General features: G+C 37.9%; 3 protein-coding genes across 5 annotated transcripts in view; 2 read left to right on the forward strand and 1 right to left on the reverse strand.

Annotated features, from left to right (window-relative positions):
- The window catches only part of LOC306864708 (phosphatidylinositol-3,5-bisphosphate 3-phosphatase MTMR6-like), a 9,297-nt gene extending 8,009 nt beyond the window's left edge, over nt 1-1,288 (forward strand). Inside the window, exon 14 of the mRNA XM_079408874.1 lies at nt 542-1,288. Within this exon, the coding sequence (XP_079265000.1) occupies nt 542-862 (321 nt within the window). The 3' untranslated portion in view covers nt 863-1,288. The remainder of the gene's footprint in view (nt 1-541) is intronic.
- A 5,516-nt stretch (nt 1,289-6,804) lies between these two features.
- On the forward strand, nt 6,805-10,313 carry LOC306864648 (APC membrane recruitment protein 2-like). The gene has a single exon (XM_079408784.1). The coding sequence runs from the start codon at nt 6,961-6,963 to the stop codon at nt 8,929-8,931; it is 1,971 nt and encodes a 656-aa protein (XP_079264910.1). The 5' UTR covers nt 6,805-6,960; the 3' UTR covers nt 8,932-10,313.
- Nucleotides 10,314-17,275: 6,962 nt separating this feature from the next.
- On the reverse strand, nt 17,276-59,793 carry LOC306865259 (pleckstrin homology-like domain family B member 2). Of its 3 annotated transcripts, none has more exons than XM_079409771.1 (22): nt 59,475-59,793; nt 51,174-51,242; nt 50,980-51,103; nt 49,123-49,305; nt 44,421-44,540; nt 41,010-42,154; nt 37,004-37,345; nt 34,100-34,240; nt 32,922-33,059; nt 31,494-31,622; nt 30,432-30,587; nt 30,069-30,179; nt 29,865-29,954; nt 28,840-29,013; nt 27,885-28,028; nt 25,763-25,868; nt 23,290-23,488; nt 20,921-21,011; nt 20,446-20,592; nt 19,976-20,195; nt 19,808-19,893; nt 17,276-19,155 (listed from the first exon to the last, which is right to left on the reverse strand). In XM_079409771.1, exons 1-22 carry the CDS (start codon nt 59,496-59,498, stop codon nt 19,015-19,017), a joined length of 4,080 nt encoding a protein of 1,359 aa, XP_079265897.1. In that variant the 5' UTR covers nt 59,499-59,793; the 3' UTR covers nt 17,276-19,014. The 3 variants fall into 3 exon arrangements, with proteins under 3 accessions (XP_079265897.1, XP_079265898.1, XP_079265899.1); XM_079409772.1 differs by having other exon boundaries at nt 34,100-34,237; nt 59,475-59,769; XM_079409773.1 differs by lacking the exon at nt 28,840-29,013 and having other exon boundaries at nt 34,100-34,237; nt 59,475-59,769.
- Nucleotides 59,794-61,784: the final 1,991 nt, after the last annotated feature.

Consider the following 61,784-nt stretch of genomic DNA (forward strand, 5'->3'; position numbering starts at 1 on the left):
TCAAAATAGAATTTTAATAGAAACAATGCCTTCCTGACCACTGCCATCATAATACCAATAATGCTAATAATATTGATAGTTATATTATGTGTTACTGTTTAAGTATATGAGTACATATATATATATATATATATATATATATATATATATATATGAGTGTGTTTGTTTATATATTTTGTATTTATTTATATTATTTAGTATTTTTATTTTTAATTAACAATAGTAATACTGCTACTAATAACCATCTTACAGTTTTTGCTTTGTCTGGCAATTTAATAACTCACATGTAATAATAATATAATTTTATTAATCTTTTTATAAACATTTTAAACTTTTATTAAAAAACCAAAGGAACATCATTGAAGCTGTCTGTTCATTTGCCAGCACCATATTTTGCTTTTGTTATGAACATGTTTTCAGGTCTATAAAGTATTCTTGCATCTTTCGTTGCTCTAACCTCATTGCTCCCACCGATAGCCTCTATTTGCTTCATTAATTTGAAATGACACATGCTTTCCTGTGTCTTTGTGTGTTTCCACAGAAGCTCCAGAAGTTCGGTGTGAGTACATCTCCACTAAAGCCCCAGACACCTCCAAGAGAGCGCAGTCTCCCTCCCCGACCTCAGTCCCTTATCCTGGGAGCTCCTCTTCTCAGTCGGAAGGAAGTGCAGCAGGAAGAAGACGAGGAGGTGTTCGGAGAGGAGGCCAGGGAAGATGCTCCAGCTAGCACTGGTGGAGAACGGACTGTAGAGGGCAGCAGTGCCACGGAGAACTGTTACGGAGAGCTGACGGGATCGTTCGGCTCCAAGAATGAGCCCGCTGTGGTCACCTTGGAGTTTGGAGTGGCCAGAATGACCTGCTAAGGACACTTCAGAACTTGATTTTGAAAAATTTAAGAATCTAGGAGGACTGGAAAAAACTGTATATTCTGTTGTGAGAAAGACTAAGTATGTTTGCCTGTGTCTGTCTGTCTGTCTGTCTGTCTGTCTGTGTGTGTGTGTGTGTGTGTGTGTGTGTTTGTGTGTGAGAACGCTCATATGCGCAGTCATTTACTCTACGTGATGGCACTGCACTCATGTACGACAGACAAAGAAATAATTGGGGGGAATTCAGAGATGGATCCCTTAGTGTAAATTCATTGTTATATCTGTCAATTCAAATATTATTTCTGTCATCAACTACATTTTAGAAAAAAAGCTTGTTTTTTGTTTTTGTTTTCTCATTTTTTAAAGAATGTCAATAGCACTAAAAAGAAAAGATTAAACAAAGAGCTGATGGACTTGTGACTCAAATCCTCAATTTTTTAGGTGTTTGGATTTAAAACTTAATTTATTCGATGTCACTGGCTGTTATCTTGAAGGGTGGAAAGATTAATGCTGTCCAGAATGAAGGATGACTGTAGAGATGCCCTACACACAAGTGTCCCATGTGCAGTCTGGTCGATTAGGGGGGATAAGTTAGGAACCCAAAAGGTTAATGTGATGTCATAGAGCAGGTCAAAGTTCATATTTATTTACAGGTGATTATACGAACTAACAATAAATCATTATGGCTACTAATCTAAATGAAGAATCTAAAACAATCTGTCTTTGCCACATTATAAGCATATTATAATATATTTATTTATATATATATATATATATAAAAACATAATATATAATCATATTATAATGCCACAAAATAAGCAATTGCCAATATACACGTCTAATCTTTTATGCTCACCAAGGCTGCATTTATTTAAGAACAAATACAGTAAAAGCAGTAATAATGTGAAATATTATTACAATTTTAAATAACTATTTTCTATGTTAATATTTAAAAATGTAATATATTCCTGTAATGGCAAAGCTAAATTTTCAGCAGCCATTACTCCAGTCTTAAGTGTCACATGATCCTTCAGAAATTATTCTATTATTCTACTATTCTATATATAACTAAATATTTCTATTTCACATAAATGCTGTTATTTTGAACTTTTAATTAATCAAAGAATACTAAAATCAAGTTAAAACATTTGATTTAAATTACATTTTAAAATGTTCAAATCGAAACTGTTCTTTTAAATATATTTTACAATATTTCACATCTATTGTTTTGCTGTATTTGTTATTAAAATAAACATTTAAAACTACAAAAATATAGTAAATGCATGTGGTCAAAATGCCAAATTAATATTTGGGATAATTTGGATAGTTTTATAAACTCCCAATGAACTTTTTTTTTATTTTATTTTTTTAACATACTATGATTTGAGACATGTTAATTCTAATCTGATATAATATTTAGAAGAGATAGTATGTGAATTTGGCATACAGTGCTAAAGTTAAGCTGATTACAAAAGTGTCATTTTTTCATGTGTACTCCAGTAAGGGCCAATCGCTTCTTTCTGTGGAGAACCATCTCATAATTGTGAGAGGCTCTCTGTGTCTTACCACATTTCCAAACGTAAGTAAATACTTGTCTGTCATCCATTTTGCATTTGTAAGCATATCCTAAAAGTGATTATTAGGCCCAAACCCTCGGGACTGTATTACTGACTGGAAGAGGATCACTAGGAGAAATGGGAATTACTACTAATCCCTGCAAACGTGGCCCTAGACAATAGTCTGCTGCATGCCTGTAAAAACATAAACACAAGAGCCAGCATGAGGGTGACATATGTGTGCACTCAAGTCTTTTGTCTTTAATCTAAACAGGCATAACTCATTCAACTTGATTTGATTAGCACATTGTGAAAAAAAAAAAATCAATGCAGCAAGAAACAATGGTGAAGACAGAATAACTGAATGTGTTTATTTAAGGTTCATCCAAATTACCCAAGGAATTATTCACAGACCTTATTCTAATCAGAGACGGTATTCTGAAAAACGCTAAAAATGGCCTACAAATTGACGGAACAGCACAAACATTGGCAACTGTCATCAAAAAAGCATATCACATATTAATTAATTATGATTATACAATAAAAGAAAATCTGGTTTTGGCTGTATTTTTCATAACATAAATGCGACTTGTTTCACAAAACATGACTTTTATGTCATATGTCACTTTGTCTTCAATATGACTTTATATCTTACGTGACTTAATCTCATAATTGTTACCTATATCTTAATATGTGATGTATTTCTTATTTAAAACTATATCTCTTTTTTTTTTTACTTTTAAGCAGGGCTTCCATAGTAAATAATGTACAGAAAATATCAATCCCAATATAACGTTACTATTAGTAAAATTGGTCCGCTACAGCTGACCTGATACAAAACATTTTTGTTATTTTTTTATTTCTAATAATTACATTAAGTGATTATCATAGGAAAATGAGTCAATGTCTCATATGAGTCAAGTACAATCAAGATCTTGATTCATTTCGATAAGCATTATAGCACCAATCATCATGAAAATCATTTGATTTCAGTATTAAAAAAACCCAACTATTCTGAATTCCCAAACCTAGTGGTGACTAAAGTATTTTTACAATTGTGATCCTCTCTGTGCAATCCAGTCTAAAGTCTCAAAATCTAATTATGAGATAACAAGCATCAAAGTTTGCTTTCAACCGTTAATTTCTCTATGATTTCAATGTTTGACATGGTTTTAATATTTAAGATATCAAGGTTACATTTTCACAGAATGTTCTCTTTACCTTATGAAAGATGATTTTATGTTGAAAACAGTAAATCACAAAAAATGACTTCAGCTGGGTTTTCACAGCCAGGGTCACAATTGAACCTGGTGTGCCTGTCTGACTCCTTCTCATAGTGATTGAGCTAATCACATAAAGATGCTGCCCCATCTATCTGTTAACACAATGAACAGCTGTGGTTTCCGATGATGATGAGGATACATATGACACGACAACAATGTTTGAACAATCTCTTTTTCAATTACATATGTTAACCTTGTCTATGGGAAGGTTAAACACAGTTTGAGGCTAAATGGTTTATAGCACTCTTTGTCTTCTATTTGACTGTCAACTGCATTATGTCCCAGTTCATGAGAAGATTGGTCTTTGACTTAAAACACTGCCATTATTGATGTCTCTGATCCAGTCTGGCCTTGACAAACTCCACAATAAGAGCTGTGCTGTGCTTTGAAGAATCTGCACACACCTTTGTCCTTTTCAGCTGAATATAATGTGGGGGAAAGCAGCATTGTAAAATCTGGGCAACACACCCTTATTAGCAAACAGTCCAGCTCTATTCTGTCCAAATGTCCTAGTTTGTCTTTCAAGAGAGTTTTGTCCTTGGCAGCAACAGAGATGTCACACTAGGGGTGGATGATGTGAACACTGTGTTTATTCACCGAGGTGAATCCTAAAAACACGGATTGCAAATTGAAGTCGTTTAAGGTTTCTCTCTTCTTTATGTTTCTTCCTGTTGGTCTCTTAACTTTACTCATGTGGTTCTGGTTCATTTTTCTCCATGTACCCTCAAGCAGACAGACCTCCCGTGGCCCAGAGAGTGAAGAACGCGTATACAAATCCAAACTGACCTGAAGAAACAATGGGTGTGGTGGCACATTCTGTCCGCCAAGCCTGAGGGGCTGCTGACAGAAATGGCAAACACAGGTGGGGAGTTTTGGTCTAGTGCAGCAGACCTGGAACCAATGCTGAATCAGAGGCCAGGAAGACTTAGTCTCAGCCTCAGATGTCACTCCCATGGAACGTTGGCTAAACAGCCGTCAGTCTGAGGTCTGGCTACGCGAGACTAAGGAAGACTTGACCTCGCTGAAATGGCTACATGGTAGCTTACTTTCACACATACACACACTGCACACTCTGCCCCCCCCTGTACATTGTGTGAATGTCGACATTGTTTCATGTCAGTGAGGTGGAAGAGGAGGCCTGTATACAGATAGGGGTGGATGGGTGGGCACATCAGATTCATGGGGATTTCTTCAGGCTGTCTTAAGGGATTCTTAAAAATAAGGGAAGAGGGTCAAATAAGCAAGGATATAGGTATTATTATTTAGCACTGATGTCTTTGTTTCAGAGTTGTTTTATGTAAATTTGCTGTAAATGTAAATATATAATTTGTGTTCTAGGCCTGTGATTTGAAGACCTGGAAAAGTCTTAGAAATTATTAGAATCTCAAATAAGTCACAGATTGTTTTGTTTATAGTAAATAGAATGTATATTTATATTAAGTAGCAAATTTGTTACCAATATGGAGTACATTAAATATAAATAACTAACAATAATTTTACAACATTAGTAATTTAGGTATTTTTTTCTACATATACTAATAGAATTAAGAAATTAAGAATTAAGAAAAATGCAAAAAAATGTTTATTGTTCATTCATGATGCTTGCATTGAATGAATTGAGATCAATTGAGTTCATGAGACCATGAATTGAACCTTCGTTTAAAGTGTCCTTTTTTTTCAAGTTGCACAGGTATAAAAAAAAGTGTTTTTCATTGTTAGAAAATCTCCATATTTTTTTTTAATCCAGATGAGCTTTACTCATGAATATTAATTAGGCGATGTAAGGTTCACCCAGTCCTAAATGAAAGGTGAGGGCTAACCATAGTAAATTACCACTTGCTAATTGCAAGTTTATGCATTGTACTGCCGCAGCGACTGTCTGTTAGAGACCTTTGCTTCATTCTTATATTCATGGTGGTTGAAATCTTTAACAAATAATGATTATTCACATAAAGTAGGGCAGACCTGTCTCTTCAGTTATAATGGTTGCACCACCCTCATCCAGTATATGTGAACGACTAGAAAAATCATGGGAAAGTCACTGAAATACATTGGTCAAAAGGTGTGGGAACCCAGTCTATTAGCTCTGCCAGAATATTTATAACATATAATGTTTCTCACCAAATGTCACCCCTGATGTGTATATATTCAAACCACTAAAAAAAGAAAACCCAAAAGCTTTCAGTTGTTTAGCTACTATAGCACACAATTGGACTAACTAATTGGTGTTGTGTAACAGTGGAGGAGTGTGGTAACTGGAGTCCCCCTGGGCCCATATGCTAGAGGCAGATGGACTGCGTGTTATTAAGGGGTAAGTTGAATATGATCAACCACTCCAGACGGCCCGAAACAGGTGAGGACCACCAGCGTGAGCTGATCTAATCTCATTTAAATTTCATCAGCCATTTCTCTAAACTGTTTCAAGTGTGTGTTGTGAATGCATTCATTATAAGTGAGTGAAATGTTTATCTAAATCTGCCTCATGTCTTCATACTTGTAATTTCGCTAATCAGCAGCTTTTTCTTAAATCCTAAGTACAGACGCTACGGCAACCACACAGCTCGCATGTTTTCTTGAGCCTTTTCTTCTGAGGGGGATTTTCAGTGGCTTATTTTAATTTACACTGAGAGGTTTGTGCTCATTCCATTTATTTCCCCTAACACTCTTGATCGTTATAGCATTTCTGGAAACGTTCCACATGTGATTGCTTTTCACATGCAACACTAATTGCATTATGACCCCCATAAAAACATAAAGAATGCAAAAACTTTCTGTCTATTATGTACACACACGGACACATATTTGTACACAAGCACATGATGACAATTGTGATGTCAAAAAGCAATACACTCATTCTTTACAGCCCGCATGTAGATGCATATCACGCCTCTTCGATGAGATAGAGAGAATAATTGAGGCAAGAAAGAGGAGAAGGATATGTGATGTTTGCAGTGTGGGGGATGAGGGTGTGTTTGTGTGTACGGAGGGAGTGAGCTGTGGGGGCGGAGAAAAAAGTGCTGGCTCGCCTCCAGCGCTGACGAAAGCTGCTTAACCCTCCCAGTTACCATAGAGACTGTCAGGCGCAGCCACCAGTGAGAGAGAAAGAGAGCGAGGCAGGGAGAACACCAACAAGCGAAGGCAGCAGATAGAAGTGAAGAGGGAGAGGAAAGGGAAAGAAGCAGTTAGAGACAGGGTAAAATAAAGGGAGAAGAAGAAAGAAAGAAAAACAGAGCGTGCAGCAGACATAGTGGCAGAGATGGAGGTTCAAAACGAATGCAGTGAACCGCCTCCATGTGATCCTCAGCCACCAGGAAAGCTCAACAAAGCCGCCTTCAAGCTGTTCGGCAAGCGTAAGTCCGGCAGCAGCATGCCAAGCATCTTCTCTGTCAAGAACAAAGGGGAGTCCACCGGTAAAGCCACTGGAAAGACGCTGGAGCTTGTTAGGAGCAAAACCCATGATGGCTTAATAACGGACACTCCTTCAGAGCTTGACGGCCACCGGAAAGAGGAATCTGCCAGCAGCGACCAGCTCCACGCCGGCACGCCAGATGGTGTGTCCGCTACTCCCCTCCGCAGCTCCATCACCAAGTCTTTTAGCTTCTTCTCTTTACTGCGGCGGAGCAGCAGCCGTGCAGGAGATGGAACTACTACGGTGGGACGGCGAGGACGAGGACTTAAGGGGCTGTTCAGCAGCATGCGTTGGCGGCGGAAGCCCCAGGTTCAAGAGGACTGCTTAGAGGCGGCCAAGGAGGTGAAGGAGGGGGACATAATACTTTCCTCTAGCTCCAGCAGCGTGAAAATGGAGAAGGACATGACACTGACTCTTGAGCCCCTGCCACAAGTGTTTGAGGAGACTCCTCTCCCAGGGGAAGCTGAGAAATGGAAGACAACGTCTATGCAAGAATTACAGGGTACTAATGAATTGGAGTGTGGTAACTTCGCTCCTCCTCTTTCACAACAACATACAGTCACAGAGGAGTCTCCAGCTCCATCTCCTTCTCCATTCCGAGCCCAGACAGAAGGGCTCCAAGATGATAAACACACCAGTTTGACACACTTGTCCTCCATTCCGACCTGCGCTTTGACCCCACCAATGGAGCACAGCACAGCCGACCCACAATCAGAGCAATCTGTGGATCGCCTATGTTCCATGTTCACTGATGTTACTTCACTAAAGAGTTTTGATTCTTTAACAGGCTGTGGTGACATCATCGCTGATCCAGAAGAGGATTCTGGGAATGGGGGAAGTGCCACTAGCAGTGGAACCGGTAGCAGTAGTGGGGGGTGCATGGGTCGCAGATTAAGTGGAGCTGGGACAAATTCAGAGAGATGCTCTCCTGCCAAGCCTCCACTTCCTCCTCAGGTCAGTAGTCTTACATCTATCCATGCTTCTTGCTACATTCCAGCCCACCAAAGACCACGTGCAGCTCCTAAAAAGCCACAAGGGAGTGGAGTTGTCGCCTACATGGGTGGAGGGGAGGAGATGGCTAGTCCAGAGGGTGTTGATGATGCTGACATGCAGGGTCTATGGCATATGCTGCCCCAGAAGGGTGAAGACTCCCCAGCTCTAAGACGTACAGAGCCTGTCATCCATCATGCACCGTCCCGGCTTGAGAAGAGGCCACCACAAGTAAAGGCACTTGGCCTCAGTAAGATCCCAGTGAGCGGAGGTAGCAAGATGGGAAAGCAGCAACCCTCAGGTCCCTCACCTCCCCCTGTCGATAAAGAACCCCAGGATGCCCCACCGAGTGATGAAGGCTACTGGGATTCTCCCACACCTGGCCCAGAGGAAGAGGACAGCACCTTTCTATGTCGGGAAGGTTTACTGAGGGATAGCTGCTCTGGAGATGCACTTTATGACCTCTACGATCCCGACAGCCCTACCGCTGCTGGCTCAGACGATGATGCGAGCTCACCAACAAAATCTGCAGGTGATCTAAAAATGAACTTGCCTTCCCCGAAATGCTCGTCTTCTGCCACTTCCTCATTCCGTTCAATGAAAGGCAGCACCAGCCTACCTCGAGATTCCAAGATCCCTATTAGTGTGAGGCAAACACCACCTTCCCACTCTTCCAGCCAAGGCACACTGTCTTCCAATCTTAGCCCAACTTCAACCACCCCTCCTAAAAAGACTGACGCCCCACCACGCACTCGAATCCCTGTCTCGAAGGTTCCTGTCCGTCGTTCCGGCAACAAGAGTACCCCCACTTCACAAAGCAGGAAGTAGAGAGCTTGGAGGCCCATCAGATGTTTCTGACAATACAAATCTATCGCAAGAGCTTTAGGCCAAAACACAATGTTTTTTTTATATAAAGCAATCAACTTACACTTCTTTGATTTCACCCATCTACTGAGGACTGTATCTTTACTGTGTTTTTATATCTTCGAAATAATTTTTTTGTGATGTGTCGCATATTACACCCTAATGTGATTAAGAGTTTTGTAGAATGAACTGCAATATGTAACACATGACATTCATAATAATGTAATCTTGAGGGGTTTTTTTTGTTGTTTTTTTAGACCAGCCTTTCAGAGAAATAATAAGGCGATAATGCTGATCCTAAGAAGAATGTTTAATATCAAAAAGCTTCTCATTCCCTTCCATTGGATCAGTGAAACTGTGCTAATTTCTTGCTGTGTCATCCCACAAGCACTGCGTAAAATGCAGCTGCAGTCTTTTATCGCTCCAGTATTTTACATGTAATGAATTTGGAGAACTGTGTGAGACTAAACCAAGCACTTCAGACACTCCCTAATAAAGCTGCATGGAGTCTTGTACATTTAAACTGGATCAGGGAACAGCCTTTTGTTCAAGACACTCTTTCGTACCACACAACGTGACTTCCTATTGATATTGATGAAAAGTAAAACATTCTTTTTACTGAATCTTCACTTTTCTTACACTTTTATATTGGACAAGGACCTCCCTATGACCTCACTGTGGATATTTGTGCACTGCTTGTTTTGTCTTTTCGAAAACACGAAAATAAATCCCTGGATCGTGAGTATACTCCTTTTTCACAGTGATTTATACTACTCTCACTAACCTGGACTTACTGAGCTGGATATTTTTGAATGTAGCATGACATCACTCTACTACACAAAGGTCTGTTTAATTTGCCTGCTCACTGCTCAATAAATAAAGGAGAGAGAGATATGGAGAAGCCCATATGTATCATGAATTATCTGTCTTCCATCATGTGACCATTCTTCTGGAGATGTTATCATCTTTTGAACTGGGCTTCCATAGGAAGAGTTTTCAAGTGAGCAATCACTGCTGAAATGGTCTTCTTAATCAGTATTTTTTTGGTGGGTTTTCGAGTATAAAAATACCAAAATAACCTTAAAGCAACATCAATTGACATTTACGTTAAAAAAAAACATTTTTACAAAAAAAAGTGATTAAGAAACAGATTTTATGCAGTATTTGGCTTGCTCCAGCAGTCAGTAAAACAGTTCTTACTCTGTTTTTCGTAACCACTATGACATTTTATTTGAAAACTGTAAAACACTTTTCTCTTCACAAGGTCCATGACATGCCTTTTTTCTTTTTTATACTTCCTTTCTTTAAATTGTTCTTTATTTAATAAATAAAACAACTCTCTGTGTACATCCAGGAAGTGGACATCTATTCAAGTGTGAATGCATGCATCATTTTCCACACACAAAACAGCGCCATGTGGGTAGCTTAGATGTTAGCTGTTTTAATCGCAGCGACGTAAAGAGCATCACGGTTGTCTTTTTTGCAGCCAGCCACAGTCTGCTGGGATTTAAATCTCACCCGTTAGGAAGGAAGAAGAAAGCTGGTCTGGGTTCAGCTGTCGGCATGAATCCGGTTGACAAAGGGAGGTGTTTACTGTGGGTTATGGGGGAGAATTATGGGCTTCCATTGTCATGGATCTGTTATTGATGTGGTTTTGGGATAGTGAGGTGAAAGAAGGAAGTGCGTGTGGAGTGAATACAGATAAGAAAGAGCTATGCTCGATTTAGTGCTTGTTCATTAAGGCCAAGTGGATAGAGACATGGATATGTGTGTGTGTCTGAAGGGGGGATTTGGTGCAGTCCCAACAGTAATGGTGCAGCGAAAAACATTCACTCCTGAGCAGCTTTCGCTGCAGTGTGGCTTCTTATGTAAAAGCCTTATGTAACACCATAACCCTCTGATATCATACCTACACATGAGAAAACTGCTGGAATGGAATGTGTTTGTGTGTTTATGTGTACAGAGCTAACTTAACTGCAATGGTCTAAAGAATTAGTTAGCATTAGCCATGACTGCCCTGTAATTGGGTCAGCTGGATTTACCCTTTAAAATGAGTTTTTATCTCTCTATGTGTGTATAGTAGCAGAAAATTAGACTTTACTGCCGTATGCATAAGCAGAGCTGACTGAGTGTGTACGTGTGACTAATGGTTGGATGGCCTAGTTTTCAAAGACCTGATTCTGTGAATGAGAGAGACAGAGAACAGGGTCAAAGGGAGAGAAACATGGTTTATTTACAAAAACACTGGCATTACTATGCTACAGTGATGGTAAAACCATGGTACTTCGGTATACCATGTTATTTTATATTCATATACCACATTTTAACAGTGGTATGTGTGCTTCAATGAATACCATGGTTTGGTGGAATGCCCAAAACACATGGAAAATGGTGTTTACAGCGGAAAAAATATGCATTGTAAACATTGACAGCAGGTCTACAATAAGCTACATACTGGTGGTTGGGACATGATGTGTTGGCGTATCACTGCTCCGTAAGACAGTTAGCATGTGGCTGACAGAAGTGGGTGGCTTAACCTGATGATCCCTGAGCTCATATTCTCATTAGCTCTCATCGTACCTGGGAGCCGGATGGGATACCCCAGGGCTCTATCCTCGATTTGACACCAGCAGGCGCTTAGAGGGCCTGTTTAATAAGCTCAGAATCTGTTCCAAAACTAGGGCCAGAGGCAGAACCATTAGTGTGGCAATTCAGCAACCATGCTCATGGTATACCAGTGTTCGGAAGTCTCTTATGACCTCTCTTTTTTTTAATTACTTATTTTGATCACAAACAGACAAATATGTAAATTTTTATGGGTGAAATGGCCATAAATTTGGCATATTGTTAAAAATTTACTATTATATAATTAAATATCTGTGAATTACTGTGATGTTGCTTTTGCCCACATAACAGTGTAGTTACGGCATCTCCTTGTTCCATGTGCTTGTATGCTGTATCCTGTGGCTTTTGTATTGCTTGTGCTAGTGTGAGAGAGGGGCAGAAGAGAGAGAGAGGAATTGAAGACGAAAAAACTGTTATGGAGTGAGTGTAAGCAAGGGGTCTATTTAGAAGGGGCTTTGCTTGGGTGGACTCCTATTGAATTTTATTACAGTGAACAGAGAGAAGATTCATAAGAGCACATTTATACAAACAACTGAAAGAGAGGGAGAGAAAGAGTGCTGTATTTCAAGACCGAGTGGGGGATTGTCTGATATAAACCCAAAATGCCAAAGGCTCTAAGTGGTGAAAAAAGCCATCTGACGACACCTTTTTTTGTGGGCTGCTGTGATCCTAAAAGCTAAATAATTCAGAAATACACAATGTAGCAACATAGGACAACTCTGAAAAGCTCGAGCGAAAAGTCCATGGACGGTCTCACTCACGCCCCTCTTTTCTCAGAAACACTCTTTCCTTCATCTCCAGGGGAAACTGGAAGCGGTTGCTTAAAACTTCTCAAGGGTTTGCCTGCTATCCTGAATTGAACTTTTGTTTTGTACTTGAAGTGCTGTGAGTGAAACGCTCCCTGTTTTTCCTGTTTGACTGCTTTTAGTAGACAGATAACCTGATACGGAGTAAACGTAGACATCCAATATCTTTCACTTTCTCTGCTTCCTCTCTTGCTCCCCTTTTCCGTTCTGTTTCCTCGCTAAAAGTCTGTCGCACACAGGAAATTCCCGATTTTCAAGCCAAGTGTTTTTTTTTTTTCCCCAAAGAATATTATTTGTATCTTTAATAAGTTGAATGATTACTCCAGGTGAAAAGTGTTTATCTAAATACTATAGCTGAAATCACTCATTCACATGTCTAAATTTGGGCCATCTATCGAGTCACAATATTTGCTTTTAACTGATCTGCTCAGTCTCATGTTTTATAAAAAATGCTCCCCCTGTGGAACACAAAATGATTATGAATATACTTAATCTGTTCCTTTACACACAATATAAATGCATGGTGATCACTGGATGTCATGCTGAATCGAGGTATTTTCTGCAATTATAGCATGCTAAATGAAAATTGCACCAAGCAAGTCTAAAACAAACAAACAAAAGTGTTTTGTTTCCTATTGGTCATGTCTTGGTCAGCACACATCACCCTCTCAATTTGGTTTGGTTGCATCACTGCATACATACTAGGATTGCGTGATCAGAAATCTGTGTTTGCGTGCATATGAAATTACATCACAGGGGGTTTGGCCATTCAAAATCTGCACCCTTCATTTCACACGCTTGCCCTACTACACAAATCTCCATGGCAACCCCAGTAGGTCATCCAATGAGAGGTGGAGGTGGGTCTGGGGGGGCGGGGGGTACATGCGGCTGACGGAGAGTTTTGAGGACACTGATTGGAGTGAGAATGGTGCAATGTGAGTTTGTGCAAATTCACACACACTTGGGAGACTCAAATCTCATTTCTCACACTCGCACTCTTTCATTTGCTGCAACCTCGTGAGAATATCACACCCTTTAGTTACTCTTTAGTTTCATGCTTTGAAAACAATACTTTCTGGTTGACTGTGTTGTTCATATTTATCATTTGTACACCAACGCTGAGAATCTCTACCCAATGGATGCTGTCATTTCCTTACAGCCGTTTTTTTCTTCCCAAGCTTCCATAAGCATCAATAATAAATACACATCAAAAACTTTACATGTATAATTCATCCTATCTGAGCCTCCCTCTTTGAAACAAGAGGAACAAAGTGGCATTTTTCAATGAGTTTGCAAAAGAAAAGTGTTGTGAATTATGGCTTGTCTGTGTTGTGAGATGCTAATATACACCACAGTCACTCAAGCGCAGTCTGAAGTCAAGCGGGAAGTGGAAGAGGAGCCTCCTGAGGAGGATAAATAAAAAAAAATCCATCTGATCAATTTGCTATCAATTAGCCTCATCTGCCCAGTCAACTTAACATTGTTAAATCCTTCATTCCGGAAAGAGCGAGAGAAAGGGCAAGAAATTATGAGGAGGAAGGGCAACCAATTAATCTCTAACCTATTTGTGCTGAACTGTCACTTTGCAGGCACCATTACTGACATTAATGTGATGTTCCTTTGACAAAAGAACCCTCAGTAGTGTCACTGATGGATCCCTGTCATGGTTCAATGAATATAAATGAACCATGGAACAGTAATTCAGTCATGATTGGTCAGCATTGTGTTCCCTATCACTGCCACTTACATGGAGCCTTAAGGTCACATGATCTCAAGAAACAAAAGTTACAAGGAACCATAAATCTGTTGCCTATTCTTATGTTCATAAAGTTTGGTAAAACCATTTTTTCTCCTTCAGATGTGGCATTGATTGTTGACAACAAAAATATACACAGTTATGTTCTAAATCTTTGGATGATGTCTTCTCTTATGAAAGAAACATGCAGGATTGACACTTATAACAGCTAGGTCTATTGTTCATTATTTAATGAAAAGAGGTATATTACCAGAGTTTGCTTGTGCTGCCTGAACAACATATTCATATTTTTTTCAATGAAAAGAGGCAGAACTGTGTTTTATCCTATACCATATTTCGTATTATTGTGGATATACATTACAATGAGGATTACCAGAGTCCAGTGTCAGGGAAAGTTACTTTTAAAAGTAATGCATTACAATATTACGTTACTCCCTAAAAAAAGTAACTAATTACGTTACTTAGTTACTTTTTATGGAAAGTTATGCGTTACGTTACATTTGCGTTACATTTTAAATCTGGGCAGGGCTTGCTTGTTTGTTTTTAATATAAAAAAGTTCTATTTTTGGCAAATATAAAAGCCTTTTCACACCAAAAGTGAAATGAATAAGCCTCTGGCTGAAGGGAAAGTTTATTAATTGACAGGAGAGCTGTCAATTAATAAATGGGGAAAAAAGTAACTTGCGTTACTTATTTGAAAAAGTAACTCAGGTAACTCTTGTAAATTAAAAAAGTAATGTCTTACTTTACTAGTTACTTGAAAAAGTAATCTCGCATTACTTGTAATGCGTTACCCTCAACACTGGTTAAGACTAGCTGTGACTTAGGCTACTGTTGTTCCGTCTTTTTGCAGTATGAAATAGCACGTGCTCATCCGCTCCTATTCCTGAGTCACCCATGCCAAGTCCGAACTACCAAGGACACAAGTCCCAACTTGTTAGAATTACTTGAAATTTAAAGTCCCCCTGTAGTCAAATATTTTATCCCTTAAAATTTACATATTTAAATGTTTTTTCTTGTGAAAATATTTTTTTCATACCTTAAAATAGCTTGAATGTAACTCAACACCCTTGCCTCATTTACTATATGCTGATCTATGAATATGCAAATTAGCCCCGCCTCCACTCAGTTGAAGTGCAGACACCGATGCGGGAGAGGTGGGTCTGACTCTGGGCTACTTTTACACTGTTGCCGCGGGTTATAATGCAAGTTAGCGGTTCTAAATTCCCATTAAACCACGGCTTCATGGTTTTTTGTTGCTCTAATTTACGTTTGGTTTTGTGCTGGTATTGGTATATTTTGCATGCTTTGCTGCTTCACACACAAAAGCTTGAGGTCAAGTTCACTTGCTGATGAACTGCCTTAAGTTAGTAGACACGGCAGTCACAAAACAGCAGCTGTGACGCCTCTGACATTGAGTCAAGTCTCTAACCTGTAATTTCACCCACTAAAGCGTAATGTGCCTTCTTCCATCAACTAAAAAAGCCTGATTAAATATTTATGATTTGTGTGAAAGTTAGAGGCTCAGGAATGACGTCATTCAAGAGCTCACAATGCTGTCAGTGTCCATTCTGACGCCCAAAACATATTTAAATAAGTATGCAAATGCTAGCGAGTGGTTTTGTTGCGAACACGCAGCATGCGTTCTTGCATTAATGTAGAGTTAACAAACTCCAATAATCAAGCAGACAATAGAAGTACCTTTGAAAGTCTGCATTAGTCAATTGGTTGATGATTCAAGTAACTAGAAAGATTCAAGTACCTGACCACAAAAACCTCATGAAATGGTTTGATGAGCAGTTCTGTTTCCTGTATTGACATATTTCCTTTTGAAACAGGAAGTTAATGAGGGAAGTACCTTAAGAGCTTGTCTTTCTTTAAAAAAAGCTTTTTAGAAGCCGAAGGTTTACATAGTTTTTAAGCGTATGGTGTATGTGTACAGTGCATGAGATTTAAATTTAATCATCAGCATCATAAATGCATTCTGTACTCACAAAGACGTTCTTTACGTAAATGCACCTTCAATATTTTGGCACTGATTAATTTGCCCACAAGGTGGCAACACTGTCCCGACCGACGATAGACAAGTGCAAGGGGAGGGCGTTAACAAATACTGTCAACTCTAGTTTAAATGAGTACAACAGCATTTTTATTTGTCATAACTTCTGGGGAGAAAGAGCAGACACTGGATGAGGACGAAACTTTCTAGTTTGCTTGTGTCGAGCACCTGCTGTGTTTATTCGAAGTGCACTTTAAAAATATATTTTTTGGGCTGTGAACATTCGTGTTACAACTAAAGTTAATTTTGAGCTATAATTTACATCAATTGCAATTACTAGTCCGAGATAGGTGGCATTGGGGGGAGTAACATTCTCATTCCAGACAGCATTTGATTGGAAACTGAAAAATTGATAAACACTTGCGATTACAAGATAAATCATCATTATTAAAACTGACTAAAGAACACTACAATGCCTACTGAGAAATGAATTAATAATCCTTATGCATTTCAAATACAGCTCTGTATCCAAAAATGAATACTAAGGCACAATATAGTAGGCAAAAAACTGTGAAATTAGTATTTATGTCCAATTGTGTTGTGTTTGCAGAAAAGTAGGTGAAAAGTACCCAGATGGCCTACTACTTCCACCGAGATTTTGAAGTGTGCTTACATTGGAGGACACTTTTCGGGCACACATCATGTGTTTGTGTAGAAAGGAGGTGTATTTTGAGGCCTAATTCCATTCCCAAATCTGCAGACGGGGGTCTAAATGCATGTGGAAAATCCCTCGAGATCAACCCGAAGGAAAATGTCCTGTCTGTATGTGTATTCTCTGAGGCTAGATGTCACCGCGTAAGTGCATTTGAGCGGGAATCTCTCCGGCATCAATTATCCTTACACAGACAGGTCAACGCTTGACAACATTGGGTCCTTCCCCCTCTAATATGTTAGGACGCGTTCCATACATTAATGTTATTATCATGCCAGAGGCGAGTGCACACAAGTGTGTCCGCACGCATCTCATTGCAGGGAGAGCTATGAAAGAAATTTCGCCAAAACAATGAGGGGGAGAAATTGGGGGAAACTAAAGAGGGAGATGATTGACCACACAAAAGACGTAGATGGAAACAGGATGTTTTATTGGGAACACCGCGGCCCAAACACCTTTCTAAGAAAGTGCAGTTTTAAAGAGAACTGACAAATGATTTGCTCGGCTCGAGTTTGCACCTCCTCACGGGACAATCCTGCATACATGGTATTCGCTCAAAATGAAGGACAAGTAAAGGACAGCGTTCCCACAGAAGAAAACCAAATATAGTACATTAATCATAGCAAGGATGATGTCAGACAACCTAAACCCAGCATTCACATCCTAACAAGGCTGTACACGAAAAATTAGAGCAGGCCTGCAGGGCTCAACACTCACGCACACACCTGCTCGGAGGATTTAGGCCTAAATGATAATGCGCATGTAAATATTCAAATTTGTCGAACATCTGTTTATCTTGCGTCCTTTGGAGTGCAAAGCGAGTTTATAAGTAATCAGACCTGGAAAAACACTCAATCTATGCAGTAATCCTGAACAAACTGACTAATCTACTCACCACCCTGTTATTACGCAAATCCTTAATTTGATTTCAGTCCAGCGTGTCTTGTTTGCCTGCGGGGAACGAGGTAATATGTCTAGATGGACGACTATATACTCACAGGACATAGTCAAAGGTTTATCAAGTAGACAGAAATCATAAACAATATACATATGCAAAAATAAAGGTGCATGCACGGTAAACAAAAGTATAAATATGCGTCTCAAATGAGCAATATTCAAAACAGACTACTGGCTAATTCACAGATAAAAGCTTATGGCTAACATTTTCTGCATGACTGTCGCCTCCTGCTGGTGGTACAGTCTGATTAGACTTGAACTAATAAAACCTAGGAAATCAAGGACATGTTGTATTGTAGTACTGGCTTTACCTGAAGCTTAATTCTAGGGATCAAATACATTTTTAGTTTTCTGCTGACATCAAACCAAATGCAAGTAATCTTAGCCTAAAAACGAGACAAAAGCATTGAATACAGTTCATAAAAACGCAAAAGTTACATATGCATTATGATAAAATGATCCAAGTATAAAACATACTAAAAACCTAGTCTTTCAAAACAGGATGTTTTATCCTGTGCAATACCTGAACGGCAAGCAGCTTTATTGATTTGGAAGTTGTGATACTTTTGTAATGAATAACTGTAGTGTTAAAATAGCCATTAATGCGTGTCTTATAGCACCTTTGATTAATCTGAATGTTGAGTATAAAGGCATATATCAGTATAATATAGAACTGAAGGCACTGGCAAACACCAACACACGCATCTATACATAAACTCTATAGCGTGTGGTCAGTGTGCATTTCATCTTTGGCAGAACAGCTGACAGCTGTTTATATCATAATGTGTGTGTCCCTGAGGCCCTGTACACAAGGTAGCAAACAGACCACACACACATGGCACACTAGCACTAAATATCATTTAACATGTCTTTCTCTCTTCACACAATCAGACAGACGAAATACCAAACGACACAAGCACAAACATACACACAAAATTATAGAATATGTGCTCCATTCCATTATCTGGGCCACCAAGTAAAAGTTCATGTTGCATAAAAAATATAAAGGTAGCGAAGAGAAAAGCTTCAGTACTGTGGATTGAGATCGAAAAACAGATATGAATGCAAAAATAATAAGATCAGTCCAGCGAATCAATACTGAAACCAGCATGTGAAAGAGTGCTGATCAAGTCCAGTGGTTTTTGAGTCCACACACTGCACATATTATTCCTTCTCTGCCAACAGACAACATCTAAATCATGAACTGAGTGTATCCCTCTGCCCCCGTTACGATAACGTCCATCCATATTCTCATAGCTTCTGGAGAGGGCGCCACCATGTAGTAGATGCGGTCATGAGTCTTCACACTGAACGTAAGTGAAGGGTTTGGACTCTGAGAAAAAGAGAAGGAGAGAGAGTAGTACGAGTACAGTGTGGCCTCTAGGGGGCAGCACTGAAACATTAAAACAGGGGAGTCCACACTTTGGTCCTGGAGGGCTACTGTCCTGCAGAGTTTAGCTCCAGCTTGCCTCAACAAACCTGCCTAGAAGTTTCTAGGATGTCTTTTAAGATCTTGATAAATGGTTTGTTTAAATGGGGTTGGAGCCAAACTTTACAGAACAATGGCCCTCTAGGAGCAGGATTGGACAGGATCATCTTTTATTTTATTTATCCTTGTTTATTAAATAATAAATAACAATAATTATCTTATTACAGACTTGACTATTTTAAAAGTCAGTAAAACATCACTGAACATGAGCTATTTATAGTTTTCATAATAAATGTCATGGGCAAATGTTAGCTGTTATTAATTATTTTAAATGTTTAATAAAATACATGTTATTAATAATTAATGTCAAAGTATAAAATACAAAATATCAAATGTTAAGCTATATTTGAAATTACATTAAAAAGAACATTTAAATATTAAAATGATTGTGATTTAAATATTTTATTTTATTAATTAAATCAAAGCTAAAAATGACTGTAAGCACAGTATATAAAGTTTATTATATTGATATTTATCAGTTGCAGAGGAAAAGTACCTTGTGGGCACTCTTTAAGTGGTCGTAATAAACTTCCTCTATGGCCTGGAAATAAATCACTCCTTTCAGTTTGGCCTCATGTTTATCTGAAACCATATAAAAAGCACAAAAATCAATATTGAGATAATTTAAATCGACCAACTTCATGAGTGAAGGGAAAAAGATCACCTGCATAGTAGCTCAAGGTCCTGCGGTTACGGTCGAAGACAAACCAGCGCTTCTTCCAGGTTTTGATTTTGCCACCCATCTTAACGAGGAAGCCCCTGCAGGTTTTCTCTGTGATGGAGATGTGGTAACAAGTCTCTGTGTTGTGGCCGGCTGAGTCGATGTGGCCACGAAGGTCGAAATCGTCTTTTCTTACAGGTAGGTAGCGTGTGAGGGGACGAGACTGCGGAAGGGTCACATACAATATAGGACATTAAGTATTTGTGCATAAATCGATCTAAAACTAGATGTTTACATTTTCTAGTCTGTTCTTATGTGGTTGCTAAAGTGTTTTAGCATGTTACTATGCAGTTGTTAGCATATTCTTATATGGTTTTAGGTTTCATGTCTGTGATGTTATGGGGCAAGTAACAAAACAAAGATGCTTAAAGTTAGGTGTTTGTTAGCGATGCATGTCTTCGCACAGAACTCACCTGTGCTCTCTGTTTCTCACGAAGTTTCACCTCTCTCTCGATGAGTTTCTGCCTCCTGCTGGTTTCTTCTTGCAGACGTTTTTCTAGATCTTCTCGCCGTCTCCTCTCCTCTTCAATAGCCCTGCTCTTATTCTCCATCTCTCTCTCCTGGGACACATACAAATGACACTGTTCTGTACCGAAACAAGTTGCTTTTTAAAGCTGCACACAATTAGTACTCTGTTCCAGCCTAAACTCCCATGAACGACATCAGAAACAGGAAGAACGACTCGTTTCCCACAGCGTTCCTGCATTTCAAGCCGAATTTGTTGCTGTTTATGGCTGACCGAGAAACTTCTAACAGAGCAAACAAGCTCACGGTTTAAGATCCGTGAAGCCAAATGGGGTTCATTTTGGGTTTATGACGTGCCGAAAGACTGAATTGTGAAACTGATGTCTAGCAAGAAGTGGAAGGTTTTTGTGGCCGTTTCATTACCCTGTGTTCCATGAGCCGGTGCTTCTCTGCCTGAGCCTCCTGGAGAAGACGTTCCATCTCCTCAATTTTGGAAACATTGGAGGTGCTGGCGCTGCAGAAAAAAAAATATATGTGAAAAGGCATTACAGTTTACTTTTCAGAGCTAATGCTACACCAAAGAAATCTCAACTAGGCATGTGAGAAGAACGCATACACTTGCAAATGTAAACATGTTGTATGTGCATTGGCATGTATGCATGTATAAGCTGGAGAATACAGAAGGAACCAATAAAGCTGGTCAGCACTGGAACACATTAACAGTCCAGGCATAGAGAGTGTGACCCATAGCCTGATGTCTGATGCTTTCCATTTAGACTTCAAAAAGAACACGTGGAATAGATCTGATCAGCCCCTCCTTTCAGTAAAACTTCAAATTACCCCCTAAAACCTTCACCTCACTGCTTGGCTCCGCAATATCATCCTTAAAACCTTCACCTGTAAAGAATATATGGGAATCATCTTCCACGTCAAACCCCATACTGTCCCTTTTGTCATTACTGGCATTCCCAAAACAGCTGTCCATAAAACAGAACATACCCTCCAATAATACACTCTCCAGTAAACGATTACAGACAATGGCAACGACAGTTCTTGCAAACTACAAAAGAGCTGAGCAAAGTTGAAGCCTAACTGGTTTTGCATAAATTAAATGCAGTCAATTAGCATGCATAATTTTCTGTCAGATATGCAAATGCATATCAACACATAACTCTGTTTAGGAGTTGACAAGTTGGCTATTGATTGTTAGATAGATGGAAGAAAGAAGAGACCAAATCACAACTTATGCAAATATTAAACAGGAGGACTAATCAGAATTCACTGAGCAGATACTGAGGAGTTCATAGCTGTCAAATAGATTTCTAATTACTGTGCCAGTCTTGCATGCAAAGCAATTAGATTTTTCTAGATGCTTCTATGAAATCGACTGGTTTTGTTTTGGAATTTGGTGATGGACAGCTGTCAGTCATTAACAAGACGCCTCTGCATGCATGACGAAGAAGACTTTATAGTTCTTATAGCAGGTTTAAAAAGCTTTTTTTGATTCTTTGTTGTTAATTCACACCTGAAGATGCAATTCAAAAATTATCCAAAATCCAAATCAAGACAATCCCATCATGCAAACAGCAAATTCATCATGCAAAACCTGCTCCATTATGTCAATAACAGATTTAAAATGAATAAAACAAATAAATGATTTTGTTCATCATCTTCTTTGTTGTTCCATCTGATCGCCAAGCCATAACTTGTTTCCATCTTTTCCATTCCTCTGCACACACTGTATTCCTCTCATGTCCTTCATCAATGAGTTCTTTCATCTTTATGGTATCTTACCAGTGATGCCGGAGATGAACAGAGGTCATTCCTGATTTAGAACCCAAAGAACCAGTAGAGAGAAGTGGAACATAACACACAAAGACCCAAGAACAGCCTGAACCCGCGCTCTGCGGCTGATTACATTCAAACTGGGGGGAAGAAACCCTGAATCGGTTTCCTCTAACTGTTCCTGCTGTAACCTGAGTGGATCCATTCCCAGAGCAGAGGAGGGGGTACCAACGGTCCTTCTCGGGCCCCTCAGAACTCACATTATTCAAGCAAACCACTCAAATTACACAAGCGCCGATCTGCTGCCTCCAGCACACACACACACTCGCATACAGCATAAGCACACATCGCTCTGAGTAATGACCTCATCTGGTCTCATCTGTCAAAGTCTTTTCACTAAGGTCTTCAACTAGTCACGTTCAAACAGGCTTGAGGTTTATGGTAACCTACATGAGACCAGTCACCAGAGCATTCAAATACGGTTCCAGGATTTCAGTTGCTCTGTCTTTCTCTCTATTCTTTCCTCACACGTTGCCCTTGTTCTCAATATTTCATTCATTGTATCCCAGACAGAACTCTTGGCTTGAACTACAATAGGAGCTGTGGAAATGTTTTCAATTACAAAGACATGGTATGTGTCATGAGTTTATATGATCCGTCTGTAGATCTGGAGAAACACACTACAGTCTAAGTGAGGACATACAATAGATTTCTACAGTTTTTATATAATATAAAAGTATTCTTTATATACTGTATATATATTATATATATATAATTAAATTTAAACCAACATTACAAAATTAATGTTAAAACAACATAAAAAAATTTAGTTTTTGAAAGCAGTCTCTTAGGCTCAACAAGGCTGCGATTACTTGATCAAAACTATGCAGATTATATATACACACGATATAAATAAATTTTCCAAGAATCCCCAGATGCCACCAAACAAAGGTTTTGTCAGACCCAGACAGAAGACATAAAAAAAAACAAAAAAAACACTCCCTCACCTGGAAACGTTGTCGGGCGAACAGGCAGAAATGCTGGTTTCCATGCTGTCTGAGCTGTCCACACTCAGCGTATCAAAGGCACGGCCGTTATCTTGGTAACCAAAGGAGTCTAAGTAGACATTGGTTTGTGAGGATGCATGGCCACCGAGATCACTCAACCGCGGTCGGTGCTCCTCGCCTATGTGCTGCTGACTGTGCCCTGAGAAACATGCCAACCAATCAAAGAAAACATTAATTTAGCAAGAATGAACACTATGAAATAACACCACATGATTCTTCCTTCCTGTTTTCAGGGATATCTCAGCTTTACCTGAGAGTGCAGCATCACTCCCAGGAGCAGATTCTCCATTCCTGCTGCCCAGCTCAGTGTCCTCTGGCCAGGCACTGCCCGGGGCACCCTGGGGCCCTTGACTGTGCTCACAAAGACCAGCCACCGTGCAATAATATCCTGACAACACACACTACTGTTCAAAAGTTTGGGGTAAGATTAAAAAAAAAAAAGAAATTAATACTTTTATTCAACAAGGATTCATTAAATTGATCAAAAGTGACAGTAAGGACATTTGTAATATTACAAAAGTTTATATTTCAAATAAATGCTATTCTATTTTATATTTGTCAAAGAGTCGTATCACAGTTTCCACAAAAATGCTACCAATAATGATAAGAAATGTTTCATAAGCACAAAATTAGCATATTAGAATGATTTCCAAAAGATCATGTGACACTGAAGACTGGAGTAATGATGCTGAAAATTTAGCTTTGTCATCACAGGCATGAATTACATTTTAAAATCTATTAAAATAAAAACAGTTTAAACATTTTAACATTTAAAATTTTAATAATTTCACTATTTTCCTGTGTTTTTGGTCAAATGAATGCAGCTCAGGTGAGCATATGAAACTTTCAAAAACATTAAATTTTACTGACCCCAAACTTTTGAATGGTAGTGTATGTAAGAGAATACCTTACTCTGATTCATAGATTGGATCCCAAGCCCCTAATGATGCCCTTCTTCAGCTACAAGTCCAGAACAAAGAGATGGAGTTATATATTTGCGCTTTATATCGATTTAGATGCTGTCTCCTGAAGATACACTGTTTAACTTGAAGCTAGAACAACTAGTAATGCTAGAATTAGCTCAGAGGATATAAGATTTGACTCCGCTACAATCTCGATAACATCAACCACATCGAGAAAAACAAAGACCCGCCTCTCTGATGATCTGACCCTAGGGAACTTCAGATAAAACATCTGACAATACAGTCAAGCTTTTCATTTACAACAGTAAACTTATAATGCTTACATATATATATATATATATAAAGATTTAGTGATTTAACAGTCAAAGCAGGGGAATTAAAAAGTAAAAGTTCACAAATAAACCCATCAGGTCAGATATTTGTTTGAAAAATAGAATGGAAGCATTTCCTGTCCTTCGTCATCCCAACATTCTTCCATTATCTTCACAAAACAAACAAATAAATGTAAAAAGTTTCCACCCAGATGGAACAAACGTTTCCTATTTGAGGACATCAAGTCCTTATAAGGAGACTCACTTTAATTGGTCTTGATTGACTTGTTTTGATGATCCAGAGCCTTAATTTGGCAATGGTTACAGAGTTACTACACAAACAACTGCCGAGAACATGAGTGACCGTTGTGGTGTTGCATGCTGGGTAATTAATTTTTTTCATTTCAAGAAAGGTGAGGTCACAAGTTCTGAACATTTTCGCAGGCGTTTGAATAGAAATCTATGCAATAGGGAAATTCGCTTGAGGGTGAAAGATTTTGCACCTGGCCGCACCTAAACTTTGTATATTCTGCAGAGGAATTTTTGAGGAATTTTATAGAAGCCATGGCTCATTCCTGTCAGAATACCCATAAACACCCACCATCAGCTCTCTAGATCATAAACAGCAGGGTGACATAATAATTAAAGTCTATGAATAGAAATAAAACAAAAACAAATGACTACAGACACACCTCATCATGCAGGACTGAATTACTAGAATAACATCACACCATTGTATGAAATAAATCATCTCATGGCTTTGTAATGTGTATAAAATAGCAGCTTTATTTCATACAAGATTCAACCTCATCCAATAAGACCCATAAACGGCCCTGGTGAGTCAAACGCTACAGGTTTCTTCATTTCCGTGAGACCAGACACATTAAAAGCAATGAGAGTGTGGTTGATATCAGCCAATGACCGAGGCAATGAATGTCTCCCAAAGGAGGACATTCTTCGCCAAAGAGGGCACGACAAGAGACTTTGACGTTACTTGAATAGAAATTATTTAACAGGCAATCGAGACTACTTTCTTAGATTTGCCTGCAGGATAGAGAAAGTGATTTAAGATTAGGTAACGTTTGACTTATAAAGCATCACTTTTGATGTGTATGATGTAATGCTACATAATAACACTGTATATTTTAAATAGTGTGTGTTTGAGGTGGAGAGCCCTACCCTTGTGCAGGCGATGTGTATCCATGTGTGTCTCTTTAAGGGAGATGGCAAGGGCTCGGTTCAACACACTCCCACAGCTGGAGCTTTGAGCTAAAGGTGGATGAGACTAAACACAGGGGGTGATGTTAGAGCGAGTTTTTACTTCATACATACAGTATCATTAAAAAATTTGATGGTTTTCGAAAAATTATTATTTTTATTATTTAATTTTTTTTTAAATGATGTCTTTACTGTCATTTTGATAAATTTTTAATGCAGTCTTGCCAATTAAATATATTAATATTTTTTTTTTTAAATCTACAGTAGTGTATAGTTAAAAATATCTGGCTGTATTCCGTTTTTTTATTACATTATACTACATTATATTATATTATATTATATTAACCAAGATGATGATATTTGCGTAAACAAGTAAAATATTTTTAGATTTTTACTTCAACTAAATGAACAAGGAATATTTATTTATAATTAATTTTACTTAACTTAACAAAAACAATACAATATAATAATAAACAGCAACATTTAAAGATAATGTTTTCATAAAACATTGTAAAGTATGCCAGGAACTTAAAAGTTACAGCATAAGCTATTACAAAACCGGATAGTCTTTGGGAAACATAATGGCCAAATAATATTTAATATTTTTTAATTATTAAACATTTTTAAATATATGAGTAATATCACCATGACAATCACAGATGTTGGTTAAATTTCATAAATGCCAACAAAATTGTGAATGCATAGTAAAAAAATAATAATTTTTTTGGTACTTGGAATTGATCAGGATGTTTTTGGCCACTGTACATTTAAAGGGGTCATATGAAGTTGCTAAAAACAACATTATTTTGTGTATTTGGTGTAATGCAATGTGTTTACGTGGTTCGAGGTTCAAAAAACACATTATTTTCCATATACTGTACATTATTGTTGCTCCTCTATGCCCTGCCTTTCTGAAATGCGCAGATTTTTACAAAGCTCATCGTTCTGAGAAGCGAGGTGTGCTCTGATTGCCCAGCTATCCAGTGTGTTGTGATTGGCCGAATACCTCAAGCATGTGACGGAAATGTTATGCCCCTTACCATGTTGTGTGTGATGCCGTGTCCCAGTGCGACGAGACTAAAACAATAAAACCCACTATAAATGGGGCATTTGTTGCATTCAGTGAGGACATATTTACTGATTATAATGACTCATACAGTCTTTTTACGCGTTGCGCCGCACCACGTAAACAAAACACCATGTCTGCATTTGTGATCGTAGAAACGCCAAACAAGCACTACTCTACACTGCTCAAAACTCGCGTTTGAATAGTCAGTAGCAAATTCTTTAAATATCAAAACATACTTACAGGCTGTGAGTCAGAAGCACAGACTGTCCTTGCGACATTGGAATTGCCCCACTTTATAGTGTTCACAGCCGTTCGTAGTGTTCACATTGTAGGCTACTCTTTCCCAGTTTCAGGAAACAGTCCTCCATAAAATGCGCTGCACACACTCTAATATTTGCGTTGAACTGTTCTGGAACAGTGTTGTAAATATAACTTAACCACTGATTTCTAGTTGTGTACTCATTTGGAAGGTCAAACAAAGTACTTTCGCTTTCACAACGAAACACAGCGTCTCCACGACATGGTGGTGGCAACACCATTACTACAGCGAGAATAAACGTTACGCCTTCTTTCATTGCGTATACATTTGGGCGGTGTTATGCAAATCTTTCCACACAGTGACGTAGACATGTGGGGGCGTGTTTTAATGAGCCGTTTTAGGAAGGCGTGGCAGAGTCTTAACTTTTATAAAGAATATCTCTTTGGGGTTGACACTTTAATCTTTGCAACTTTACAGCTTGTAACACTCCAAAGACAAAGGAAAACATGAAATCGCATCATATGACCCCTTTAAGACTATAACAAACTCTATGTAAGTGCAAAAAATGCACATTAGTGACTTCTATGGACCACTGTACATTTAAGAGTATAACAAACTATAAAAATGCAATAAAAATTCCAAGTCTATGGAAATATGCAAATGTATAATATATTCTTATTTTTACAAAATAAGTTCAATGCAATAAAATGCAAATTAGTGACTTCTAAATATGTAAATGTATAATGTATTCTTACTTTAGAGGGTATGTTACGACCCAGGGTGGCACAGGTGAACTGTGCGGTTATGGTGGGCTGGGTCTTCTTCCGAGGAAGTGTGTCACTCAAATGAGGTCCGCCTTCCTTACCGTACCGCTTCCTTTCTTCTAGAGTGCGAAAATGCTAAGGAACAGAAGGTTAAAGGTAAGAAATGTCTCTAATAATTGCACTCATACATGCATACATACTCGCAAGGTTTACCTGCCTGTGACGGCGCTGTTTTTTGGCAGGTAGAGGAGGAGGAGAAGGAGGAGGAGGAGTAGAAGGGTTGAGGAAGGTGACCAGGTCTTCAGGCCAGTGCACAGAGGGAGGTTTAGAATTGGGACAAGAGCATGCAGTGAAAGAGGAAGAGGGGATGGAGGACAACAGTGGGCAGGAAGAGGGAGAGTACTTTGACAAAGAAAGGAAAAGAGAAAATCAGAAAATAAGGATGCGAGAAGAAGGTGGCCTATAGTTTGCTTAAAGGGGATGCATCATAAAATTAATTTGCTTTGATGTTTTACGCTAAAAGGGCAATATTATGAATTAATGTAAAAGAATTATGAATAAACAGATTTTTATAAATTATTATTTATTAGTAATATATTTAATTATATAATAATTAATTAATTATTATTATTATTATATAGTAGGATAATATGACATCTAATTGAAAAAGGGAAAGGGAAATCAAATAAATTAAATATAATTAAAATAAATAATTATAATTATTATTAACATTATTATTATATTTGCATGGATAATATGACCTCTTTAATTTAAAAAGAATCAGAGAAAGGGAATTAAATAAATAATTCACACAATACAAATCCCACAGTGACCATGTAACATAACCTTTACTCACTTTCCAATACATGGCATGTGCCCACTAAATCCAAACTAAATCCTGGACACGCTTAATTCCTAACACACATAAACTATCCTGATCACACACCTCACCCTCTCCCGGCGGGGCAGTGCTCTCTGCAGGACTGGGGTCGGGGCTGGGGTCAGTCCCTGTGGAAGGGGCGTCAGTAGAGGACTGGGCTTGGGTGGGGAGGGGGACTGGGGTGGGATCTATCCCCAGCTGAGAGTACAGTTCATTGATCTCATTGACTGTAACATAGCCCTGGAACAAACCATTCGGAAAATGGGGGGAAGAGGGGTGAATAGGAAAAAACATCCATTCAAGTAGGTTAAAATGATTAATGACAAGCATATTAATAACAGATGAATCACAAATTTGGGAAAAAAAAAAAAAAAAAAAGTAATGAAATTAAAAATTACATAAAAAAAAATAAACAAACAGATGAATTAGTATAATAAAAATAAAAAGTTAAACATTTTGATTAAATAAATAATTCAGTTAATGTTTAAGGGATCAAAGCAGATACCTCCAAGGAATTTAAAGCACTGATAAACCAGTAAAAGAGAAAATAATTAGAGGTTATTTTAAGAGCATTATAAACTTAACTACCCTGAGAAGCCGCATGTTAGGTGGCATTTTGGAAAGCAGGAAACAAGCAACAAACATTATCTTGCATGCAAACTGCTAGTGCATTACCTCAGCATTTTTGACAGTCAGAGAGGAAAGAAGAGAAGAAAACATCAGGAGGTCAGCAGGAAGTGGAGACAGAGTTTTGTGGGCATGGCAAAATTCACTATGAGGTAGACACACGTCAGCCAACTGGAAGCAATCCTGGAATACAGGGAAAAAGACCCTGTTTCCACTGTGAGGAAACACAAACAACCCTCTGCTACTAAAGATTTCCAGGTTGCAAGGGTCGTGATGAGGGCATGGGCGAAAAGCCATCATAATGAAGATGTCCTTATTTACTGTAGATCCATTCATGGTGTTATAGTAAACTTTTGGAGCTGCCACACATGGTTGAAGTGCTCAGGCCCATAACACATGTGCAGTCCAAGAGAGGATGTCAAGAGAAGAAATTCACATAGAACACACAATCCAGTCAGACGTACCTCCTTCATACTGATGGGACTGAAAGGGAAACCCAATGCCCCAGTGAGCTCAGAATATTTCTTCTCCAAGTTGGCAAGATTCTCTTTTTCCTGGGAAAAAATGAGAAAGACTGTCATGATTCAGATGCACCAATAACAGCTTTCAATTAAGGGTGCAGAAAAGGCAGTATACCATGGCTATGTAGTAATATTACACAGACATACCCGCTGTAGCATCATCTGAAGATTGTTCTTTTCCTTCACAAAGTTGTCTTTGTCCCTCTGAGCCTGGTGGGAAATCTGGGTGTACTGTCTCTTCAGGGCCAGCAGCCTCTCCTAAAGATGTCACACATATAAACATGTTGGAATGATCATATTTACAGATTTTCTTTGAGTCTCAACTTTGGAGACGAGTCTAATAGAAAAACACAGTAGAAGTTAATATAGTATTAATTAATTTGGTCTTTATATAAGCCATATAAAAGCCTGTTCTCTTTCTGTCCATCAAATCATTTAAACGCAGATACAATTATTACTCATAAGTAAGAACTTGCCAGGATGACTTGAAGGCACCAACAGGAAACTCACCTTCCGTGTGACAGTGCTCCTCTGGTGTTCTGCGATCTCCCTGAGAATATGTTGGGTCTGAATTTCTTTCTCCTCGTCCTGACGACTCTCTCGTTCCAGCTGTTGAAATTCTAGGTCTTCAAACCGCTTGGTCTCCACCTCTAGGGTTTCTGCATCCTGATACATAAAGACATGATGGTCTAGATCTATGTCTTGAAAGAGTAAAGGAAATAAAGTTGTAATACTCCCACAATTCAACAAGCCTCAAAGAAACCAACAGTTCACACCAAATCCCCTCTGCTCCAGCAGCCTCCCCAGGGATGGAGACAGGGGTTAAGGTTTCACTCTGCTGGAAGCAGGCCAATCACTGCTATAAACATGCGCCGCGACATGCCAGTGAACAGAGGACCTGCCACAACTTTCACCAGTCACCACTGACCTTTAGAGATCAATCACGTCAACACTCACATAACATGACCTTCTGCGACAAAGAAACTCTGCAGCCATTCCACATCATCACCGAAACAGCTACTGTACTCCATACTTTCATTCAAGGCCTGCCAGCTTTAAATAACCTTGTTCCTTCCTATAACTTAATTAACATCTCATGTGGTCACTCTACCAGCCTATCAGGGTGAATCTCGTGAAACTTATGAATGAAACATGGGGCAAAGAAATAAAAAATTATATTTGTATTTAGCATTGTGAAATAATTTTCATAACAATTAAGCACCCCTCCCCGACAATTTTTCAATATTGTAATGCAAAAAAAATAATAATAATAATTTGAAGAAAGAAAAAAAATTCATGACCATTAATATATACTAATATAGACTTTTGATTTGGGAGAATCAAATATGACCCATCGATGCCAGGAGTAATATTTGGATTATATATTTTTTTAATTATTCAAAAACATTATACATTACATTACAGACATACAAGAAGCGCATGCAATATAAGAGAAGAAAGCCAGCCAAAATGTATTCCATGGAGGTGAGAGAGATGCAAGCACTAGGGATGAAGAGGACAAGGACTCGGTTATGAGGAAGAGGCGGATGAAGGCTGTGTGTGAGTACTGACCCTGCAGAGCTGCAGCTGAAGTTGCTCTTTCAAGGCTTCGGGGCAGGTGTCCAACTGAGTCTTCTGCTCTGCAAGCAGATGCGCCAGTCGCTCTAACTTTACACGCTCCGCATCTAGCTTGGCTTTGTCCTGCACGTACGTGCATAGGATGCAGGGAAAGAGGAGAGAAGGGTTAGTGTCGGGGCAGGTGGGGTGGGCAGGGTTAGTTACTACACAGTCAGTAACAGCACAAGTGAGGCATGATGCATGTGGAGGTGTTGAATTATATGAAGAACATGAAAATGCAGGAAAATGATTGCTGACGTTATCAACACTCAACTGAAAAATACCTCAGCAATCAGTTCAAGTGGTGGCAACAGCCATTTGATAACAGACACCAATGTTCAATAACTAAATTCCTACTAATAATAATCATAAAGCAATTCTTGATATACTTTAATATCGCATTCACTTGATAGTTCAGTCCCAAAACCTAGCAAGCTTTCTTGTTCTACTGCCTACATAGGCAGCATACTAATTGCAATGAAATTTAATAAGTGAACAAATTAAAAGTCCTCTTTAAGAGTTAGTGTGTCAGAAATGAACTGTCAGCTAAAGGGTTTGGATCTCAGTTGTCTCCACAGCTGCCAGGCTAAATGAACGAATGAGCCGGAAGTCAGGCTGAACTTGAGACGCAGGTGCCAGGATTTCCACCAGCTCCTGGTTTAGAAACCCCCTGCATCAACACAGTGTGTGGTGTCACTCAGTTTAGCAGAGATGTATTTAGAGCAGAGCCGGGATTACCAACTGTGACATGAACTGAGAGGCTGCCAGGAAGTGTGTGTGTGTGTGTGTGTAATGCAATTGAATCTAAGGCTCTATAATTCATATTTCAAAAGTAATAATATGTATTGTAAACTTAACATTCTGTATACAAATATGCTGGCAAAGATACTTTGAAACCACAGTTTAGCATAACAAAAAAAAACTACCTTTTAAAAAAGCCTGTGATGGCAAACTGAATTTTCAGCATCATTACTTCAGTCTTCAGTATCACATGATCCTTTAGAAATCATTCTAATGCTGATTTGCTGCTCAAGAAACATTTCTTATTACCAGTGTTGAAAACAGTCGAAAAAAGATTTCTATCACTTTTGATCAATTAAATGCATCCTTGCTGAATAAGTATTAATTTCTCTAAAAAGTAAATAAAAAAAAATCTTACTGCCCCCCAACTTTTGAACAGTAGTATAAACAAATTGTACACTTTTGAAAATTATATGAACTGTCTGAATGAACTAAATCCTTAAAAATGAATCTGACTACTGTACTACTGTACACACCAAAAGAACAGACAGTTTTTATAGAGCACATTTGAGTTAAGTTAGTAGCGTCACCAGGTATAGTTAAGTACTCCCGCTGATATACAGACTTTATCATGGCACATACTTGAGATTTTTCCATCTGCGCTTTGTTCTCGATGTCAGCCATCTTCTCTTTAAGTAGCTCCAGAGCGTCTTTCTCCTGCTGTAGCTGAGCCGTCTCCGAATCCTGCTCGCCTTCCAACAGAGCGCGCTCCACTTCCAACTAAACACACACACAAACTCGTACTTCATTTTTTACTGTCACTTACAGTAACTACTGCAACAATGTCAATGATTTTGTGGCAAACAGTGATGTCATGTCACTACGATCTGGACCACCTAGAAGGTGCCTCATTTCACACAAATAAAAAGAGGCCCACGTTCTAACCCCATAAAAGCCCAACCTCATAAAACTAGAGCACAACACTGACATTCTGGATTTACTGAATGGGGCTCTAATGGAACAGCTGACTTAGCAGGAACTGCTGGTGCAAGACTAACCTACCTATGTAACATAAATCAAGAGATGGGAATTTCTGCTTTAAGGCCAACTTAGCAATAGCTTTCTCTTGTGCTTTGGACTTTATGAACAACTTTGCAGTGTGAGGGCATAGAAATAGGATACATTCTTATGTTCAAAACCAACTCAGAGTGGTTTTGAAAAACCAGTTTTTCAGAGTGAAAAACAATGGAACAGAAGCAATTTGTAAGGATCAAGACACCAGAAAATAGGCCAGATAGAAAAAAATGTCAGCCTAACTCTTAAATATATTCTTTAAAGCCATCTATGGTTCCTTGAAGAACCTTTAAATTCCATGGAACCTTTCAATTCCACAAAAGGTTCTTTATAGTGAAAAAAGGTTCTTTTGATTTTTAAAATGTTCTTTATTTATGTTCTGAGTTTACCTAGTCCTCCTAACCTCAGTAGAGTTTTATGGAGAATAAAGAACAAATAGGAGAAAACAGGATGACAGGAAGGAAAAGTGTATTACAGTGGAGGAGCATTCAAATATTGAAATTGAATCGGGAAAGAAGTGCATCGTTTAAACAGAAAAACAGAGAAAATAAGGCTTTAAGTGAGAGAAACTAAAACAGATTTAGTCTTGGCAAGTCAGACCTAATTGTCTAGCTGTGGTCCTCATCACAGCTCCTGATTACTTCGCCACATGCACAACTCTCCCACATAGACACTCTCCCTTCACTACTCCCACCACCCTCGATCTCTCCCACTTCCTCCCTGACCTGTAAATGTGTCTACTGTACCTCTCTGATGGACTCCTCCATCTGGTTGTCCAGGTCTTTGATCTTCAGCTCTAACTCTTCCATATTGTTCAGGACCTGGATCCTCTCCTCCTCTATACGTCTCACGTCCAGCTTCAGCTGTGTGTCGTCCTCAGGCCTCTGCTGAAGACACAATAAGCAACCACACAACTATACTGAATAATGCAATAAAAAGTAAAATACATAAAAGACATTAGGTCAGTTTAAAATCAAAATGATTGAGTCAGCGCCAATAGCCTTGTGGGCAGTGTCTCGACATATAACGCCGTTGTGCTTTGGGCGTCCCAAGTTTGAGTCCCAGCTCACGGACCTTTCACGACCCTGCCCCCTTTCTCTCCCACTTTGCTTCCTATCTAAATACTGTTCTATCCTAATAAAGTGGCAAAAAATAAATAAAAATAATAATATAAATACACATACATACATATATATAGAAAATGTAATTTTTGGAAATTCAAATAACGCTAACATTTTTTTTTATATTAGATGAATACCTTAAACTAAGCACTAAAATTACTTAAAATAAAATAGAAATAAATTAAATAGAATATAAATATTTGAAAATAACAATGACAGGAGCACATAAAATTACTAAAACTTAAAAATTAAAATGGAAACTAAACTAAAATTGAAATGGAAAAAATACCATTTTATTATAAAAGCCATTTTAAAATATTAATAAATGCTACAAATAATACTAAAGTAACAATAAAAATTAATAAATAAAATTCAATTACACATCACTTCACTTAAACTTTACTAAAATAATTATTTAAAAATACTAAACAATATATTTAAAAAATAATTTAAAGAATTTTTTAAAATAAAAAATTACAAAAGCATACAAAAGTTTAAAATAAAAACTAAAAATATAAAAAAATAAAATATTAATAAATAATATAACAGTAAATAATACTGCAGCAAACTGTCTCTTATTAGCTTTTGTATTGGTTAGGATGCTTACTTAGAAGTTGCCATCTACATAGCTGCCTATGTAGATGGCAAAAAGCAGGGCAGCTCACTAGGCTTTGAAACAGGGCTATCATGTGCATTTTGTCCCCATATTATTCAGCTGCTATTAGTGAATGTTTAACCTTCCAAGCTTAACTTATTAGTAATGCTGGGTTTTGAATTGATTCCTAATGCTACATTTAGAACTGGCCTAGATGTCAATGCAAGTGTTGTAGTGTAAAGCCCTTTAATGCAAGCCATCTATAGCATGGACATGCCCCCTTCTGGCAGCTGCTGGGACCTTTAGCCCTGAGAAACGGGATTCACTGAATGAACAACAACAATGATGAATGGGTTCAACGGAAACTTCGAGGAACAGAGGGGCGGCGTTACACACTCCATTTCCTAAACCAATTATTTATCTAGGCTTTCAATATCCGTTGAATGTGATCTGCTTATTTCGAGTTTTATAAGCAAAAAGTTGACCTTTGACCTGGAAGATTCCACATGTATGATTAGGACAGCACATATGGATGAGAAGACTGCCATTCTTCCACTGTGTGAGGCAAAGATCGACCAAACACAATGCGCATGACCCTGCTATATTTGGACAGTGATGTTTATATCTGCTCATCACAGTTTATACTATGGAGGGCACAACTCTAAACTGCTTCAGCTGTTTCTGTGTGGGCTACAAGAGAGTAAGAGGCCCGATACAGATTTATAGTTTCTATAAACTGGTTTCCAAGGCCATTTTGTGTTCTATTGCGTATACCTTTAAATGGATAAACGACTGCTACTCCTGCGCAGTAGACTAATTAGATTAGCCCATACAGGAGTTGAAGGGAAGACAGCCGCACATTCCTTCTTGGATTAAAGTGTGCGTGAGGTTGTGTGCATATCAAGGAAGGGTGGGAAACTCTTATACCCTCTCCGAAAGGTCACAGGAATTAGCAGTATGGAATAGGACTAGCTTTACATATGATTCAGTTACCTAACAAGATTAAAACACGCACACTGCATGCAGAAAACACTTCATGCATGGAGCCATAATGGAAAGCAATTAAAGTATAGCTGAAGGTCATCTGACAAGCGCAGACAATGAACTATTATATAATATACTATAATAAACTATAATATAATAAAACGCTGACACGGAAATATACTCTTTTTAAAATATTTATTGAATTTTGCAAATGGAAAAAAAATATACAATTTTTATTTATGTATATATTAGACTAATTCAAATGTAATTTAACAGTTGAAAAGGAGTATATTACCATTTCATGTATTTATAATATAAAAATGCTGACAAAGAAATATACTCTGTAAATTATTTATTCAATTTAAAAATGAAAATTATTATATCACTTATTTTTAAATTAAATAGTTTAAAAGGAGAAATTACTATTACAGCAATTTATAATATAATATAATACAATATATAATATAATAATGGAAACATTGAAGAAACAAAATATACCATTTGTAAAATATTTATTCAATTAATTTTTTTTAATTATTATAAATTCCTGAAATTATAATACTTATTTTACAACTATTTATTAAATTAAACTTATTAAAATCATAATATGATACTATACAAGTAATTTTTTTATTAAATGAATAGTTTAAAAGAGTATATTACCATTCCAGCATAATATAATATAACATAATATAATATACATTTTTATTCAAATAGTTTAAGTAAAGTACATTTCCATTAAAGCAATTTTTATTTAATATTACAGTATCTTAAATATAATTAGTGGCCCAAAAAAGTATTTGGAAAATTAAAATGTTTTGATGCAATGCAAATGCAATGATTGTTAACCAAATGGTCCCATGGTGATTTTTAGATGCATGAAGTCAGTTCTCTCATTCATACACTTCTAAGAGTAGCTTAAGTGGCTTAAGAGAAGCTTTACCAATTACCTTGTTTATCCGTGTCAGCCGAGGAGAAGGGGTGGGAGCGGAGCCAAGGACAGCTGTTGTCTCCGCCCTGAATTCTCTGTGTCCACTATTCTTGCGCTGCCGTACCTGTCTCTCCTCGCTGGCCTGGGTCTCCCGGGCTTTAAGCCCATAGTCGTTTTCAGCAGAAATGCTGGCTGACAGACTTGCAGAGTCTGAGAACGTAGACTCATCATCTGACACCTGTAATTTCTCCAGCTCCTTGTTGATCTTCTGCAAGTCTGCAACGGCCAAGCCAGTTTTGTCCTGCTCTGTACGGCCCAGCCCAGAACACAGATTAAGGATAGTCTCCAGACGCTGACGTTCCTATGGATCAGACAGAGACAGTATGAAAAAATGCATATTCAGACACTTGCAGCATCAAAACTCACAATCAGAAGGCTGGAGGAAATTATACATTTGGAAACCTGTCTCACCTTTAAAATGCAAACAGATTTACCTGCAGCAGTTCTGAACATGTTTGTTATTTGGAGAAAACGCAGTACATATATTTCACACTAATAGCCCATGGGTAGCTTAAAGAAGAACATTACTGCTGTTTCTCCAAAAAGGTCCAATATAAAAAAACCTCTTGACAGCCCTAAACTGCGATCAGAGAAAGACCAGACAAAGACAACCAGGCATATACATCTAAAAACAACCCTGGCTCATGAAGGAGTGCACTTGGCCTGCAAAAAAATCCCTGTATTTATCGACTGATATGGAAATGCAAACAGCAAGTTCAGGCGAGCATTTCCAGAGCCAAGAAAAATGATCTCACTGGTTCATATAGCTGCGAATGAACAACCCGGCATGTGAACAGTTATTAAATCTATAAAGAAGATATTTCCTTGTAAATCGAAACCTGGTCCGCAAAACAAGCCCAGTATTTTCATGCATTAGCATGGCCCTATTCTTCAGAGTGATCTACTCACCATATCAACGGATCCAGAGGTCAGAGGACACATGGTGACCTCCACCTCACAGGAGGAAATCATGCCCTCATCAAAAAGATGACAGGTTTAGTTACGTTCTTTAGCACAGCAAGTACAAATTACAGAGAGACATGAACGAATCAAGCCAGTGTCAGAAACACAAATCCTCTGATGGGAGGTTGATGAGTCGGTGGGAAGGCAGATTGCAAATGGGAGAGAGAGAGAGGGAGCTCTCAGAAACTGGGCAGAGAGTGAAACTAGACCCAGTAAAAACACTGCTGGCACTGGACAGGAAAGGATATACAAATAGGAGCAGCGTGATTCAATCCTTCCGCTTTTATTCATAACACACTAACAACCCCAATGCAAGAGCAAAGGGCAAAATTTCACGGGATCCTCTCCCATAATCCTAATCAGTTTACATAAACCCTGTAGCAGTGATATAACTGTTCTGTCAAATGATAGGATATTGCTTTGCGGTGTATTTATTCTTAATGAAATAAACATGATGTTATTTAAATCACTTTTCAAATTATATAACCAGTGCTATCCAATGTTATTGTGATGCCCATGTCAAATAAAATGTAATAAATAAATAAAGTTATTATTAACATTTAGATCTAACTTATTTTCAGATTTTTTTTATTTTTTATTTTATTAATTTAAATAAATTAATGCATTAATTAATTAGATTTTTTTAATTTAAATTAATTTTAGTCATTTTAAGTGTGTAATTTTTATAATTTCTCTTATTCTGAATAGTTTAAATTGATTTTTATTTCTGTTCAATTTTAGTACTTAAACTTTTGATTTTGAAATGTTGCCTTAGCAACTAAATTTATCAAATAATTGAATTTTATTCAATTTGCAAAAATGTTTTCAATCGTTTTAGTTAATGATAAAAGCACTTAATAGAATAGAAGTCTGACATCCTTATGTTTTCACCTTTGGTTAGCAAGCTAACAACTTAGACTATTGGCATAGCTCTAACAGGTAATGAAAAGTTCTAGCTAGAACAAGCAAATGCAAATTTAATTGGGAACTGGAACAGGATCTTGCATGGGGAAAAAGCAGACAAAAAGTCTTTGGCAAAACAACCATACAAAGTCTTTGGCAAAGCCATTCATATCTTTGCGAGCGACATAAATTACCAGTAAATATGTAAATAGATCTCAAATGCATGAAATTAACTTTTTTACACTGATTTTTCTAATGCTGCTGCCATTTGGAAATGCTATTGGATAGTTTTCTCCCAATATTTTAGAACTCATTGGGCTTTGAAACAGAAAAAACAAAACAGCACATGCTATGCAACTGTGCCATCGTGAAATTAGTGTGTTTTTTGGACATGTACAACCATGGCTAAAGTCTGTAATATTACATTCCTCTGAGAGAGTATGTTTTTCAAAGAAACCCAGTGAAAGTCTATGTGGATACAATTCTCCACCTGTAGCGGCCTTGTTTTCACTCAGTGCTGGCCTTGTAAAGATCACCAGCCTGTAGTTGTGGTGCTAACTAATGAGTGGGCGGCCTACTATGATGGTTTGGAATCTGCCCAGCAGGGCGGCGCCACAGGTGGCCTCCCTTAACCACAGCGTACAAAAACTCTGTTGCCTTTCATTTGAACCCCACTGAGAGCAGCTGAGAAGCAAGAATGGGGCATGTTAGCATGGGCAATATGCCAGGATCATCTGCAGCTGTGGGCAGCCTCCCAGAGAGAGTGTATTCGAGAGGCCGGTTTCAATGAAAGTGGATGTGGTTCTGGGCTGTCGAGCTGTCTATTAATAGGAGGTTTATGCAGCCACACCTCTGTTTAGGTCTTCCACCGCATCCACTACAGAGAACCAGAGGGGCCTTCCTGCACATGGTGTGTTTGTTATAAACGAGAGGAATGCCAGAGCGCAAGTTTGACGAGAAGATTAATTTGGCTGCAGGTGGGGTCGTCCATATCTGAGCTCCCACAAGATCCCATATTGCAAGAAGAGTTGAAATATCACCAGCTTTTAATGTAATACCCCCTTCACAATGAGAAAAGAAAACAGGGTCATGGAGGAGGAATGTTAAATATTATAGATGAAATCAATCTTCAAAGTCACATGAATCTTAAGAAGAATGATATGCTTCTAAAGAATTTTAATAAAAATGAAACAGATGATTGGACATGCAGATGTTGGAGTACTTCTATAATAATATGCATATTTTGTGTTAAACATGAAACAGAATTTAAAACCAATTTTACTTATGAAATGTGACATTTGTGACTTAACTTGGAGATTTGATGTGAAAAAAGTTGGGTGGTATCAAAGTCATTAGGAATTGATTAGATTATGAAAGGTATGACAGCCACTACTTAATTACATTTTCATGCTGACTTTAAAGCAATGAACAACAACAACATTAAAGAGTTAGTTGACCTAAAAATGAAACTTCTGTTATTAATTACTTGTGTCAGTCTATCCTCATGTCATTCCAAACCTGTAAGATCTTTGTTCATCTTCAGGACACAAATTAAGATATTTTTGAAGAAATCCGATGCTTGATGTTATAGTAATAGAATTACCACATTCAAGTCCCAGAAACGTAGTAAGGATATAGTAAATAGTTCATGTGACATCAGTAGTTCAACCCTAATTTTATGAAGCCACAATAATAATTATTTATGCTAAGAAAACTAAAACAACAACTTTATTCAATGATTTCTTCTCTTCTGGGTCAGTCCACCATGATTCATGAGAATACTCTTGTGAATGTGCGCAAAGAAAACTGAATGGAAGAAAATCGTTGAATGAAGTTGTTATTGTTGTTATTGCACACAAAAAGTAGCTTCATAAAATTGCGGATGAACCACTGCTGTCACATGGACTATTTTAACGATGTCCTACTACCTTTCCGGGCCTTGAATGTGGTAGCTCTCTTGCTGTCTATCATGGATCTTAATTTGTGTTTCGAAGATGAACGAAGGTCTTACGGGTTTGGAACGACATGAGGGTGAGTGATTAATGACAGAATTTCCATTTTTGGGTGAACTATACTTTTACATGATAGAAGTCTCTCACCAGTCTCTCCACTTCCTGTTCCCGCAGTCTTTCATCCCTCTGTCTCTGATGGTAGTCTTGAAGCTCCTCCTTTCCACTGAGAGAGCTGATGCTGCCCTTTCTCTCCCTGAAGCCACTCGGCGGACCCAGGCCCGCCTTTCCGAACGACTGCCTTCTCTCTCCGAGACCAATCTCCAGAGCTGGTGAGGGACCACGCATGGCTTGCCTGTCCAGTTCCGAGCAGCAGCTGGTGGATGTCAAACTCACCTTCTTGGCCTGGCGGGGGCTGGTGGCTTCTTCCGATGTCATGGTGACATCCGGCGGGGCTACGGTGTGTTTAGTTCCAGGTCTATTGAACAGCGAGATGGAGACTACTTCAGAATGACCATTCTGGTGAATGGTGCCAGCTGGGCGAGAAAGCTGGCTATCAGGAGACCGATAGCTTGGCGGAAGGGTGAGATGAGTGTCGGCAGGTCGATACAGACGTGGTAGGGAGCGACTGTGTGAGCTCATGCCTGTAAGTGACCCAGCGGAGTACTTTCGTTGCCGTGGAGTGGGTTCGAGTCCTCCATTACGGCCTGCATCTGGGGTGTGGAATCTACGAGACAGACGAGGACTAGAAGGCATGCTGGCTGCACCACTACCGCCCACTGGCGTTGGCGGGAGGGAATCGGTCACACCGGTGGATGAACTGTTCCACATTGAGAGGGCTGAACCTGAAGTCCCAGCATGACGACTGTCTGATGTATTGAGGAGGAGACTATCCTGGGATTGGTTCCGGGTCATGGGTCGAGAATAAGGAAGTGATGCGTCACGCTCTCGAGGGTCGGAGCGGCGAGGAGATGGAGGCATGCTGCTGGACGAATGCGCTGGCACTTTGGCCGCAAGTGGTGGCCTTTCAGAGCTGTACAATCGGCGGGTTTGTTCTTGATAGGATATTGGGGAGGTGGTGATGGGTGACAGCAGATTGGGTGTGGTGGGAGGAGACTGCGTCATGCTAAAGTAGGAGGGGCTTGAGTCCCCATTGGCTCGCAAACTGTTCTCCAACGCCTGCTTCTTTTTTTGTAAAGTGTCCATCAAATCCCGCAGTTCAGAGACGGAGCGCATCCCTCTAGATCCAGAGCCACCCAGACAATGACTGAAGTCGCTGCTGAACTTCAGATAATCTAAAAATAAACACAAGAAAGGTTCCTCAGAAGAATAAACGGGAATTTATTACGAACAGCTTCGTTTTTGAAAAGGTCAGACTATTACAAGCTTGAGAAAGTGGTTACGAGGAGTTATATAACTGTCTGCTTGGTCCTTGTTAACTCCTGGAATTGCTTTAAATTGTTTGCAGGAGTATGAGGAGCTCAGACTGCTGTACCTGAGACTCGTTTGACCTGCAACGACCTGGAACCAAAAGATCATCAATTTTCCCTCAGGGGACAATAAATTAGGCCTGTCTATCTTGCTGTAATCAATGTGGCATTACAGCTTAAACTAACACAAACCTAGTCAGTTAAGACATTTTCTAAAAACAGAAACTGACCAAAGTCCAGAATGTGCTGAAGTCTACTCTACACAAAACATTGCACAGTGAGGCGAACAAGGAGTACAAAGACACAAAAAACTTCTTTAATTAACTTAATTTGTTTAACTTTTAAAATAACCGTAGATGATCCAGGCTAGGAAGAGTTTGGACAAAAGATGCCTCTATGTCTGCTCTTCTATCTCCCTCCTTCACAGACACACTTTTCTCATCTGCTTTCTGGACGAGATGTAAGCTTCACTCCGCCACGTGCCAAGACAGCGAAGATCAAAGAAATCCCACTTCAGATGACTGACGTGAATGCTCATAAAACAAATAAACCTGCACATGCCAAGAAAAATCCCTTTATCCCTTTAAGGTGCATGTTTGCATACATTAGGCTTGGAGCAGAACTTAAATCATGGAAGAATCTCTCACGTAAAGGTAACGAAGGAATTAGAGCAGAAACTGAAAGCTATATCACAAGGATGACAGGGTGGTATGAAAAGCATGCAAGATCACACAAATTTTAACCATACATGGGTAGGTTCTGGCAAACCATTTAGTGACAAGCTTTGCTTTTATGGCTACTGAAAGAAACCGATGCATGCTGGTGTATATACCACACTGGAAAGGCCATCACCCCTATAAACAAACTAGACAGCAACGTAAGGGTAAAGTTTAACTTATACCAGTATACAAAGCACAGTGAGGCCCAGAGTGTGTGTTTTTCTCAGGTTTGCTATGTACGATGCACTTTCAGTGAGTGGGTGCACATTTGTTTATGTGAAGATTCATTCCTGCTGTCTAGCAACACAGTGTGAGTGAGGGAAAGACTGAGAGGAGGTGGCAATGATTTATGTCACTCTCTACACCTCACTCAAAATGTTCAATCAATCAACGGGGAGAATCCAAACCACATCTGTGTACAGATCACACATTCCATGAGACAGACTGGCTCCCTGAGTGTGTGTGGGTTTGCTTAGATATACTCTGGCAAAACTACCCTTGGGGATGCACTCAACGGTAAAAGTCATTCATATAGATATATACAGTTAATTTTTTTAGGGTTTGAATAAAAAAATCAAATAAAACTTATTCATTAAAGCAATCTTCACATTGCTTCATTTGTGGCACTGAAGCTGCTTACCATACAAATGTGAATAAAAATAAACTTTTATAGTTTAATGCTGCACAGGGGAGGCATAAATCTATTTTTAATTTATAAATTTAGCAAAAGGAAACAATATAATCATAAATAAAATATATAAATGCACCTACAAGGCATAAATGCATTTACACAAAAATATTTCAGAAATATAGTTGTGAAATTGTTTTGAATATAAATATTTGAATACAGAAACAATAAAATGAATAAATATGAAGTTACAGATAAAAATATGAAAATGCATTTACATGGCATAAAGGCATTTTCTCCCAAAAAAAATAATGTACATAATGTTGTGGAAAAAAAAACAAAAACTTTCATTTAAAAATAAAAAGGGTGGGTCAGAGCTGCCATATTTTACAATAGCTTTTAAGTGGCATTTTTATACAGAAATTGAAGCAGAGATTGCTCCAAGCAGACTTAACTCGGCTGTGTAAAGATGCCTCGTCTGTAAAGTAGACGTTAAGCACTCTTAAAAGAATTCTGCTACATCAAAGGTTTAGAGGATCCTATTTCAGACTGCAAAAGAGCTGTGACAGATAACTAAAACTATGTCTTACACACACACACACAGACAGCCAGAGAAGATCCTCTATGGATGTTGAGCTGGCATGTTGTGATATAGGATACAGGCCATGTTTGTACAAAAGATTAGTGGTTTCAGTTCCTGAGGGGGTTTGGGTGCATAAGATAGATAGTTAAAGATGAAGAGAATGAAGGGAATATAATAGTGATGTTAAGGAGGAAAGGTTACCTGTGCTGTAGAGCAGCGGAGAGACGGGACTCTTCTGAGGCAGCATGCTTTTCATACGGTTGGCCTCCTCGGGATGGTTAAAGCGAAAGATATAGGATTTACCCAGACAGAGTGTGTAACCTGCAGAGAGAGGAAAATAAACACACACATGGATGAATCTGAGAAATACCAGATTAGTGTTCACATCACTCAAGTCCATAGTTCACTGAAAATGTGAAATAACGCTGAAATCTTCTAAACAACACTGAACCCTAGATGGTCAACTTTAAATGAATCTTTCAACCTAATAATTCAATTACTCCGGTTGTCAGTCAGCATGGTTGCAAATTCTGAATAAGAAAAGCTTGTTTCACCAGAATAACTGATTCATATATCAGTTTTCCTTATTGTCTCTTAGCAGAGTACTACATCATTAGGGTCTGGGTCTGCTCTTTCCACTAATCTGAAATCAGAGACCACAGAACGGCAGATGGATGCAAGCCCGGAAAAAAGTCATAGAAAGCGGAATAACAGCTCATGGAAAATATGTAGGACCTCTTTTTCCTCTTCAGTGAAACCCCAAAATATTTGCCTCAGTGGTCTTTTCATTGTGAGGATCTAGGAGCTGGTGTGAGAAAAACAATTCCATCAAAACAAGAATTTTGAATGGGAACTGTCTGTAAATTATGACTGGTTTTCAATGCATGAGCAGCTTTACAAAAGCCTAATGAAAGAAACTCATCTGAATTATTTAACCAGCTTCAACTTCATTTTTGGAGTTAAACAAGACATGATTTTCAAAAACAATTGCTGAAAATACTTGTTAAATTAGGTAGATTTTCTTACCAGTGCATATGTTTTTCCAGCACTTTTTAGTCACTGATGGAACAAACTCATGCTACAAAGATGAAGAGCTCACTGAACGTCCAATCGTGTGTGTCATTAAGCCAAACCCTTGACACTCAGTTTCCTAAATCTGTCTCACACATTCCCGGCTTTGGTACACTGGCAGAACATTTATTCAAAGCTTTCTCTAGACTTCCCTTTAATGCATCACAGAACAGACGAATACAGCTTGAGCTGTGGGATGCGCCAATTTCATAACACCAGGTGGACACAATGTGCAAGAAAATAAAACCCTGAGTCAGTCTACACACTTCCATAGGCATAACACATCCAGAGAAACACTCATGAAACAGAAACAGGCACATGTGTACACACACTCGTAAGTGTTTAGTCTACACAGCTGTACTCCTAAGGCTAAATAAATAAACTTACAAAAGAACAAAGATGTACACATCTAAGTTTGGCACCCAAGGTGACTGTATTCCAGTTCTGTTTCATGTACTTCCATGCAGAATATATTTGTGTAGGTTCATAAAAATGTTTCCAAGACTTTCATAAAAAGAGTTTACTGCAACTCTTTTCCTGCCCCACAAATGAATCCACAAACACAGCTGCTGCATCTTATAAACTCTCTCTTCTAAAGTCAGGCTTGGATTAAAAATACGAGTCCTTTGATCACATAATCAAATGTGCATGTTACTTTATGAACAATTCCATGCTCAAATTATTGGATTAACCTAGCACCACAAGGAAACAATCTTCTGGTACATATAAAACATTTAATATATCTGTTTAGCGCTATCAATTAGAAGGGAGAAACAGTTAAGATCATAGCATGGACATTAGGTAAATGTTATTAGATAATTAAGAAGAAAACCATCATCTGGCCTTTTGCTCAGGAAACACGATGGTCAATGTGCAAATACTAAGAGAAAACAACAATCACATATTCAACGATATGATACTCTAAAACAATTTTTGGAAAGTTAATTATAATGTATGCATGCATTAAAACCAACTTCATTACAGAAAAATAATGTTTATCATTTGAAATTAAAAATTATATTACAACAATAAATCTAAATCAGCCAAAAAACCTTTTATTATAGTTTAAAATATATTTTTTATTTTATTATTGTTACAGCCCACCCTGACTAACAGTGTAATAAGTTGTAGCAACAGCAGTCTTTGTACTTGGCAATCATTTACATACAGAGATAAACTGTGGATTTCTAAACAACTTGTAATTTGTAAAAGACAAATGTGGGAATATTGTATAAAAGTTAGACAGCTCAAAAAGTGGTTTCCTTTTAGCCTTATATGACGTCACGCACGTCAATCAATTGCTAGGTTAAACAAATTGACATTTAATTTTAAAATTATGAAATTAAGAAAAAAGAAAGATAAAACTAGTCGGCGTACTCAAGCAGATTAAAAAATAACGTTGTATTATTTATTATTATGTGACACTATGATGTGATACAATAATAACATTTCTGTTACGACGCGTGGATTCAATGTAAAAGTCTAAACCACATATCTAATCAATTTGCTGAGGAAAACGATAAATAAGAAAAGAAAACAAACCTTTTAAGAAGTCCCATTGAGCGAGTACCTCAAAGCACCAGCGGATCTCTGCAGGCTAGTTGAAGCCGAAAGATATGACCCGCATGCGTTTCACTGTATGATAAACGCTTCACTTTACTCCTCTCCTGAGGTCAATGAGAATAACGCAAACGCTCCAAACCCAACCTAAAGGGGTGGTGCTCTTTACAAACTCAAGTAGCAGCTGTTACACAGAAGCTGCAACTCGCTGTTGAAGTAAGTCAAAGCTTTTAGTTTCAGTGATGTGTTACTATGAACACCGGTAATCTCAGAATTTACCCTGTTTGTTAAAGTAAACACTTTAAAAGTAAGTGAAAGGGGCGAATTAACCCCACCCCCTTTATTTTCTTTGTCTACCTTCTCAGAGATAAAGTTACCTGAGAGAAACCCCAATGCACAACTTGAGGAGAAGAAACAATCTATAAGTAGATTATAGAATCAACCAAGTTTTCATTTTTTCCAAGATCTTTATACAGCCCTCTGCAGGATTTGCCTGTTGAGTAATAATTTGTGCAACTCTGACTGAAATCAATTTTTCCTCTTGCACAAGACTGAGCATAATCTTGTTCAGTTTTCTGACCTCTCCACATCACCATGTGGATGTCAGCACAAAACTCTGTGTGCATCAATCATGATGCTGTAGACAAGGAGAAATCTGATTTCATTCTGGCTCAAAAGTCAATAGTATATAAAAAAGTATGTATAAATAAAATATTATAAAATGGACCCCCTTCTAAAATGTTAAAGCATCTATTTGCATGTACTGTATATGGACCCACTTATACTTTGAAAAAAAGTGTAAGATAATATGTGACCCTGGACCACGAAACCAGTCATAAGTAGCACGGGTATATTTGTAGCAATAACCAAAAATACATTGTGTGGGTCAAAATGATAAATTTTTCTTTTAAGCCAAAAATCATTAGGATATTAAGTAAAGATCATGTTCCATGAAGATATTTTGTACATTTCTTACTGTAAATATATCAAAACTTCATTTTTGATTAATAATATACATTGCTAAGAACTTCATTTGGACAACTTTAAACACAATTTTCTCAATATTTTGATTTTTTTGCACCCTCAGATTCCAGATTTTCAAATAGTTGTATCTCGGGCAAATATTGTCCTATCCTAACAAACCATACATCAATTGAAAGCTTATTTATTCATCTTTCAGATGATGTATAATTTCCAAACATTGACACTTAAGACCGGTTTTGTGGTCCAGGGTCATATATATATATATTTCAGTATTCTTTCAGAGCCAAAATCTGTTTTCAATAGAAGGATTTCTGCTGTTTACATACCAGACAAATCAGTCAGGATTAAATAACTACCCAACAGATTGACATAGTCTGGAACAGTCTAATAATAGATTGAGTCTGACACAAATCAAAGAATTTGCCAATCAAATGAAGTTTTGTCATTGCCTGGGGTGAAGTGACAGCACTTGTTGCGTCACAGTGAGTGGAGGAGGTGGAATAGACCTCTAACTGAGCTCTGCTGATTATTACCAGCCCTGTAGCTCACGTGCCCTCTGTTTTAATCTAATTGACTCAAAGCATTTAGAGTCAGGGGAGGTTAGCCTCAAATATGCCCCTATTTCTAATTCAAAAAGCATCCTTTTATAACTGGCATGTGGCTGCTTTTTGCGATACAAATGTATAAAATGAGTTCTTTCAAAACTGGTCTCTCTGTAGTTTTCTAAAAGCAGAAAGAAATTTGTCTTCATTTGCATCACAGTCATGCCTGTTGATAGTCGCTACCACAGAAACAAAGACAGAAGCGGAGGACAGATTTCACAACCCCGTCAATATTTGCACTTCATGACTGAAAAGTGTCTGAATAAGTCTGGTAAATGTTTATCTGACTCGCTCTCACTGATATGCGAAAGAAAATAAGCATAGAGAATGATGGATCGTTTGGTGAGGAACTCGGTGAGGCTAAAGAATGCAGGAATTATGGGAAAATACAACCTTGGGGAAGAAAAGCTGAGCTTGGTAGCTCACTCTAACACTTCTGGAAGCTCTGAGTCACAGCGTTGCATTAAGAAAAGATCCAAAACCACACCAATTAAACTCTGTGTGACATCCAAAACCAAGACTCTGCTGGAAAGACACATTATGCATTTTCAATACATACTTCATTCCCAGGTCATAAACCTCTTCCCCTTTTCATTTACTCAGACACTGTGTTTTCCAAAGTAAACAAACAAAAACATGCATGCTGTAAATGCATTTTCACTGAAGCGCTATCATATTGCGGTTACCTTGCATAAGTTGTGTGGGTCTGGTAACAGGAACTCCATCGAGTGAACACAGGTGTCCACATGGGTCAAGAGTGACGAGCCCTCCTCTGTTCTCAATCCTGCAGTGTTCTGCTTCAATGCCAGGACCCTCAATTGTGATGTCCTGAGGTACAGGGGCATCGTCACGGCCTATGCATGTTACTCCTGAAAATAAAAAGCAATTCAGTTTGTAACTGTAAGTGCAAGCTTTCAGTGCCACTGCGAGTTTGATTTAAATGAATGTTGACTGCAAGAAATGTAAGATTGTAAATACATATGTCTGCAGTGTGGTAATCTATATTTAATCAGTTCATCCATAAATCCTGCATATTGTACTGCTGTTAGTTCAACCGACAGGTTTAAACTTCAGTGCCAAAAAATTCTCACCAACTCTGAGGCTTTACTTTTTACCTCCTGGGGTCTTTTTAAATTGAATTTTGATGAAAATGTACACTTGAAGTAGGCTTTTAGAGTTGTCAGTGATTTACAAGCAATGTTAAGGTAAACCGTGGCTAGGGCTCCAGACTAAATATTATTAAGGAAAAATATTCTAGGGGTTTATTTGGTATGAATTTAGTTTGAAAAAAAAAAAAAAGTTTAAACATGGTACTCGGCCTTACAAAAAAATTGTCACATCAATATACTGAACAATAACCAATACTATTTAGTTTCAATACATTTTTTACATTAATTTCTAATAATTAAAAACATTAAAAAATTATTCTTAATAATTTCAATAAAACTCTGTTGTGAATATGTATTTTTCATTACATGGTGTCATATGAACAACCAGTCAGTAAATGGACTCAAATCTATCACAGTAACAGTTCATTTTGAATCAGACATAACTATAAAATGACTCAGTTAGGGAAATACTTGTGAACTATTTGTTACTTGTGAAGTAACACTTCTGAATGATTTTAACCTATGAGTTTGAAACCATTTTGTGATTTAGATTTTTTTCATTTTTATTTTTTATTTTTTATAATTGATTAAAAAGAATCAGTTCATAGGAGTCATTTGTTTGTTAATTGGACTCTACGGCTCACGCTTGTGTGTTTGTTGAATGCAGGAAACCCTTGTTTGCACTCTTGACATTTGATTCAAAGTCATCTGGATTGTCGCCAGTGACTAAAATTATTTAATTGTTGTTGTTTTTTTCTTCATTTTTGAGAATTTTAGTCACTGTTTGGAGACTTGTTCCTGGCATGGAGATGAACTGTTCCAAGGAATTGTGTGTGTGTTTCTCTTTTACACTTCCACTTCTGCTGGCTCACACACTCAACCAGTGACACAAGTCACTCCTTTACAGCTTTACTTCAACATCTCACAGTCTATTACTAACGGATATGGTCAAATATTTGCTCTTTTTATATCAAAACATAATTAGACTGCCTCGAAATAGCAAGTTTAAATCAGTCTTTGTATGTGTTTGGCACTATGGCGGTACTGTAATATTTGTGACGCTGGGAGGAAGTCAGCTTAACTCCTTGTCCTGTCTCTAACAACAGAGACAGGACAAGGTGTAATCAGAGTCAGGTGGGTCAGAGTGTAATCAGAGACAGGTGGGTCATTCTTACTGCTTATTTAAGGTAAAAATATAATAAGATGCACTGGGTTCTGGCTTGACATCCCATCCTTCCGCCCTCTTCCTCTATGATAACCTAAGTGCACTAAAAATAAAAGCCACATGCATCCACTGTTTCATGAAGACACACATAGATAGAGGGGCTTATTTCCAGATCTATTCTTTGCAGGCTATTGTTCATGGTTATTTGGGTTTGTGTGTGAGGGAGAGAGATCGGGAGATAGACTCAAACAGAGATAAAAAGCACATACCCTCCTTTAGAGGTAGTAGAGTTATGGCTACACTGAGTCTTCCGCTGCCCAGGCTGACCAGGTGAGGGGTCGTGGTTTGTACCTTCAGTCCTTTTCCTGTGTCAATCAGGTCCAGTGGTGGACCCTAAAATAATGCATTACAGCTCATTAACAGTTCCTACCTCAAAGAACAGAAAAACAAATGGTCCACTAACCTTAGGAGAACCGAGGCTCTGATCTGACTCCGGTTTGAGGACACTCGCCGGGCAGTTTGGCGCTGTATCCTGTACCACAAAAGAAGAACAATATGTTTAAACATATACATACTTGTTGTAGAATCATCAAAGGGCTTTACAGACCTTTAAAGGCTTAGCTCCTCAGGAAATATGATGTGTACTTAACCTAAATAGTTAACCTAAAGATTTTTAACATTCATATGCGCTCATAATTTTCACTGTTTCTTAAGTGGAACAAAAACAAAATTAGCTGGTAAGATTTTATAATGTTTTTGAAAGAAGTCTCTTATGCTTACCAAGGCTGCATTTATTTGATCAAAAATACAAAGCAGTAAATTGTGAAATATGTAATTTATTTCTCTAATGGCAAATATGAATTTTTAGCAGCCATTACTCTAGTATTCAATATCACATGATCCTTCAGAATCATTCTAATATGCTGATTTGGTACTCAAGAAATTTCATAATATAATCAGTGTTTAAATTTTAAATATTTTTTTGTGGAAACTGTGCTATTTTTTTCAGGATTCTTTAACAAACAGAAAGAATAAAAAAAACATTTATTTGAAGCGGAAATCTTTTGTAACATTATAAATGTCTTTACTGCCACATTTAATTAATTTAATGTATGGAAAATTTTATGTAAAAAAAAAACTGACCCAAAAATTCCTTCTATATTCCATGTGTTAACCAATGCGGTATATGCGAATTGATTTTATTAATGCTCTAATGGAGGAAAATATTTTTCTGTAAATAATTAGATTATTTCAGCTTTCATTGTTTGGAAAAGATCAGCAAAAACATTGAATTCCCTCTTTTGTTTTCCAGAATGAATAAGATATGAGTGTGGAAAGGCATGAAGGTAAAGTAAATAACAACAACAAGAATGCAATTTTAGGGTTAACTAACCCCTTAAATTAACCCTAATAAGTTCCACTACATCTGTATGATGTTTAGAAAATTATACTTTTATATTTACTCCAACATGATGGTTTAGATCATGTAAAGCCAACATTAGCAAACAATTGCTGGTTATCTATCAGTTCTAGCTTGAACACCTTTGAGTGAATCCAGATAAGAAAAAAGCTATTATGTTTAATGGCACTGCAGTAACAAGATAGGTACAGCAAAGACACCCACAAACAGCCCATGAGGGCCATAAAAATCAGAGCGAACATACTCACACTCTCTAATCCAGCAGCCACAAGTAACATAGGTTGGAATGTGTGTGAAAACGATTCCAAAGGAGCAAAAAACAGAGTGGGAGGAAAAGGCAGGAATGTTCCATGCCTATTATTTCCCACGAGTCACTGGGAGTGTTTGTCATTCCATGCCAATGGAGATGTAGTGAGAAATATCCTTTGCTTTGGTCCTGCTTTTGAGTTGCTTTGGGTTCTCCAGACCTGAAAGCAGGAATTGCATGTGCCATTCCCGCTCAGCCTGAGAGGAACATCTGACCATTACCGCCTCACGCTGTTCCCGTTTCCTCAGATACAAAACTAAATTCCTGAATGAGGTCATTGCTGTTCAAACAACCTCATTTCCAATCCACACGCCAGGGTCCAATCAGAGTGCACCAATAATCATGCTTTTATACTACTGTTTGCCATGTTAGTAACATGTTAGCAGTACAGTTATGCTCGTACGTTCATACACTCGGAATCTGTAAAATTTATATTTAAAAGTAATCATAAAAATGGCATTTTATTTGATTATTTTTTAGCACTGCCCTAATATAGCTATGTGATAAAACATTTAATAAGCAAATGCTCAAGGACTGGGAAATATGTGCAACTTTTTAGTGAACTATTTTTGAAAAGTTTGAGGTCAGTAAGTTTTTTTTTTAATGCTTTTGAACGAAGCACCTTTTGCTTACCAAGGCTGCAATTATTTAATCAAAAATAGTTATTATATAAATATTATAATAATATTGCAATTTATGCAACCTTACTAATAAGAGTAATATATATATATATATATTTTTTTTAACTCTTACTAACCCCAAACGTTTGAATTATAGTGTATTTAGATAAGGTTATTTATACTATAAACTCGCTTGAGCAGAAGTGAGCAGAAATTAAACAGCACTGATTAAACACTAATTAAAACTGCAGTTAATTAACTTAAAAAGGTCAACTTTAAATTCTTTAAGTCCTTTAGGATATTTAAGACCCTAAGTTTACGTCTGGCCACATCCCAAGTGTCACAAATCTGGTCTGTGGACTTGTTGACTCACCACCAGAGGTCACTCCTCCATTACATTGACTCTTGCACCACACCACTGTTGCACGTCACCCACGAACTACAATTCCCATCATCCATTGCACTGACGACACATATACAGCTGATTGCACTAATCACGCTCACACCTGAGAACTATCACACAATCACACACCCTACACAGACTTCCGCTTCCTCTCTGTGGAGTATTGTCCTGCGTATTCTGTTAACCCTTCTGTGGTCATGTCTAGCGCTGAGTCTGGTTCTGCGTATAACACTCTCCAAGTGTTAGCTGCCTTACCGAGCCATTCTGTGTTTTGTAAGTCTAAGTTTAGTTTATAGTCTCATTTCCTGTTTTCTGCCCGTGTTTCCTAGATTAACCCTTTGCCTTGCCCTTGCCCGTGCCATTTCTGTTTGCCGGTGTTTGACGCTGCCTGTGTACTGACTGTGTTTATAATTAAAAGTTTGCACATGGGTCCGCACGCCTCCCGTCTCGTTCGCCTTGTAACACCAAGAGGGCACTTGGCAATAACATGACCTACTTTACAGCTCAACAACAACTGCACGTGAACCATAAACCCCTTCCTCAACTTTCTTTGCCCTCTTTCCTGACAGGTAGACAGGCATGTTCCTGCAGGAATGTCCCAGTGTTTTGCTTTTGAGAGCTACTTTGGTATGTCACCCCAGGATCAAAATACCATCTACATTCCTCTCTAGCATCTCTCCATCCATTCAGCTCTTGGGATTATAGATGTGGGCAATTGTGGGGCGATAAGGGCAGGTTTGCTGTTTAAACACTGGCTGATCTTTGTCAAATGACCCTGATTATGGCTTTAGTCATCAAGACCTCTTGATGAGACTCTTGATAGAAGCTGCAATGTTCAGGCATGTTCAGACATCTACAGAAAACAAAGAAACCAGGCGGTTCATAAAGACTGCGGAGGGTTATTTACATGCAGGAAAGAAATCAAATGGGGGAAGGAAGAGGGGGAGAGTGTTAATTTGAAAACATTTATTTTATGAGCCACTGAGACAGGATGAAAGAGAAGACTGTGGAGACAGACTCGGAGAGAAAAACAGAAGTGTTACAAGAACATTGAGACTTTAGATCTATGATGAAGAAACAGAAGAAGCAGGCAAGGCCAGAATTTGACACAAAGGGCTTTTTGAGTCCTTGTGATTTACGCAAGACATGATGTGGGAGGACATTCTCCATCGACTCAGCTGTAACACACATGGATGATCAAAGAAGGATCACACATTCAAGTCTCACCCAGAGTTGCAGCCACACACAAGGTTAGCGTTTCGGCAGACGGGTGGGAGATTTAAAAAGGGAAACGGTCTGTCAACCTCCCCCTGTTTTCATTCCTTTCCCTCATCAGATCTAACAAGAACGCTGGCAGAAACACGGTCGCTTTCCAGGTCATTTCCAGATGCGTTTGGTGTAGGCTGTTCTTGGTTATGATGGTTGGGTTCATCTTTCTGCCCTACATATGGGCTGTGTTTGGAATGGAATACTAGCTTACTATTTACTGTGTACTGCCACCCTTAAAATAAAAGTTCTTTATTGGCAACTATGGTCCCATGAAGAACCTTTAACATTCATGGGACCTTTATTCACTGAAAGGTTCTTTGGGGTAAATAGTTCTTAGAAGAACCATATATAAATGGATCTACAGTCATGGGCAAAAATATCGACACCCTTGCAATTCTGTCAGAAAATGCAACACTTCTCTCAAAAAATTGTTCCAATTGCAAATGTTTTGGTATTCACGTGCCTATTGTTTTTGTTTGCACTGCAACAACACAAAAAAACAGAGAAGAAAAGTCAAACTTCATAAAATTTCACACAGAACTCAAAAATGGACTGGACAAAATTATTGGCACCTTGTCAAAATTGTAAGAAATAATTGCTTTTCAAGCATGTGATGCTCCTGTAATTTGTATTTAGACACACCTGTGGCAAGTAACAGGTGTGGGCAACATAGTAATCACACTTGTAACCAGTTAAAATGGAGAAAAGTTGACTCAACCTTTGTGTTGTGTGTCACATTGAGCATGGAGAAAAGAAAGAAATGGGAAGAGTTGTCTGTGGATTTGAGAGAAAAAATTGTGGGAAAACATGGACAGTCTCAAGGCTACAAATCCATCTCTAGAGATCTTAATGTTCTTCTGTCCTTTGTGCGCAATATCATCAAGCGGTTTACAGCCCATGGCATTATAGCTAACCTCTCTGGACGTGGATGGAAGAGCAAAATTAATGAAATCTGATGATTACCAAAGAATTTTGGGGTGCAACGTAGTGGCCAGTGTCAGAAAGCTGCGTCTCCAAGAGGTCATGGGTCTTCCAGCAGGTCAATGACCCGAAACACACTTTAAAAAGCACTCCGAAATGGTTACAAACAAAGTGCTGGAGAGTTCTGAAATGGCCAGCAATAAGTCCAGATCTGAATCCCATAGAACAACTGTGGAGAGATCTCAAAACAACAGTTGGGAGAAGGCATTCTTCAAATCTGAATGACCTGGAGCAGCTTGCAAAGGAAGAGTGGTCCAAAATTCCAGTAGAGAGGTGTAAGAACCTCACTGATGATTACAGGAAGCAATTGGTTTCAGTTATTTTTTCCAAAGGGGGTGCTACCAAATATTAAGTTAAGGGTGCCAATCATTTTGTCCAGTGCATTTTTTGGGTTCTGTGTGGAATTGTATCAATTCTTCTCTGGTTTTTTGTTGTTCCAATGCAAAAAATAAATAAACACGTGAGTACCAAAACATTTGCTGAACTAATGATTACTAAAAAAGTGAACCACAATTCTACAGTGCAGCCTGTGTACTGGCTGTGTACTTCAAGTGAATCAAAAATACACATCACCACAAGTGTATCCTGATTCATTAACAAATTACTCTCTTGAGCCAGATCTTTTTATTGAGTGAAAAACATGCAGCACAACCAGTATAGTCTGATTCCCGAATGAATGACTCTTGTGAGCCGATACTTTTAATTGAATTGTTCAAAAACTAACTAGTAACCTCTTTAATAGGATTCAGTCTGACAGTCTTTCACTGAGCGGTTACTGAATCAACATCTGACTCACTAAACTGATTGTTCTAATTATTTTCAGTGATGGCCATGTCGAAATGAAACTTTCAGATTTGCAATGATCTCTAACATAGAATAAATTAAGGGATATTCGTATATAACCTTAGATACAAGAAATGGCATGAATGCAGGCTTTTTGTTGGCTCTGAAATTATATTGCCATGTTAAAGAGACACTTTGACATGTCTGCCTTTTATTAGGGGTCATCATTTTTTGATTAAAGGTCACGCACTCGCCTCTTTAACAATATCAGCATAGAAAACCCATCTGATCTCTCAAAGGTGGTGAAGCAGTGCTGCTTATTTAGTCCAGTCTGTCACATGTGACAATGATCTCATTGTGCCTGGACCTCAGCTTAATATGGGATTCCCTTCATGGCATGCAGCTCATTTACGAAGGGTTGAAGCAGCCCCCTTGCTTCCCCTGGACACACTCAATGATGCGAGATCTTTTAGATAGACAAACCACTCTCTGTTCTGAGTTTCCTCCCCTTCTAGTCTTTCACTGACTGTCAGGCCATTGAAAATCATTATGTTGCATTAGGAAGGTGATATGAATGCTGTTATGTTTAAAAATAACAACAGTTAACTATAAAGACCATAATTGCGACAGAAATTTGGAACATTTTGTAGTGGTAAGGCGAATGTGACTTGCAGATATTTAGTTTTTTCAATTAAAGATGTGAGGAACTGAATAAATGGTCTAATGCAAGATTTCAAAAATTGTCTGAAAACACATATTGAGACCTTTTAAATCATTAGCCTCAAATTCCAAAGTTAGCAAATGAAAGAGTGTGGAATGTTGTTACAGCTGCATCTGGCTGCAGGAATAAGAACCATAAGGAAATCCACATTAGGCTGCAAAACCTTATGTAATATTATTCTAATAGTATTCTTCTAAAGTGCAGATTTCTTTTACCATAATATGTAGAGCTTTTTTTTTTTTTTGCACATAAAGCCAATTTAAACAGTCAGTCTATTTGAAAACTTGTTGAATTTTCTACATTGTACAAGTTCATCTTTTTCAAGTTTATTTTAACAAAACATGACATTAACACTCAAACCACTTGTTTATCATTAACGGTACATAATATAATTTTATATATGTGTAATATATGTAGACATTTGTGTTTAAAGATGAAAGTAATGTACTATATTTTACTTTCAATAATATTTAATATAATTTATTTTGTATTTTAATTATGCAACATTTAATTCTATATATAAAATGCTACAAATGTTAGGAATATATATATATATTTTTTTCCAGACATAATTTTATTAGATTTTGCATTTGGATATACATTTAAGCATCGTCAAAGACTACTTCAGTGTAAGACAATTTAGACTTTTCTAATCATCTGATTTGTGTACATATAGCAAGTGCCACAAAAGTCATACCAAAAGTTTCGATGAAGTAACACATTTGACAAATTCAGAACATAAAATGTCACCAGATGTTTGAAAATGTTCTTTATTGGCATCTATGGTTCCATGTAGAATCTTTAACATTCATGGAACATTTCCATTCCACAAAAAGTTCTTTAGATTTTTAAAATGTTCTTCACACAAATAATTATTTTCAAAACCGCGTACTCTTTTGGGAACTCACGATGGTTCTTCTATAGCATCACTGTGAAAACCCCCATTTGGAACCAAGAGTGTATGTTTGGTCCACAGTAAATCACCTGACTCTGAGGTGTTTTTGAATACAAACAAACTTCATGCAGATGTTTTTTCTTGCTGGAGGGGTTATACTGATTGCCAGAATCATCACTCAGCACAACTGATTACTGTCTTTGTAACATCTGCACCATCAACAACCTGTGAGAGCTGTGGGAGTAAGCTGGATCACAGGTTAACACACCTGAGCCCAATTGCATGTTGAGTGACAAGTCCACTGTTTTCACAACTATAACATGTGGTGCACTTACAGCACCTAGCATCCCTCTTTGTGTCTGTCCTCGTCTTTTTTTTTTTTTTTTTTTATCCCTTCACAATGTCTCATGAAATAATTGCTGCTCTTATGCAAGTAACAATAACAATTGTGCTCTGAGTGTCATAGATTTTACAACCATAACATTTGGTTTGAGGGTTCTAATGCTGTTGTTTGTGCACATATGGGTCATTTAAGTCAAATAAAACAAAAACTATGCACAAAAAGCACAACTAATATAAACCTCAAATCATTTGTTTGGTTCAGTTTGATTATTCTTTGTTTAATCAAGCATCTCAAGGCACTAGTTCCTTACCTGTTTGCTTTCAGATTGTTAAATGAGCTATTTCATTGTCACTGGTGTTTGATGTTTACTGTATGATTCTTATCTCTCAGTTCAGAGTCATGATTCAGTGCTCATGATGAATTCACCAGACAAAACACATCTAGACCCATGCCATGACTTGTGCCAAGAGTCAATCATAGATTAAGTTAAATACTGTGGCCAAAATAAACCTTATCAATCATATTTATCAGTATTTAACTTACAAGACATTACACATAAGCTAACAATTAGGGACACTTTTAAAAAGAAAATGATTTCAGTTCATTTGGTATAGGCTGCATGAATCATTTGTTTAGTTTTTCTTTAATAGAGAAGGCTGACTGAAGGTTGAGTCACTATAGAAGAGGAATTTTAAGTGTCATAACCAAACTAATCAGTATTTGTGATTTTTTCAAATATAGAAATCTAATGCTTATTTTCATAAGTTTAATAAGTTTTGTGCTATTGAGTCCAGCTTGATGAAAATGTCATTTAAATTTTTAAAACCCACACTTTCCCACATACCTTATGTGTATATATTGATCTTCCAATATTTCAAGTAAATATCCCTAATTAAAGAATCACCCAATTAAATACAGACCAAGACACCGTTATTTCGAGTTACTAAAAAGAACAGCTTTCTATTAAATAGCTAAAGTTTTATTTTAAGGACTATTTTGTGTAGAACAATAAAAAATCTCACCATTGCTGAAACGATGTCTGTCATCTTGAATGGCAGCTCCAAAGGTGCCAAGTATAGTTCTTTCCCAAATATCCTGTGCGCTTCCAAATGACAGAAAGAAAAGATCAAGCCTATTCAAAATGTCCCTTTCTTTGTAAACTCCAAAAGCTCGGCCGAACGTTATTGATAAAGCTGAAAACAAGGACTCTGTTACAAATAACTATTTTTCAAAGAAATGAAGCAAGTCCTGTGGCTCTTTGGTGACTTCAAGGCGCTGTCCTGTCGCTCTTGGCCAGCGGCGACTCCGCTGTGCTGTGGAATGCGCAACAGCTGGAACTAGACCGTGCGCTGAAGTGCGCATGCGCACTGGAGTTAGCGGCGCGTGCAGGTCAGCCAGCTCTGACAGCTCACTGGTTCTTGTGATATGGGACTAAACATTCACCTGCCTTTAGTTTTTAAAAGCAACAGATGGAAATTAACCAGAGATTATTGATAGAATGTTACACAATATTAACAGAAATGTAGCTTGCGATTTTATGTCATTCTTATGTCTTTGCTGTGAACAAAGCATGCATTTATTTATCACTAATTCCTTATTTCTTCTCTTCTCTTGCAGTGTAATTCCTCATCTTCATCCTTATCCTGCATCAAGGGAATTGTGAGCATATTATTGTTTAGTATTCTGTATAATATGGATATATAATGCAATTTTATATGATGAGTAAAAACTTTTCTTGCAAGTTTACGGTTTGGCCAGTTCTTGAATTCTGATTTGAATATATCAAATACCAAAAAGAGGATTTTCTCCTCTTACAAATTATTTAAAAGTTAAGCTGTCAACTAAAAATATACACAGTGAAAAAAATTTAACACAGTCTACAACGTGTCATAAATTCACACTCACCCCCGTTCACACCCAACATCCAGTTTGTGATTAGAGCTCATGTGTCATCTCCGAAACAAGACAAATGCCATTTACCAAATAAATAATTCAATAGTGTTACTGATGCTGTTATTTCTTAAAAAGAAAAAGAGCTTTGGATCACCTGCACTGTGCATGTATGTTTGCCATAAATGCATCATTATTTTTTCCTAAATGAGCTGCATGGACAAACAGAGGGAATGGAGAGTCGGATGACCTTTGGTTAGTTCACAGATGGCCTGTGTTGTCCATACAGCCTCCCTTCACCCTGGAGACCAGGAAAACCCAGCAGAACCATCAAACAAAGAGACAGAAGCTACGAGCGTTAAGCCAGTTACAAAAAACACTGGAAGAAGTCCACTGTACCCACAAGGCCACAGCGGCGTGTAATTACACTGCAGTTAGTGTCCCTTTATATAAGTTACTGCATTGCTGCCGACATGAAAAAAAAAAACACAACCCCTGATATACTTTCAGGACCTAGAATGAAATAAAGAGTGGGAGCGAACAAAAGGAGAGGCGAGAGTGTGAACGAAAGGATGGAGAGAAAGAATTTTGTTTGTTAAGGTCTTAAAAAGACCATTGGTGCACACTTTCATGGAAAGAACACAGAATGTCATAGTTTCAAAATGCAGCTGGCCAGGTCTCTATGCCTTGAGCTTCTCAAAAATTTGGCAAGATGTTTTTTAAGGCTTGGTGTTACATGTCAAAAATCAATGATATAAAGTCCAAATGTCTGACCACTAAAATTCCACTAATTTTTGGAACTGACTGATCATAGGCCTCATTGATCTGAGCTGACGCACCTTCAGAGCCAAAATTATCCACAAATAATGCTTTTTTCACTCCTAAACTGAGGTGCATAAGCTCAGATAATTGAGGCCTGTGGTCAACCCATTCCAAAAAGAAATATAAATCCTGTACAGTTTGAAAGAAAACAAGTTGATCAAAAGACTGAATCTAAGATTTGGTGATGTAGCACAATGAGATGTTTACAAGCAATCGTTTTTGACCAGAACACCAAATTAGGTAAAGCACAGCACAAGGGTTAAACATGGGCATTTTCAGGATTTTGGAACCTTTAAAACACAGTAACATCATGATGTAAGATGAACAAGAATTATTGAATATTTTGCATTATTTTCTGTGTTAGTAATCAAATTAGCAAATGTGCGACATCGTGTGACTCCTTTGTACAGACAGTCAGATGTTCTTGCTTCTGTTGAAGCTCATAAGATTATCAGAGACTTTCAATGTAACTTTTCACTCACATTGTTATGCTGATATAATTCATTATAAATATAATTTATAATGAAATTAAAAAATAAATAAGAAAAATATAAATGCATAGAGCATTTTGGACCCTACAATATGTCTTCTGGTTCAAAATTTGACTGCATTTCTCATTT

The sequence above is a fragment of the Barbus barbus genome, assembly GCF_936440315.1.
Source record: "Barbus barbus genome assembly, chromosome: 46".
Taxonomy (NCBI): domain Eukaryota; kingdom Metazoa; phylum Chordata; class Actinopteri; order Cypriniformes; family Cyprinidae; genus Barbus; species Barbus barbus.

Bases quoted from the DNA above. Each gene is read 5' to 3' on its own strand.
- LOC306864648 (XM_079408784.1), top strand. From the start codon at position 6,961: ATGGAGGTTCAAAACGAATGCAGTGAACCGCCTCCATGTGATCCTCAG.
- LOC306865259 (XM_079409771.1), bottom strand. From the start codon at position 59,498: ATGACAGACATCGTTTCAGCAATG. The intron at 51,104-51,173 runs GTTAGTGGACCA...GCATTATTTTAG, and splicing joins AGAGCCTCGGTTCTCCTAAG to GGTCCACCACTGGACCTGAT. The intron at 20,593-20,920 runs GTAATGAAACGG...TATGTGTCCCAG, and splicing joins ACCGGCTCATGGAACACAGG to GAGAGAGAGATGGAGAATAA.